Source organism: Phaseolus vulgaris, chromosome 6 (assembly GCF_051622355.1).
Source record: "Phaseolus vulgaris cultivar YP4 chromosome 6, ASM5162235v1, whole genome shotgun sequence".
NCBI classification, from domain to species: domain Eukaryota; kingdom Viridiplantae; phylum Streptophyta; class Magnoliopsida; order Fabales; family Fabaceae; genus Phaseolus; species Phaseolus vulgaris.
In genome coordinates, this window is record NC_143503.1 from 28056168 (window position 1) to 28115170 (window position 59003).

A 59003-nucleotide genomic window follows, 5' to 3' on the forward strand; every position below is an offset into this window, starting at 1 on the left:
CTGATTTAACGTAACAGGATGTTGATGCAGAAATTGTAGTTTCTTTGGGACCAAACCCCACGCCAAAACACAATTTCAACTTTTGTTTTAATCTCAGTTCTCCGAAGTTTTTGTCTGAACATAAGTGCATGTAAATCTGTCAGAAGAAGATGTGAGATTCAAACCTTTATTCATTTTTTTAAATATACAAGGACTATGGAAGTAATGTGGATAATAATAATAATAATAATAATAATAATAATAATAATAATAATAATAATAATAATAATAATAATAATAATAATAATGAAGCATACATGAAAATATTTTTTTAAAAAAAGGAGACAGGGGGAATGAACGATAAAGAATGATGAAGACGATGAACATTGTTGCTTTCTGCATGCTGGGTCAAAATTATAGTTTGTGATTATGGTTTTGTTGTTGTGTGGTTGCAGACACACGTGCATGAAAAAAAGACAAGGCATAAATCAATAATTAATTAAAAAAATGTAAGAGGCTAAAACAAAAGTGAAAAGAACTTTCAAACTTGTTCTACTCGTACGTTGAAGGTAGAGGAGTTGGAAAGGGAAATCCTAAACGACGCCACTTAACTGATATTTTATGCATCTAATATACCAATACGTAATATGTTCTTACATATAATAGTTCGAAAATATGAATATATGGTATAAAACAATAGACATGTAATAGAATTAAAAATAATACGTTTTATTATATTAAAAAATATTATAATTTAAATTTTAAAAATATCAATTAAAAATATACAAATTTTACATACATAAATTTTTAATAGACACTCAATTAAAAATATTTAAATTTTCTATTATAAATTTAAAAATTATATTAAACCTAATTTGATTATCATGAAATTTTATTTATTGATGAAATTCAACCTTAGATTATTTTTATAATTATGATTTAATTTTTATAATTTTTTCCTTCAAATAAAATAATATAACTCGGTTCCTAACAGATGAACTGCCATTATGTGTAATTATATTACAATTTATAAATATCTTTGTTCTTAAAATAATTTTATTTTTTTTAATTTTAGTTGTAGTTTTTGTTTTTCACCTTAACTAGAACACAAACGCTTTAAACTTTAGTTTTAATTCCCTTATAATAACTTGTGTAAAAAAGTCCTTTATTTTTAATTCTAAAATTTTGAGTAATAAAATCTGAATACTCATTGTTGCCTTGCGAAACAGAGAGGCCTTGTACACATATTTTATATTAAAAACAAACAAAGCAATCATTATATAAAAAATTAAAGGTTCATTCATAATTCCAGTGTGCTATTAATGCTGCCTTCACCTTTTCGAAAACGATGGTCATCCTTTCTTTCTTACAGTCAAATATTATATGAATTGAGAGGGAATGGATGCAATAATTGTGTTCATAAAATATTGGCAACACACTAGCTTGCATATTACTAGTCATTATTTTATTATCTATCTCTAATTAAACTTATTTTTCATCTTCCTCTCACGTTTTTTATGATTTTTTACATCTAAATATGATCGGTGGAATATAACAAATGGATCATCTTTTCTTCAAACTCACAATAGTCTCATTGACCTACTATGGTCATGTTAGGTCATGATCATGGTCCGATAGTTGATCATTTATACATGACCCCGTGGAATATAACAAATGGATCATCTTTTCTTCAAACTCACTATTCTCATTGGTCTACGTCTAAGACTGAGGTCATGTTAGATCATGATCATGGTCCGATAGTTGATCATTTATAGTCGTTTCCGACCTATGTATCTAATATTATGAGGGAGCAGAAATAAGGAATCTCAATCAATTAGCCTTAATCACTCAATTAAGACATAATCATGACTAAAGGTGGAGATGTTACAATTCGATCTATATATAACAAATTATGTTCTACATAAAGGATTATCTAATAAACAACATCTAATACACAACACAAGGAGTACTCTCAACTCATATTTTATCCTATACTCATTATATTTTGTGTTCTTACTGACTTGAGCGTAGGAGTGTCATCGCAGGAAGAACCTCTCGTTTTCCAAAGATTGAATCAATAGCTTAAAGAAAGACCATTAGGAACTCATCTAGTTTCCGACCGATCTCGAACTAGCAAGAACACAGTATATCTCAAAAGATAGGCAAACCACTCAAATTTTAAGTATTTGTATAAGTTTTAAATAATTGTTAAAGATCTAATGTTCACTTAAATATTTTAATAAATGTAAATTTTATCTTATTTAACAGTGTGTTAAAGTTAAATTCAAATATAATATCAAAACTATTTAGAATTTATTTTATTAAGAATTTGTTGATTTTATTAGATAATTTATTCGTCGAGATGTTGAAAATTAAGATTGAAAGCATTTTGAAACTTTGTTAGCAGCCAGGTTCTGTTGAAATTAAATACAGTACGAATACATCATGTTACAGTTTTTAGTATTGTATGTGTTCGTTCCATTCCATTAATGGTGGATATGTCCTAAATTCTTAAGTTTCATATATTAATGGGAGAGAAAAAAATTCCTTTCTTTCAATCAAGTATATTTCAAAAAGGGTGAAAGAGAAAACAGTATATTTAGAAAGTAATTAATAGTTGGAATGACATGCAAAGAGACATAAAATTATTTCTTAATATCACTTTAATTTGTCCACCAAAACAAGCCTAGTTAAGCTTCAGTTTTTCCATTTGGCTTCTCATCTTCTGCTTCTGCAATCTCCTTGGCTGTTGGATCTTCTATTATAACTTCTCTGGCCTTTTCCTCTGTCTTCTCTATCACCACTTCCTTCGTCTCAACAATAACAGGGACAGCAGCAGCATCAATTGTTGTTGCTTCTTTCGGTTCTTCCTTTGATTGTTCGGTTGATGCTGCTTCTGGGTCTGGAACCTCAATGCCTGATTTCTCTGGGATTGTTTCCTCAGTCTTGGTCGTTTCCTCCTTGTTAGTTGTTTCAGTTTCTTTCAATATTGTTGGCACGTGTGCATCCTGCAAGATCAAATTTCAGTTCAAACTGTTTTTCCTAAGCAAATTCATAGCTAAGTTGGGAGATGTAAAATGGACCTCAGATCACATGGATTATAAATTAAAATATTTTAAAATACATAAATAATTAACTCACTTTTTAAACTGATTTTACAAAATTGAGTTAGATTTACATTAAATTTTTCAATATGGAATCAGAGTTATTAAATTTATCATAACAAAATTTTGTTGAATTTAACATATCATTGTACATGTAAGCTTCATGTTTATATCACAAACTCAAATTTAATGAGATCAAAGTAAGTACAAATGTTTATATCATAAACTAAAAAATGTTAGTGACAATCACATATCCAGAACTGAAGACTAATGTGTTGTGCCTCGTAAAGCATGAAACAAAAATTAATGATTTTGGGTATGGAGATCCATATAATTCCAACTATAAGTAATATATGTAAATTATGCAGATCGCACGTCAGAAAAAAAAATCTGGTTTTGATAAGCTAATTAAGCTGAGTTGAGCAATGGATCTAGAACAAAAATAAAAAACCATTTTGAGTGAGTTAATTACCTGAACACTGGCCATTGGGATAATGCAAAGAGTATTTGTGAGGAGCATATGAAAGTGAGAGAGGTATTTATAGTGATTTAAAAGGTTCCAAGATCACCAGGAATAATCTTTCTTTCAGACATACATTATTTCTTCAATGCTTTTTTTTTCTCTTTTCTTTTTCTCCTCCTAATTAAAGAATAATAAAGAACATAAAGTAAAAGAAAAAACACAGATAGTAATAATAAACTATCGTTAAAATAAATTAGGGGTAGACATAATTGTTGAAGAAGCAAAGCTTGCTTACCGTAATTGTCGTAAAATTAGGTGCTTTTACTATTAAGGTCAATATGTGTTCATAAATTATAAGGTTTCATAGATTTGCTTTTGCTAAAGAAAGTGAGCATGGAGAAGTGAAGGGAGAGTCAAGTGGGCACCTTAATGATCAACATCATTATTTTACTACTATGTTTTTTTTTGGGAGAGAAACTTAAGAAACAAATAAAGACATAAAAAAATTTAGAAAATAGGATGTTAAATCACTAAATTGAAACAAATTTGTATCTATAACTTTCTTGCGATAATATGTAAAGAAAGTAAATTATAATCGTAAATATTAAAATATTTATAGTATTGTTTATGCTTTTAACGTAATAACCGAAAACATAATCGGTTAAAAAAAAAAAAAATTGATTGGCGATTTGGTTTAAATAAAATATAATAAAATATTTATTTTTTATTATAATTAAAATAGTAAATTTTAGTTATAAATAAAGTAAATAATTTTATTATATTTTAAATTTTTTGAAATTGGTAAGTGAAAAAAAAAATTATATTATTTATAAATCATTATTTAATTAAGTTAAAATTTACATTTAAATAAATTTCAATATTATTTTTTATTTCATATAATAACTATTTCATAATTAATCATCTTTTAATTTTTACTCATACTCATTATTAAATTTTAACTGAGGGTATTTTGATAATTTACTATATTATTTATTTTATTTTATTTTATCACTTAAATCAAATTAAATTTATATTTTTTATTCATTTCCTTTCGCTTCCCTTCATTTAAAATAATTTATAGGAGAAATTTATGTTATAAAATATTGTATTAATTTATGTGGTGGGATATTAGCGTACAGAAATTTCATTTTGAATATGTATAAATTTAAATAATTATAAAAATCATATTTTAGATTATGTTTCATCTTTATTTTATTCAGACTTCTGCATTTATTTTTATATTTTTTTATTTAAGAATATTTAGGCTTATTATGTTTGTAAAAAAAATAATTAATACAAATGCAAATAAAATAATAGGATTTTTTTCTTTCCTTTTACACTCCCTTCCATATCCAAATATGATTTTTTGGGATGGAATTTGTTACGTCAACCTATGGATTTTTTCGATTTTCTAATATATCGATTTTCTAATATATTTCTTAGCTGAATCTGAAATATTACCTTTTGATTAAGCGGAAGAAGAATTAATAGCGAGTTATTAAACCAAATATTGTAATATTAAATTAATTTATTTTACGTTGTTTCCTATTTAAATCTATTACTTTCTTTTTTATTTGTAACATTTCTTTATTTGGGTGGTTCAAATATCTCTATCCCTGCATATTGTTTCTAACTTTTTTTTTAAAATTAATAAAACATAAAGAGCTTTTTTAACAAATAATTGGTATAGTTATCACACTAGTTAAAATTTATTTATTCATATTCGCTTCTATCTAGATTAAGAGTAAATTTAATCATTAGAGTAATATCTAATTTACTTCATATAACAACTAATTTTTTTTTATTTTTATAAATTATTTTTATTTAATATTTTTTTAATAAAAAATAATTGATAAATTATTTTTAAAAAATTACTAAATAATTTTATTATATATAAAAAAAGCACTATAAATAAATACATATTTATCACTGATTATGATGTAAATTAACGAATAAAAATTTGTGATAATTAGTTGATAGCATCAAAATTGCGTTACATATATTTTATATCAAAACTATTAATATTAATTTATTCATACTAATTTATGAAGGAGGTTTTAAGTAGTGATAATTAAATTAAGATTAATTTATAATTGGATTTAAAATTTATTTTTAATTAAAGCAATGTGGTGACATTAATGTATTTTTAAATATTTATTTAATTTATTATTTTAATTTATGTGAATGTGGTTAGCACTAACACAATAATTTTTAATATTAATTTTTATTTCATATAATAAGTATTTTATGTTTGATCATCTTTTAATTTTTACTCATACTCATTATTATTTTTCTCACTACAAAAAATACATATTTATCATTAACGAATAAGAATCAGAACTAGTTGACAGTATTCAATTTGCGTTACATGTATTTTACATTAAAACTATTGATATTAATTCATTAATACTAATTTTTAAAAGACGGTTTTAATTAATATTGATTAAACTGATATTAATTAATAATTGATTTTTTTTTAGAATGACAATAATTTTAAACAAATTTTAGTATTATTTTTTATTTCATATAATAACTATTTCATAATTTTATTTTTTACTCATACTCATTATTATTTTTACTCACTATAAAAAAAAATACATATTTTAAATGATTATAATGTAACGTTAACATATCAAAACCGTTTGTACTAATTAATTAACACTAGCAAATTTGTATTACATGTATTTGATTAAAACTATTGATATTAATTCATTAATACCAATTTTAGGAGAACGTTTGTGAGTAGTGTTGATTAAATCGATATTGATTCATAACTAATATTTAAATTTATTTTTAGTTAAAGTAATGTGATGATATTAAGGTATTTTTATTTTAAGATTTATTTAATTTATTATTTTAATTTGTACCAATGTGGTTAACACTAATGACAACAATTTTAATATTATTTTTTATTTCATATAATAATTAGTTCATGATTAATCATATTTTAAATTTTACTCGTATTTATTATTATTTTTACTCACTATAAAAATACATATTTATCACTGATTATAATGTAACATCAACGACTAAGAACTTTATGTGCTAATTAGTTGACACAATCAAATGTGTGTTATATGTATTTGATAATTAAACTATTGATATTAGTTCATTAATATCAATTTTTGAAGTACTATTTTAAGTAATATTGATTAAACTGATATTAATTCATAACAAAATTTTAAATTTATTTTCACTTTAAGTAATGTGGTGACATTAATGTATTTTTATTTTAAATTTATTTAATTTAGTATTTTAATTTATTTCAATGTGATTAACACTAATGAAAATAATTTTACCAGATTTTAATATTATTTTTATTTCATATAGTAATGACTTTATAATTAATCATCTCTTATTTTTTTACTCATACTTATTATTATTTTTACTCACTATAAAAAAAAATACTTATCACTGAATATAATGTAACATTAACGAATAAGTACCGTATGTGCTTATTAGTTGACATGTGCCTTACATGTATTTAATATTAAAACTATTGATAATAATTCATTAATACCAATTTTTTAATGACGGTTTTAAGTAATGTTCATGAAACCAAGATTAATTCATAATTGATTTTTAATTAAAGTAATGTGATGACATTAATTTATTTTTATTTTAAAATTTATTTAATTTATTTCAATGTGGTTAACACTAATGACAATAATTTTAAAAAAAAATTAATATTACTTTTTATTTCATAAAATAATTACTTCATGATTAATCATCTTTTAATTTTTACTCATACTCATTATTGTTTTTACTTACTATAAAAAAAATATATTTATCACTTATTATAATGTAACGTATCCGAAAAACAATCTGTGCTAATTAGTTGACACTATCAAGTCTGTGTCTTGGAGTTTCATTTGTGTCTCTGGTTTATGATGTGTAACGCTTCTGACATAGTGAATGAAGTTTGGGAAAAATGGTTTGGATTGCAGTAGTTAGCGAGGTTTGGAAGCGCAGGATGTTATTTTCAAAGGGGGAACGGTCGATAATGTAGAAATGTTTGTTGTGTATTATGGTCTTGGCTAACTTTCAAGTCACACTTTGTTATTTTTTCTTATTATGATTGGTGTTTTGACCCTTTGGTTTGCATGATGATGGTTTGATTAAACTGCCTTGTTGGGTAGCTACGTGGATGGTTTATAAGGTTTATTAGGGATTCTTGTGTTGTTAGATAGGGTACATGTATTTTTGGGACATCAAGGTTTCTTTATCTGTATAAGGGTTGAACCACCCCCTGAAGTGGTTCACATTTATTTATTTTTTATTACTGATAAAAAAAGCTATCAATTCTAAGTTACATGTATTATGATATCAAAACTATTGATATTAATTCATTAATACCAATATTTGAAGGATAATTTTAAGTAATATTGATTAAACCGAGATTAATGTAAGTAATGTTGATTAAACCAAGATTAATTCAAAACTGATTTTTAAATTTATTTTTAATTAAAGTAATATGGTGACACTAATGTATTTTTATTTTAAGACTTAATAATTGTATGTCAATGTGGTTAACACCAATGCCAATAACTTTAAATAAATCTTAATATTTTATTTTATTTCATATAATAACTACTTCATGATTAATCATCTTTTAATTTTTACTCATACTCATTATTATTTTTACTCACTATAAAAAAAATACATATGTATCACCGATTACAATGTAATGTTAACAATTTGTGCTAATTAGTTGACACTATCAAATATGTGTTACATGTATTATGATATCAAGACTATTGATATTAATTCATTAATACCAATATTTATCATCGATTATAATGTAACTTTAACAAATAAGAACAGTCTCTGCTAATCAGTTGACACCATCAAATTTGCGTTACATGTATTTTGATATTAAAACTATTGATATTATTCATTAATACCAATTTTTGAATGAGACTTTTAAGTAATATCGATTAAACCGAGATTAATTTGAAACTGAATTTTAAATTTATTTTTAATCAAAGTAACTTGATGACATTAATGTATTTTTATTTTAAGATTTATTATCTTATGTTAATGTTGTTAACACTAATGACAATAATAAATAAATATTAATATTATTTTTCATTTCATATAATAACTACTTCATTACTAATCATCTTTTAATTTTTACTCATTATAAAAATATACATATTTATAACTGATTAAAATGTAACGTTAACGAATAAGAATCATCTATGCTAAGTTGACACCATAGAAGCGTTACATGCATTTGATGTTAAAACTATTGATTTTATATCATTAATACAATTTTTTGAAGGACGGTTTCAAGTAATGTTGATTAAACTGAGATTAATTCAAAACTATTTTTTAAATTTATTTTTAATTAAAGTAATGTGGTGATATTAATGTATTTCTATTTTAATATTTATTTAATTTATTATTTTAATTTATGTCAATGTGGTTAACACTAATGACAATAATTTAAAATAAATCTTAATATTGTTTTTTATTTCGTATAATAACTACTTTATGTTTAATCATCTTTTAATTTTACTCATACTCATTATTATTTTTACTTATACATATTTATCACTGATTATAATGTAACGTTAACGAATAAGAACCGTCTAATTAGTTGACATTATCGAATTTGTACTACACGTATTTGATATTAAAACTATTAATATTAATTCATTAATACCAATTTTTGATAGACGGTTGTTGATTAAACTGATAATAATTCATAATTAATTTTTTTTAAATTTATTTGTAATTAAAGTAATGTGGTGACATTAATGTATTTTTACTTTAAGTTTTAAATTAGAGATGATTTTAAAGACTAAATAAATTATTAGTTTCTAAATTTGTTTCTATTAGTGATAAATAGTTTCTAAATTGATATCTAACTAGCTACCAATGTTTTTGCTACCAAATTTAGAAAATAAATAATTGGTAGTTAAAACCTTGATAGTTAATTAGATACCAATTTAGAAATTATTTATCAATAATAGAAAATAATAATTAGAAACCAATAATTTTTTTAGTTTCTAAAATGGTTTCTAATTTGATCATTATAGTAATTAATTATTTTTAGTTTTTAAAATTAATTTTTATTTATAAAATTGATTTTTATTTAATAATTTGATTGTAGTTTATGTTTAGTTATTAAAAAGTTTTCATCATATTATAGTTGACTAAATTGACTTTATTCCTGTAATAAGAATGAATTTAATCCATATATACATCTTACAAAATATAAAATCAAATTGAGTCTAAGTGTAATCGATATATATGTTTTACATAATATAAAATCAAATTTAAAAATAATTTTAATTTTTTAAATTAAAAAAAATAACATTGTGCATTGTATTAACCACCATGCATAAATTTTAATATTAAAACGAACAATTATGCACAATAAAAAAATAAATTATCTTTTATTTTAATAATAATGTCCCGTTTTGACCTTCGTTACTATTTAAAAGTTAATTGCATATTTTATTGTAGTGTATTTTAAATAATTTAAAAATTATAATAATTAATTGATAATATTTAAATTTTGAGAGAAGGGTTAAATTATAGATGGATAATAAATAAATAAAATGGTAAATGTGATTGAAAGAGGTGAGAGGAGAGAGGTAACAGGAAAAACGAGAGTGAGAGTCCCTTGGATTAAGTGGTGTTTGTCTCCATAACATAAATGCTTATTAATTATTTTCATCTCTTCTTCTTCGATTTTCCGTTTTAAACCCTGTGTTCTTGAGTTTCATTTCAACTCCATTTTTCTTCAACCTCACCAACATTACATGCCAAACCAGTGGTGGAAGCTTCACACCTCATCTTCGTCCATAAGAAAACCCTAATTTCCTCCACAAACGCCATTGTATCAGCATCAACTCTGAACCCCTCTGAAGCCATGAACATGCCCACCGTGCGTAGGCCTAGGGGTCGCCCTATAGGCTCGAAGAACAAGCCCAAACCGGCACCACTCGCGAGGCGAGACACCCACAACCTTATTGAAAGTCACGTGATCGAGATAGCAAGTGGAGCTGACATCACCAATAGCTTGGTCCAGTTTGCTCGAAGGAAAGAACGAGGTTTCTGTGTTCTGAGCGCCATCGGGAGCATCAGGAACGTGACTCTCCACCAGTCGTTGATCCCTGACACCATCATGACACTGGAAGGTCAGTTGCAGATACTATCATTGAAAGGTTCGTTTTTGCCCGGAGCAACACCGCCGACGCTGTCTGTTTATCTTGCCGGTGCAAAGGGACAGGTTGTCGGAGGCAAAGTGGCGGGTTCGTTGGTGGCGTCAGGAACAGTTTATATCATTTTGGCTGCGTTTTCTAACGCTGCATTTGACAGATTACCCGGAGAGGCTTCCTCCTCTAACCATCACCCTCATAACGATTCGTCTCCTTCAAATCTGCCATAGATGATGATTCAACCAGCTTGCTCAGGCTAGGTCCCCAACTTCATGAAATTTTGGTGATACTTTAAACAAGTAATTTATATTGAACTATATATTTATGCAGACAATTTTAATTATATGATTTTGTTTTGATTTCAATTTAGTTATGCCAATATGTTTGTGATGATTGGTCTAATCGTTTTGCTTCTTCTGCATGTTTTCTTATGTCTGGAAAAAATATCTATGATATGTAGAGAAAAATAAGTAAAAATGTTTTGCGTAAATGTTTATCATTGTATTTAGCATAACTTCATATTTAAAACTAAAATAAAACATTAGATAATTAGTTGAGTTCAAATAATCTTTATTTCAAGTACTTAAAAGTATTGTTTTTGTTAATAATGAGTTTTGGTTTTTTTTTATATTTTTTTATATTTTTTTTAATAATATATTTTTCATGATAGCAAATGATTGGTGTTATTAATCTAGCTGCATAAAAAAAGAACAAAAGGGAAAAAATGATTGTGATAAGAAGTGTTTTAATCTGCTGTATTTGATAGTTATAATGATGAATTTACTTTAGAATTGAGTCGGGTTCATGAACTTAACTAGTTATTTAAAATATTTTCTCATAAATTATTACTACAAAAAAAAAATTAAATAGCAATTAAATTTAAAGATAAAAAATAATTAATCATTATATTAACTAGATATATTATTTTATAATTTTTTTAATATTTAAAATAGTTTCTATTATTAATAAAATTTATAAAATAATTTTTAAATTAAGTATCAAGATTAGTAGAAAGTAGTTTAGAAGATGTTAGTAGCTAAAACTTTGGTAGTTAATAGTTAGATATCAATTAATAAACTATTTTATAAATTTGTATTAGTAATAAAAAATATTTTGAATATTAATAATTTTTTTTGTAAAATAGACTGTAATTTAGTCAAATGATGACTAGTTATTTTGATATCTAAAATTATGTTTAGACAAAGTTTTTATAAAAAAAAATTGAAGATAAAAAAAATGGTTTTTAAACTACAAGAAAATCATCAAATTGTAATTAATTTTAGAGACCAAAATAATTAGTTACTATTGGACTAAATTAGAAATCATTTTAGAAACTAAAAAAATTATTGGTATTTAAAGTAATTTCTATTATTAATATATATTTATAAAGTAGTTTTTAAATTTGTATCTGACCATTAGCTATTAATATTTTAGATTCTAAATTAGTTTCTAAAAGACTAATCGATATCAATTTAGAATATAAAATATTAGTAGCTAATTTAGATATTAATTTAGAAATTATTTTATAATTTTTTATTAATAATAGAAACCACCTTAGATACAAATAATTTTTTAGTCTCTAAAATAGTATCTATACTAATAGTTGATTTTTTTTTTAAATAAAAACTTTCATGTTAAGAATTACTATGCAACTTAACATCGTAGGTATGGTGACACCTTAAGTAACAAAAGATTACTTTAACATTCCCATTATACCACTTTAGAAGTAGTTAGTTTCTAAATTTAATTGCCATTTGATGAATTTTTTGTAGTGTGAGATAACGGCTAAGTCTACACATGTGTAGTTAATGAATAAATTAATTTTAATATATATATATATATATATATAAAATTAATTCCTTTATCATCATAATTTCTTTCTTTGTATATGAAAAAGTTTGCGCAAATAAGTCTAAAATAACATTAAGATCATAATAGTTTTATGTTTAACTTTTAAAAGATTACAGCACCGTTGGTTTGGTTTAAAATAAATGTCTTAAAATGAGTTTAAATCTATCAATTAACTTGACTCGAGTTAAATTAAGTTGAAAAAAAAAATATTTTTTAATATAGGTTAAATTGGATCTGGCAGTTTAAAATAAATGTCTTAAGTTTAAATCTATCAATTAACTTGATTCGAGTTAAATTGAGTTGAAAAAATATAATTTTTTAAATATAGGTTAAATTATATCTCACTGACTAACTTGTTAATCAAATAAGTTTGAAGTGATGAGTTAAATCATAACCCATTACCAACAATCTTATATTATATTTTTTATAGCTTTTAATATTTTTTTATTATAAATGTTTATTACTTTCAATCATGTAGGATGAAAATTTGATTTTTTTAATTAAAATGTTGTTCAATAATGTTTAAATGATTTGAATATTTAATTTATTTTTTTATCCAATTATATGTTTCACACTTTAGTTTTTACTTTCATTATAAAATTTATAATTCACAAAAGAGTTATTTAGATTATTCGACTCGTTTTACTCAATCCGCATCAATCCATACTAATAAAGAAGAATAAATATTGAATTGATTATTTTTGTTACAAAATATTTTTGATATATTTAAATAAATATTTGCAAAGATTCTATTTTAACAAAGTCTTTTCAACCTTAGTTTGTTTGTTATTTTAGTTTATATCAAAGATTACCTCTTAAAGTTATTTAATAATAAAATAAAAAAAATATTTGAAGATAATGATGGAAAATTAACTACCAACAATAATCAAACTCCTCTTTAAATATGGATCACATGTAATTAGGAAATAAAGGATGTTAGCCTTCTTTAAATCATGACACATCAACATGTAAACATTATGTGTCATGACTAGATCACAAGGAACCAAAAAAATTAGAAATAAAGTAACATGTTATGAGAACAAGAAGTCAAGACACTTCATAACAAAATGTAAAGGTTGTTTAGGAAAGAAATAATAAAGAGAAGTGTCTTGTCAACGTGTGAAAGTATTAGACTTAGAAAATAAGGAAGAAAAAGAAGAATAAGAATAAGCTCACATGTATCTCATGGTTCATATTGCATCTAAACCACTGTCTCATGACTTTAACAAAGGGATAGAATTCAATTATGTATTACCACTGAAGCTTATATTTAAAAACATAAAAAACGTTAAAAGAGAATTTAAAAATTAAGACTAAATGTTCCGACTTCAATTTTGTTAAGATAATTAAGATTAATTATCGTATTTAATATATTTTTAATTTTGGAGTTTAAAGTTTTCTCACGAATTTGTTTTTATAAGATATATGAAGAATTAAAAGAATACCGTGTATATAAATTATTCTTTGTTAAAAAATTTGAGAATATATTAATCGTATTGAAACATTTCAATATTTAAAATTTTGAAAATTAATTTTAATCCGTATGTATCTTATGAAAGAAAATCACGAGCTAAAAATAAAAATAAAAAATTGGATGAAGAAAAAATTAATTAAAAAAATATTGAAAATCAAAATAACTTTGAAAAGATGAAAAGAAAAATTGTTTAAAATTTGAAAGTTTAGATAAGATTTATTTTCACTAAATGATCCTCAAACAATAAAAATTTACTAATTGAGAATGAAACATTGAGCAAAATCATTTTGCAAATGAAGAAATGAAAAAAATACTACTAAAATTCTAAACAAATTACATTTTTGATGATTTTAAATTTTAATAATTTAAAGATTTTATCAAGAATAATATACATTTCATAATTAAAACGACTTCGTATTTAGAAAATTATAGTTTATAGTGTGAAGTGTTGGTTAACTTAACCTGAAAGTTTAAATCTATTTTTATGTTTTGTAGTCATGAAGTATGAGAACAAAATTTAAAATGAAGTAATAATAAAGATTAATTTGACCATTTGTTTAAAACTATTTAATTATTTTTTCTATTGGTTAAGGATATGTTATAATACTAAGGATAAGTTCAGAACGGATACTATGAAATCTGTTATAAAGTAATTAATTTGGTGGTAGAGATGATAAAACATTTATTATTACGTGTAAAGGTCTGTGAGCAGAGGAACGAGTCTGGGTTCGGTTCATGTAAAGATGCGTGGGTCCCACTCTCTCGTTTCCTGCGCTCAACCGAGCAAGTGCTTCCCTTCCAAATTCAAACCTCAGATTCATTCTTTCTTCCTTGTCTTGGTCCTTGCTAATTGCTACTGTTATCTTATGATTTATTCTTCTTGTTCTCGATTTCTGGGTACAAATAGTTAGGGTTTTGGGAAATTGAACCTAGTTTAAGTCTGTTGGAATGTGTGTGCCAATTGTGATGTTAATTTGAGCTGTTTGTTAACTTTGGGGGATGATTTAGAAAAGGAAAAAAGGAGCACTGATTTTTCGTTGCCATGGAGAAAGAGCTGCTTCTTTTGTTGTTGCTGTTGGTTATGGTGCTTTCTGCCTTTGCTATTGATGTGGAATATTCACACTGCAATTGTGATGAGGAAGGGCTTTGGAGCATCCACAACGTTCTGGTTTGCCAGAAAGTGAGCGATTTTTTCATCGCCATTGCATATTTTTCCATTCCCCTTGAGCTCCTTTACTTTGTCAGTCGCTCCAATGTCCCCTTTAAATTGGTCTTCCTTCAATTCATTGCCTTCATAGTTCTCTGTGGATTGACCCATTTACTCAACGCCTATACTTACTATGGCCCCCACTCCTTCCGGTTGGTTCTTTCCCTCACTGTTGCTAAGTTCCTCACTGCTCTTGTCTCCTGTGCCACTGCCATTTCCTTTCCCACCCTCATACCTCTTCTGCTGAAAATTAAAGTGAGAGAGCTCTTCTTGAGGCAGAATGTGTTGGAATTGGGCCAAGAGGTTGGGATTATGAAGAAACAGAAGGAAGCTAGTTGGCATGTTAGGATGCTCACCTGTGAGATTAGGAAGTCTCTGGATAAGCATACCATATTGTATACCACACTTGTTGAGCTTTCCAAGGCCTTGGACTTGCACAATTGTGCAGTTTGGATGCCTGATGATGATAGGAGGGAAATGCTTTTGACACATGAGTTGAAATCAAACTCAGCAGATAGTTTTCACAATTCTATTCCTATTAGTGATCCGGATGTGTTGGACATAAAGAAGAGCAAAGGGGTGTGGATTTTGAGGCCTGATTCGAAACTAGGAGCTGCAAGTAGCGGTGGTGGATCTGGGGATTCAGGTGCCGTGGCAGCCATCCGCATGCCGATGCTTCATGTTTCCAATTTCAAAGGAGGGACACCCGTGTTTGTTGAAACATCTTATGCTATACTGGTTTTGGTTCTTCCAAATTCAAACTCCAGGGCTTGGACCTCCCATGAAATGGAGATAGTGGAAGTGGTTGCTGATCAGGTTGCTGTGGCCTTGTCTCATGCGTCTGTTCTTGAAGAGTCTCAGCTTATGAGCCAGAAACTTGCAGAGCAAAACCGGGCATTGCAACATGCTCAGAAGAATGCAATGATGGCCAGGAAGGCAAGAAGCTCGTTTGAGAAAGTTATGAGTCATGGAATGCGGAGGCCAATGCATTCAATCCTGGGGTTGCTTACAATGTTTCAAGAGGATAATACAAGGCCAGAACAGAAGATTATTATTGACTCAATTTTCAAAGTTAGCAATGCCCTATCACGATTGATTAATGATGTGATGGAGATTTGTGCTAATGACAATGGGAGCTTCCGGTTAGAGATGAAACCTTTCAGTCTGCATTCAATGATGAGGGGAGTTTCTTGCACTACTAAGTGTTTGTGTGTATATAAAGGCTTTGGTCTTGAAGTCGATGTTGACAAGTCTTTGCCTGATCTGGTCATAGGTGATGAGGCAAGGTCTTTCCAAGTAATTTTACATATGATTGGCTATTTATTGAACATATATGATAGAGGGACTCTCATATTTCATGTTTATCTTGAAAGTAATAGTGGAGATAAAGATGATAAAAATATTGGAATGTGGAGATCAAACATGCAAAATGATTATGTACATATAAAATTTAGTTTTCATATAAATGGTATTAGTTCCCAGTCAGATGAATCATTTTCAACTACAAATTATAATGTTAAAAGGCACTTCAACAATGAACCTAAGGAAGTACTCAGCTTCAGCATGTGCAAAACGCTGGTGCAGGTAGGTGCATCATTCTCTTCTGAAAATTAATTTAATCAGTTTCTGTTAGTGATTTGTAGTTATCTGAATTATTCGCATGTTTATGTTTTACTGTTTTTTAAATAGCTCTATTTTCCCCTTTTTATAAATTATGGGATGCTCCATTAATTGTATGAATTGTGTTGGCTGTAAACCTTAGCGTTACATTTTATGCTTAGAAGATGATTTTATGGTTGAACCCTCAAATTTTTGAGTCAGTGAATGATGCATTGAAGTTGATATTTGAGAACATGTGATGAAACTGTCAAGTAAAATTAGATTGTACAAGTGTCAGGTCATTTTTAGGAATAAGAAATAGCCTTCACATACAAAGTTCCTATTTAGTCTAGTTGCTACTTGTAACTATTATATTATGTGTGCCGATAAAACTAGTATGCATCATAGTAGGTTGCTTGAATTCAAAATCTTATTTATTGCTGCGTTCCCTCATTAGCTAGCCTTAGGATAAAGAAAGAGATTCACATACAAAGTTCCTATTTAGTCTAGTTGCAACTTGCAACTAGACTATTCTGTGTGCTGATAAAACTAGTATACATTATAGTAGGTTGTTTGAATTCCAAATCTTATTTATTTTTTACGTTCCCTCAATAGCTAGCTTTAGTGGTCAATGATTTTGGGATATAAGTTGAACACTTGAATACCACTTGTAAAATGGTTAATGGCATCTACTGGTCCACTTCAATTATTTTGGCACTTAAGTATGACAAGTCGGCTAATGACTGTGTGCAAAATCAGTGTATTCACATTAGAGTCTTGTTAAACCTTTTGGTCATCTACTTGATGTTTGGAAACCATATATACAATATGTTTAGTTTCTGTTTGGTTTGCAATATTAACTCGTATGATGCTGCCGAATAACTGTGGCCTCCTAAAAGGCTCAAAGGGGACATTCTGTTCCAAATTTTGGACTATATTCATTAATATGTCTCCTTTTCATTACTGTTTAAAGCATCAGGATTTTGTATGATAGCAACTCTTGAAAGTTTAAAGTGACAGTCATTGCCATTCAGTTAAAATCATAATTCTGACTTTGCTAATAGGTGTAGACTCATTTATGAACCAACTCAGGTTTTAGTTGGATCAGTGGTTACTTTAGTGAAAGGATTCTTCTAGTTATTCATCGAGAAAGTCAAATTATGGTTGATCTATTAATCCTAAATCACTGCACTGATCTCCAGTATAGGACAGTAATGCAATTTCCCTCAGATATCTCTCCTAGCATGTTTCAGTCCAGGGGACACGGCTTTCTTTGTCATCACCTGTAATTTATCTCATGGACTCCTTCTTCCTACACCTCGCAAACTTCTAACTTCCATACTAAATGAGAAAATACCTTTTCGTTTTGCTGTAAAAAAATAAATTAACCTTTGAAATCCCACTTCCTTTATATTCTGGATTACATAATCCAAAAAGTATTTTTGGATTTGGGAGTGTTCTTGAGATTTATAAAATCCAGAATCAATTTAAAAAAAATATATATTTTGGATTACATAATCCAAAAGCTAATCTCAAATCTGGAAATAGCTTTTGGATTATGTAATCCGAAATATATTTAAAAAAAAATGATATTTTGAATTATGTAATCCGAAAGCTAATTACGAATATAAAAAAAAAACTTATGGATTACATAATCTAGAAGTAATTACAAATCTAAAAAAAGACTTTCGGATTATGTAATCTAGAATATAAATTACACTTTAACATTTTTACTAAGAACAATTTTGAAATACAAAATTTATGGGAATGCCACAAGAAGGTACCAGAAGAAGCAGTATATTTCTTATATGTTAAATGTATCTCCTATATTAAGGCTAATTCTCCCGGTACCAGATCAATTTTGATTTGCAACCATCATTTCTTTTTAAACTCCAAATTGCCCTTGTTATGTTTTCTGGATTTTCACATCCGGAATGAAAAAAAACCTTCTGGATTTTAACATCCAGAAGACATTACTGTGCTGTGGATTGTAGATACATCTCAGTTCCAGATTTGTTATCCAAAAATGTCTTTATTTGTGTTGTGGATATAAATATCCGAACAAATAAGGATAAAACAGATATTTTATAGTGTTGGGTGTAGATCATAATTGTTATGGCACACGGAGAATTAGCCATATGTTAAATGATCTGTCAATTCGGGGACACCGGCCCACCAGCCGCCAGCATATTTACAGGCTGGGTCAGGGTTATGTTGGGCTGAATTTTTCTAGACCATCCCAACCTTTAACAGGTCACAGGCCACATATTTTTCAAAGTATAAAAATTAAAATTTATCATAATAAATAAAATTTTAAATAATAACTTAATAAAATATTTTTAATCCTCATAAGCTAAAAGAAAAAAAATATAGGTTGTCATTTGTGCTATAAAATAGCATTATATAATTATATAAATCATATATTTGAAATAAGTAAAAAAAGTGTATCAATTGTAACAAACAAGAACTAGAAGTAAAAATAAAACTCAATATGCATAGATTTAATTCTAAAATGAACAACAACCTATGTAATATTAAATTTATCAAATTTATCATTCATGACTTGGGTTGACCCAACCCACCTCAAGACAGCATTAGTTAGAGTTGGGCTGAACTGGGCCAAAATATTCCCAGATCTAAATTTTCACAGCCCAACTCAACTCCTAATCGGCCATTCTTGACTCCATTACACATGTCTTGTTTTTTCTGTAAGAAAAATTATTTGTTATCTGGTTAATGCCAGTCATGGTGTCCTTTCTGTCTAGCAACGTTTTGCATCAGGTAATTGTCCTCTATAACTGAAGTATACTGTCTTGTTTATCCGACGTCTGTGATTCATTATCATCTTTTGGGATCTTAACCTTGGTAGTCGGAAACATGGATCCGCTATCATAGGATTTGAGGAAAAGTTAATATTATTGAAATAGCAAAAATGACTAAAGAGAGTCCGCTTTTTTTTACTGTGAGATCTATTAGTTCTATAATTTTAACGTGAAAGAGACTAAAATTTCCCCCATTCTTCAGTTGTATATGAGAACACTAAATATATACAGAACAATAAGCTGTTCATGCATTTTGTTCTGTATATTTTGAACACTTGGGAATAAAACCGAATTTCGTTTTGTCCTTGCCTACCAGCTTGACTGTGGATTGGTTGAGCTGCTTTCAGCGATAAACCAACTGAAGTATGTTTAGTTTTAATGTGGTGTGATTTTTTTTTTGTAATTCTGACCGTTGATACAATATGGAATAATTGCAGATTATGCAAGGTAATATTTGGATATCAACTAACACTCTGGGTTTGGCACAAGGAATGACGCTCCTTCTCAAGTTTCAGACAGGATCATCACATGGAAGATTCAATCTTGCTCCTAAAGATTTTTCAAACTCCCAGTTTAAAGGGCTTAAGGTTGTGTTAGCTGATGATGATGATGTAAACAGGACTGTGACCAAGAAGCTGCTTGAGAAACTGGGATGTCACGTAACTGCTGTTTCATCAGGATTTGAATGTCTCGGTGTATTAAGTGTCTCCGGTAACTTATTTAAAATTATTTTCTTGGATCTTCACATGCCTGAAATGGATGGTTTTGAAGTTGCAAAAAGGATTAGGAAATTGCAAAGCCATAATTGGCCCTTGATCATAGCTTTTACTGCTAGTGCAGAAGAGCACATCAAGGAGAGATGTATACAGGTGGGAATGAATGGATTCATTCGAAAACCTATTCTCCTTCATGAAATAGCAGATGAACTTACAAATGTACTGCAACGTACAGGTGAAAAATTGTAAAAGCAAATTCAAATATATCAAATCTTTTAGGTTCTTCAAAATTCATTACTTTTGACATGAACTTGAAATTCGTAACAAACTATATATACTTGTTAACATATTTAGTTTTTCTGTTTTAAGTTATTGGACTTTGTTTGTTTGACCCAACTTTCCTTTTTCTGTTTAGCTAGGTCTTAGTTTTTTTCTTATATATACATCATGTATTTTACTCTCTAATACATAAGTAAATAAGATTTTTTTTGTATTTTCTTTTTTCTGTTTTTCTCTCTTTTATGCTTAAGTCATTGTCTCTTTTTCATTTTCAATTTTCAATTAGGGTTCATCAGAACCTCTCTTTCTCTATTGCGATTTCGTGCGCTCCATTTGATGCATCACATCAGAAAAGAAATATTCATTTTCATTATGTTAGACACTAGATCCAATTTGCTAATCACTTTATATAGGCTTTAGTTAGTTTTCTGTCATCTTCCGAATCTTAACTAATATTATCTCATTTTTAAAATTTATATTTTTTTCAACTAATTTCAAGTACTACAAGTAGATATCTTTTTATTTTTTTACTAATATTGTAGGTTTTATTAAATCTTTATGTTAATGATTAATAGATCCTATGACTGACTTTACATAAGTTAAATTCCATATTTATAGAAGATTAGACTAACTACCAATACATGACCTCCAAGTTTCAAGTTGAGTAGACGAGACCTAGCAAAAATATTTTACATCAGCCAAGATGCGAGGCGAGGCTAAATGCAGTCAAATATTTTATTACACCAACCAAGCTGGGGGAGGTGAGGCTAAATGCAATCAACAATTTTATTACTTCAGACGAGTTGAGAAGCGAAACTGAACCTAGTCAACAATTTTATTACACCAGTTGAACTATAAGATAAGGATAAACACAGACATCAATTTTATTACACTAGTCGAGATGGGAGAAAGGGTAAACATAATCATCAATTTTATTACCCAACCGAGCTAGGAGGTGAGGCTAGACGTAATCAACAATTTTATTACACTAGTTGACTTGGAAGACGAGGATAAACGTAATCAACAGTTTTATTACAACAACCGAACTATGAGACATATCATAATTTACACAATAAGACTGAAACATAATCAGTATTAATATCAGCTAATTATTCAATTGCACGTCCTCTCATTAAAAAGCCCACAATAGCCATATCCTATTGATATAGACTTAATTTTTTGGAAAGCTTAAAATACTTTAGTAGTATATATTTTGATATGAAACTAAGAATTAAAATTCTGTAAATAAGTTTTGATTATTTAAAATTATAAAATTAAATAAATAAAAATTATAAATTCTTCATATTATTTCTTCTCTTCTCTCTCACTCTCACTCTCTTCCCTTTCCTTTTTTTTACTTCTCTTTAATCTTTTTCTTCTCCTCTCTCTTTTATCTCCATCCCTTTATAATATCGAGCCAAAAGAATCAATATTTTGTATTTTTATTTTTTTTATACTATTTAATGACTTTTGAGAAAGATCAAATATTCAACAAGTACTATCATTATGATTTTCATATAGTATGATACTGAAATTTTAATTCTTTAAATATATATTAAAAAATAAATGTTGCACATTTTAGGAGTTAATTTGTCTTATTCAAATAAAATTTTGAATTGATTGTAAACAGATATTTAAAAAATGAAAAAAAGAACTTTAAACATTTACCATTTTCTAAAATTTTGAAATTTCTCTAAACACAATTAGGAGAGATTAATACAATGTCACCAGCTAAAAAAGACAAAAAAAATATAGTTGAGGAGTTAAAGATCTTATCCCTAAATTTATCCTAATTGAACACTTCATAATCAGCATATCGCATTAGTAAAATTTGTAGTGTCTAAATTTGAATTTTAATGTACCATATCAAATTAAAATTTGATTAAGATTTTATCTATATCACTCTTCAAACCAATGGGAATAATCTTTGCTAGACTCAATCTTAGACACGCTAATCAAGTTGTGGATATCTCATGAGTATACAGAACAAACCCCTTATACCAAAACCTCCCCAGTAAGAACTCTTAAATAACTTTTAGAGAAATAATGTTTCACATTTTTTCAAAGTGTAATGACTATAAATATTTAAAAAGCATATGAAACTAATAAATAAGATAAAAAGAACATTAAACTCTGATGAGCATTAAAAAATAATTACAAAAATCTGTTAGTTATTATCAGGTGGCAAAGTCAAAATACAGGAACCAAACAATCTAAATTCAATTAACAAAAAGCTCTTCTAATTTGTATACCATTCATTTGAGGCAAGACCACCTATAATCAATTTTTATAAGTTAATAACTAATATTACAACAGTATATTCACAATTGTGCAACATAAACTAAAACTACTCTAATGTTTACTTTTGCCATATTCATCCATCTTTTGATATATATATATCAATGCAAGAAAGTACGCACTCTCAAGAAAATTTTGCATTTCATCCTTTTCTGTTTAATGATGGGAGGCGTGTCTATACACCTTGAACAAAGCCATAGTTCATTTCAAGACAAAAGGATTAAACAGAAAAATGGTTAGCAAAATGAATCTAGTATCTACTATCTAGTATATTTTAGTTTGTTAAAAATTCCAGGTTCTCTTTCAGAATGTCGTAGTGATGAATTTTGAGGAACCTAACAAATTTGAGATAATTAAAATTGTTCTCACAATTTTTCACCTGCACGTTGCAGGACTGTTCGAAGTTCGTCTGCTATCTCATGAAGGAGGATAGGTTTTTGAATCAAGCCATTCATTCCCACCTGGAGACATCTCTCCTTGACGTGTTCTTCTGCACTTGCAGTCAAAGCTACGATCAAGGGCCAATTACGGCTTTGGAATTTTCGAATCCTTCTTGCAACTTCAAAACCATCCATTTCTGGCATGTGAAGATCCAATAGAATAATTTTGAACGAGTTACCAGAGGCACTTATAGCACCGAGACATTCAAATCCTGATGAAACAGCAGTTACTTGACACCCCAGTTTCTCAAGCAGCTTCTTGGTCACAGTCCTGTTTACATCATCATCATCAGCTAACACAACCTTAAGCCCTCTAAACTGGGAGTTTGAAAAGTCTTTAGGAGCAAGAATGGATCTTCCATGAGATGACCCTTTCGGAAACCTGAGAAGAAGTGTCATTCCTTCTGTCACACCCAGAGAGTTAGTTGACATCCAAATATTACCTTGCATCATCTGCATACCATATTGTATCAACAGTCAGAATTACAAAAAAAAAATCACGCCACATTAAAACTAAACATACTTCAGTTGGTTTATCGCTGACAGCTGCTCAACTAACCCACAGTCAGGCTGGTAGGCAAGGACAAAATATTCGATTTTAGGCTCAAGTGTTCAAAATATACAGACAAAATGCATGACACGAGTTATTGTTATGTATATATTTAGTTTTTATTGTTCTCATAGTACAACTGAGAAATGGGGGAAATTTGAGTCTCTTTCGTGTTAAAATTACAGAACTAAATGATCTCTAACAGGAGAAAAAAGTAGACTCTCTTAGCCATGTCTTCTGTTTCAATATTCATTTTCTCCTTGACGCCTATGATGCTAAAAATTCCAACAATCTGGGTTAAGATCTCAAGACAGAATCCAACAATATATGATAGACATTGGATAAACAAGACAGAATCCTAAAGTTATAGAGGAAAATAGCAACTGTAAATTGGTGCTAGATCCCAAGGGATATCATGATTGTCATTAACAAAAAGAAAATTGTATTTTTATCACAAAAAGAAAGATAGTTGTTAACATACAGGAGATAAATTACAGCTCATGAGATAGAAAGCCTACATGCTAGGAGAGAAATCTGGCAAAATTGAATGTCACTACCATAAACAATAGATCACCGATTTGTAAATTTTGAAAAGAAAATGGTGCACTTACCTGCACTAGTGTTTTGCACATGCTGAAGCTCAGACCTGCCTTAGGTTCATTGTTGTGGTGCCTTCTACCAGAATAATTTGCTGTTGAAAATGATTCATCTGACTGGGAACTAATGTCATTTATTCGAAAATTAAATTTTATATGTACATAATCATTTTGCATGCTTGATCTCCATATTCCAAAACTTCTATCATCTTTATCTCCACTACTCCTTTCAAGATAAACTTTAAATATAAGCGTTCCTTTGTCACATATGTTCAATAAATAGCCAATCATATGTAAAATTACTTGGAAAGATCTTGCCTCATCACCAGCTACCAGATCAGGCAAAGTCTTGTCAACATCAACTTCAAGACCAAAGCCTTTATATATGCACAAACACTTGGTAGTGCAAGAAACTTCCCTCATCATTGAATGCAGATTGAAAGGTTTCATCTCTAACCGGAAGTTTCCATTGTCATTCGTGGAAATCTCCATCACATCATTAATCAATCGTGATAGGGCATTGCTAACTTTGAAAATTGAGTCAATAATAATCTTCTGTTCAGGCCTTATATTATCCTCTTGAAACATTGAAAGCAAGCCCAGGATTGAATGCATTGGCCTCCGCATTCCATGACTCATAACTTTCTCAAACGAGCTTCTTGCCTTCCTGGCCATCATTGCATTCTTCTGAGCATGTTGCAATGCCCGGTTTTGCTCTGCAAGTTTCTGGCTCATAAGCTGAGACTCTTCAAGAACAGACGCATGAGATAATGCCACAGCCACCTGGTCAGCAACCACTTCCACTATCTCTATTTCATGGGAGGTCCAAGCCCTGGAGTTTGAATTTGGAAGAACCAAAACCAATATAGCATAAGATGTCTCAACCAACTCTGGTGTTCCTCCTTTAAAATTGGAAACATGAAGTATTGGCATGCGGATGGCTGCTACCGCACCTGAATCCCCAGATCCACCACCTCTACTTGCAGCTCCTAGTGCAGAATCAGGCCTCAGAATCCACACCCCTTTGCTCTTCTTTATGTCCAACACATCCGGATCACTAATAGGAATAGAATTGTGAAAACTACTTGCCGAGTTTGGTTTCAACTCATGAGTTAAAAGCATTTCTCCCCTATCATCATCAGGCATCCAAACTGCACAATTGTGCAAGTCCAAGGTCTTGGAAAGCTCAACAAGTGTGGTATACAATATGGTATGCTTATCCAGAGACTTCCTAATCTCACAGGTGAGCATCCTAACATGCCAACTAGCTTCCTTCTGTTTCTTCATAATCCCAACCTCTTGGCCCAATTCCAACACATTCTGCCTCAAGAAGAGCTCTCTCACTTTAATTTTCAGCAGAAGAGGTATGAGGGTGGGAAAGGAAATGGCAGTGGCACAGGAGACAAGAGCAGTGAGGAACTTAGCAACAGTGAGGGAAAGAAACAACTGGAAGGAGTGGGGGCCATAGTAAGTATAGGCGTTGAGTAAATGGGTCAATCCACATAGAACTATGAAGGCAATGAATTGAAGGAAGACCAATTTAAAGGGGACATTGGAGCGACTGACAAAGTAAAGGAGCTCAAGGGGAATGGAAAAATATGCAATGGCGATGAAAAAGTCACTCACTTTCTGGCTAACCAGGACGTTGTGGATGCTCCAAAGCCCTTCCTCATCACAATTGCAGTGTGAATATTCCACTTCGATGGCAAAGACAGAGAGCACCATAACCAACAGCAAGAAAATAAAAAGAAGAAGCCCTCTCTCCATGGCGACAAAATAATTAGAGTAACTATTCTTCTTTTCTAAAGCATCCCCAGATAACAAACAGCTGAAATTGACATCACAGTTGGCACACACATTACAACAGATCTAAACTAAGCTCAATTTCCCAAAACCCTAACAATCTGGAGCCAGAAATTGAGAAGAAAAAGGAGGAATCAGGACTTGGTCTGGTTTTGGTCAATGATACTAATTGATAAAATAACGCTACCAATCACCAAAAATTCCAATCTTGGGTTTGAAGAGAGCACTTGGTCGCTGAGAGAGATGGGACCCACCCAAGTTTACATGAAGTGAACCTGAACTCCCTTCCACACAAACCTTTGCAGGTAATAATAACAAATCAGGCACTGAATTAATTACTACTGTAACACCATTTCAAAGATTTCTTAATGTAGCATTGATATTTTGTTTCTTTAAAACTACATTCAAAAGTATAAACAATTATTTAAGAGTTTGATTTTTAACTAGAAACTAAAATCAGATATGAAATCATTGATTCTAATTCAAACAAAAGAATATTACTTATTATAATAATAATGATGATGGTAATTAAGCCACTTAAAAATAATAGTGGTAATATTAGCAAGTAATTATTTATCATAAATTTAAAATATAATGTACATTAACTAGTAATTATTTATAATGAATTTTTAAATCTTAATAATAATATAATATTAATTGTCATAAATTTGAGTTGTATAAAGTAAATATTTATTGTACAATATTAGTATTTTTGTTTATCTTAAGGCTTATGGAACAAATATATTTTTCCACCTAGAGAAGGGAACATCAGTATTGGCCTGTTTTTTCTAATTTTGTAAAGTGGCCAAAGTGATGTGTTGTAGCAATGGAATGCTATGACCATTCACAGGTGGGGTCCTCCATCCACCTAAAATCACTTTCAGTGTCACCAGAGTTTTAAGTTTGATGTATGCATTTTATAAAAAAATCAAGAATGTTACACGTAAATTTATTCAAATAAAACCAATAAGAAAGCAGAACTATGTAATGCAAAATAAAATTTGATAGAAAAGCTTTTCAATAAAAAATAATTAAGATTGTTTTACAAGTAAAACTAGATGATAAAGAAATCGATAGTTAATAAGTTATGAGCTAGTTACTAATGGATAAATTAGTTTTAATTCATAGGTTATTAGTTGATAAATTTTTAACTTATAAAAGACTAAGTTATTGAATAAAAAATATGGGGTAAAATAATCTTTAATCTGGTTCATCACTTTTCTGTCGTTCTCTAGTGTCATAGTCTATGATATAATGTTTTTGAAGAAAAGTTGTTTGACCAAATTGATTAGAAATACATTCTCATTAAAGAAGTGAAAATCTAACTTTTTTTAGTTGAAATAATTTTTTTTAATAAAAAAGTATAATATTAATCTCATTAAAATATTTAATATAATACTGAATTAAAATGTTTAATAAAAATGATACATTACCATGATGTGTTTAGAAAAGCTTTATGATTATTGTAGAAAACATTTTTCATCAACCATATACAATTCAGTTATACAAAGATTAATAATGTCCAAGGTTCATTATTTTCCAATAATTTTATTTTCATATACCAAACAGCTGCCCAACACTATCTGGAAGAAAAATAAAGAAAATAAAAAGGCACCAAAGGTTGAATTCCGAGGTAGTTTTTAATATATGATTCAAAAGGTAATCATTGCAACATCCACATTCAATATTCAAAAATTGTACAAATGGCATCATTATATTGTACAAATACCACCACCAGCTCTTCTATCAATTTGTTTAAAACAAATCATATTGGATGTGTAAAAGAAAATTAAAGAGAATACTTTTATTGAATAATTAAGCTCAACTGAAGTATCTTTTACCTCTTTTAACCAATAACCAAGTTCTTCCATGATCGGAAAAAGAAAACCAAACATTAGTTAACAAGCTAAAAAAGAGACCAATTATTCCAAAACATTGTTAGTAAGTCCTCTCTATTTAATTCCATCAAAATTGATAACCGCATTTAATAATTGCACAAGGTGCAATTGAAAAAGTTAATAATTTTGTGTATCTAAACATCTGAGGACACAGAATATAGTTAAAAAAAGCATATGACGCATCTTACAACAAAATTTAGTTAACCATCTTACACTATGCAGTATGTAAAGTGCACCCTAAAAATCGAAAAAGTTACAACAGGAGCTTTTACGTACTTTATCAGCGTAAGGGCCCAGAAGGTGAAAAGAGAAAGATAATCGATATTTTGAAAATAGGCCAATTAAATGAAGAAGCATGATATGATAATGATCTGAAAATGGAAGGAAAATATAATCCACAACAGATTAACTAATCTAGGAAAGATATAACTATCATATTTATCCCGGTATAAACTAACAGGCCAGCAAAAATGAAGTAAGCAACCCTGATTTATAAATACAACAGCAGTAAATGAGGCAGAACAATATTTTCAAGGACAAGCATTAGTATTAATTTTCAGAAGCCACGAGCTTTAATGAATGGTGCATACTATAAACGGCATCACGTGACAAAGAGGGCTGATATGTAGAGATATCATACATCTATCGCACACTGATTTATCAAATCCAAAAGCCATATTGAGTTTTCAATCGGGAATTTGCTCATAGCCCCCATTCTCAGGAGACTGGTGCGTCCCATGACCTGTCCTTCCTGCAGATAGGAAACCTTATTGCACCACAGCCAAAGTATTAGAAGGGGCAGGTTAGTCCATACCTGTCAGCTCAAAACTGCTATTTCTTGAATCTCGACGAGCCCAGTCTGTGGACCGGGGAGGCGTACCCTGCAAACCAAGCTGTTGAATCATGAAATGACTTCCCCCCATAGCTTGATGCTCATCATTTCCACGTATTGGATTTCCACCAGGAGGAGACTCGACTGATTGGCGGAAACCTAAACTTGATACTGGTTCACCAACTGGTGGTGGTGGCAACTTGCTTACAGAGGCATCAACTTTTGGACTAGAATCCTTCTTGTTGTCAATAAAAAATGTTCCAACGATGACCTGTGTAGATTAACCTTTCATCAAAAATGACTTCCAGGCAGTGGTTGGTAGGAGTGAAAACAGGAAGGTCCAAAAAATAACAGTGAAATTTGACAATGTAGATATAAAGTAAGTCTATATGTATATTTTTTTCATCGGTTTTCCCTATCAATTTTACTCTTATCAACCACAACCCTAAATGCCCATCTCATCTCCCCCTTTTCTTCCTATGAAAATTTTATACACGCAAAATCACATTTGTGTATATTAGGTAAGGGCTATAAAAAAAGAAACTACAGAGCAAGCAGGAACATAAGTAGAGAAGAACTGTTCACATATAACTTTCTCTCTAACCCCAGTTTTACCTTGGAGCATCTGTTAGCAACGTCATAACATCGACAGCGTAACATATCAACAACTACCAAACCTTCCCACTAAATGAGGTTGGTTATATCTAATGGTACATAATGTCATAATCATAAATTATGTTGATGACACATAATTTAAATCTAAGTCCTCATTAATGGTTAGGCCTACAATTTTTCAAGGCACAAATTGCATATTGATAAGACCAAGAAAAATAGAAATAGCGCACAGCTCATATTTCCCACCGAAAAGTTCTTTCTGAAATTACCTGAACTGGACCAGCTGCTTTAAGCGGTCCACCAACTCCACCACCTATGATTTGTCCATCAGTGTTCGATAAACATACACTTAGACCACCAGTTCGAGTTCCAAGTTCATTACGGACGTAAGAACCAGTAAGTGAAATAATCTCAAACCGACCCTGATGTCAGAGCAAAAGAGTCAAACTTTGATAACTGCAATATGAGCACATGACTACCAAATATAATAAAGCAGATTGACTTGACAAAAAAAAAAGTAAAATTATTATTTTCAGCAATTAGTCATGTGTTAATTATGTTGTAGACAATGATTCCTGCTTAATAGTTAATTCATTGACAAGCGACAACACAGGAAAAAAATATTACTAACTTAATGCTGACCGGCACTAACTTTTAAGTGACCAGTCGTAATCTAATATAGATAGTTTTCATTAAGGTTCCTCATCGTGTCTGTGATCTTGAAGGTAACTGAAGAACGGATCAATTTTCTTATAAGAAGACGGTGCAAGAATTATCTACAGAAAATGAAACCATTTTGCTTAAGCTTCCAATTTAGGCCATCAGAAAAATTGTCCATAAAAGTTGGGGTTATACAAACAAGCCATAAACACACACGTGTACACGAGAGGAGAAAATAGGATGAGAAAAAAATGAAGAATATGAAAAGGGAAAATTAGTTACTGTTATTAAATGGAATTTTAAATGAACATCTCTAATCCAATGTTTTATTAGCATAATTGAGAAACAAGAGTATTCAGACTGAACTTCTTCAGAAATTTATGAGCAAAAATGAAGACAAAACACTAGTCTCTTTATTACTAGTAGAGAAAAATTCAAATTTGAAAACTCATTCACCTTGTTTGATGACAAGAGAAGAATCTTAAATTAAAGGGAGAGTACATTTCCTCTCCCACGTAATGCTTAAATTATACTTCCTTTCCCTCCAATTTTAAAAATTACACTCTCCATCCATGTCAGAAGCATGTTGCACTTCAGTGCAATGGCATTAACTGATCCTCTTAATGGTGGTAAACAATTATGAATAAGCCTCCTAGTAGGGATGGAAATGGGTAAGATTTGAAAAAGGTTACAAAATCCATTCCTACACTCACATTTAAAGCAAAACCTGCCTCTGAACCCATACCCTCAGAACCTCACCCATTAACCACATTCTAATTAAATAGAATATTTTCTTTCTGACAAACAAGTAAAACAAAAATGGTGTTGTTAATACTGAAATCAATTATGAAAAATCAACCACACAAAAAACATTAACTAAAATTTATACCCCAAGTTGGATGGAAGAACAACCAACTGCTCCCATAATTAGATGAATATAAAGCCATGAAAATTTAAGAAAACAAAAGCCCTTAAGGTTTGAGAAGAGAATTATATCATGGGTAAACTTCAAGATGATAACTTCTATCATTGAGTAAGTAATTAAATATAATATTTCAAATTTTAGGTTTAATTTATTAAATGACATGGGTATGAAGTGGGGTGCATATTAAAGTACCCACCCATACTGGCATCTCCACACCTATTCCCATAAAACTCTAGCAAGTATTTATACCTGGTCCCAAACCCATTTAGTAGATAACTTTCCTCCACATCTTTTTGTTAGGTACACATTGGGTCCAAATACATTTTTAATCTCTCCCAAGAGCATTTTTGCTCCCTGCAACTTTTAGTGTCACTGGAAACTAATTTTCCACATAGGACTTTTATGAACGAAATAATGTTTAGAATATTCCTACTAGTAGTAGCTTTAGAACTTCATCAAAAATCTTATTTTTTACCATTTGATATAAAAGTTTAAAAACAGTTGCCATTGCCAATAATGAAGAGTGTCACAGAGGAAACTATCTTTAAGAGGCTCATTCACATTAAATAACCAAAGTGCAACACATCAATATCTCTAAGGAGGAGAATGCAATTTACCCAACAATAAAATAAAATATATCATAAACAAGATTTTAAGTCTTGGCTATTGTAATACTTGAATAAACTAGATTTAGACCAAAATTGAAAGTTTCAACTTTTCCTTTTCCTTTTAAAGATATTCTAAAGAATATCTATAAGAATATAAAAAATAGATATTATACAAAAAAAAGTGACTAATATTTTACCTCATATGTAATGTTGCCTCCTGAGGTTGCTGGCTGGCGAAGAGAGGCATTAGAGATGGAACCAGATGCAGACAGAATACACATTTCACGCCTACTTTGTTGCATGAATAACATAATTTTCTGCCCAACATCCTATTGAGTGCATAGTTAAACAGTAATCAAAGTAGTACACATACAGAAGAAAACTGAAAATATATCTGGACAAATGAAAAAACATAATAAATTCAAACACCAAGGATGGAGGAAAATTTACAAGTTCTATAAAGATTGGTGAACTACAAGGAGAAATTGAATAACATCAGAAAAATACAGAAACTAATAAATTCTCTGAAACAAATTTATATGTTGGAAATGCAGAAAAAAAGAGAAACTATACTGACTCTAACAGTTCACATGACATCCACATGTTAACTATGGCTATTGGGCACACTCATTGTGCCGCACCTAGATCCATTATAGGAACCCTTAAGCAGGTGCAACTTGGTGAACTTCAGCAAGAGACATGGGATGACTAACCTGGCCCCTAAAAGGCATTATTCCTGAATTGTGCTAGATTGCTCCCTCTCAACACACAATCTCAATTACAAGAGACACTGTTACAGTATTTATGAAATCATTGTTCATCAACTCATTTAGTTACTTAAAACATGATCTGCCATGAAATTACTAATTGAAAAGACTGAAATCACCACCACACAAGAAAACCATGCAGGTTGAACAAATCCGGAAGGACAATAAATAGATGGGACGGGGTGGAACAAAACATATAGTAATTAATTACTAATTAGCTGGGGTGGTAAATGAGTATAACTATTCAAGCTTGACGGGTTAAATGTTTGATCAAACTGATTTGTTTGATTAAAGAAACAAACACAAACTTAAAACTTGATATTAAGCCCAGTTATTTAAATGAGCCAAGCTTATGCTCAATAACTTTGATAATAACAACTCACGAATAGCTCATTTATATACATAATATAAAGTTAAAATTACAAAACTAATCTCTAACGTATTGAATATCCATCAATTTACTAATGTCCTGGAACTACTACGAAGGATTATTCAATAGGTAAGAAACTGTATAATGTGATTTCTAATACCTGGGAGATTGCTTATATAATTTGTTTATTTAAGGAACTACTATTAAGTGTACATAGTGACATTTTGGGTATGAAATTTATGGGTTGTTACTTTATTTTATAATATAATAACCAAATCATTTGGGACTTTGACTGTACTTGCCCTGAAGCAAGTAGATGCAGAAATCTAAAATCAACAAACAATATTCGAAGACTGAAGTATGAATAACGCATACCTCACCAGCAGCAACAGCAATGACATGTGGAGTGAACCCCTGCCCTGCATTGCCTGCATCACCCCATTCACAGCAGAAACATCTAGTTAAAATTCTGCCATCAATCGTGCACTCGATACCTTAGGTATTTTTGTCAATCCTTAAGCTAACAGAGACATTTTCATATGACTGAGAAACACTTTCAAACTCGTACGAAACGCTATACTCGCAATCCCAATCCTAACGATTTTGAAATTAGAACGAAACAATGAACGCAGAATCCACCAACACAGAGAGAAACAAGCGAACACATCAGAAGCGGAATTAACAAACGAAATTGAGAAAGGGAAAGCGAACCTAGAGCGAAGGAATGGGATTTCTTGGACGTGAAAGATGAGGAAGAAGGGAACGTTGGGGAGTTGGGCTTCTTGTCCGCGGAGAACGAATGAGACGACGCCGTAGAGGCTTTCTTCGCGGCAAGAGCCTGCTCCGGCGTGCCGTACTTCCTCGGCCGCCCCCGCTTCCTCTTGGCCGGTTCCAGCTGCGACGACACCGCCGAGGCCACCGAGTGAGGGTACAGCATGTGGGACCCGTCGGCGTTGGGCAAGAGGCCGTTAGTCGGGGAGGCGGTGGTGGTTGCAGCTGTCTGCGGCGGTGGCTGGGGCTGGTGGTGATGGTGGTGGTGGGGGTGGTGGTGGTGGTGGTGGAAGAAGGAGGTGAGTTGGTTGTCATTAGGTTCCATGTTTGGGACAGAAAGATGTGTGTGCTCCCACTGCTCCCACTGCAATTTTTTTAGATATTTTATTTTCTTTTTATAATGAAAACAAAAACAGTTTATCTTGGAAGAAGGGCAGTGCAGAGTCTGAACTGAACCCTTTCATTTTTGTCTCTCCCTCTCTTTTTTTCACCCCAAATCATATCTCCCTCTCACTCTCATATTTTATTATTTTCTTTTCCACCATATTTAATTTAATAACACTATTAAGAATAATAATAATAAATAATAATAATAATAGGGTTAAATATGGAAAAAAAAGAAAAAATGGTGAAGTGGGAGGTGGATATTTGAATGGGTGACAAGGAAGTAGTGAGTAGGAGCAGTCACAGACAGTGACACTGACAACCAAATATTCAAACCGATAAGGGTTGGCCTTCTTCCTGAATCCTAGTCACTCAACCAACCTTACCTTCTCTCTCTCTTTTTTCTTTTCTTTCTCCCTTCCACACAAGATTTTTTCTTCACACTTCACTCAAATAACTAATTACCCTTTTGTTTTTCTTTGTTTATAATGCAGAAAAAATGGCTTCATGCTATTAATCAATACAAATATTTGTACTGATAGAAATTTTAAAATGTATTAACAGAAAAACTAACATTTTGGGTAAGATAAGTTGTAGATGCTTTTCATATCTAATGACTAATAACACCATTGGTCCTTTTTAGTATTCACAGAAGAGATTTTGGAAGTCTGACTTTAAATAGGGTTATCTAGAAGCCAAGATTGGACGTGTGTGGGATTTGTGCTATGGGTTTGTGAATAGGGAGACATCATCAATGAATGAGAATACTATGTTAGTTGTGCAACATGTGACATTGTGGGAGGGGTTGGCATAAGGTAAGCTATATGCAGATTAATAGTCCATTTGTACAAAATTTTCAACAAAAGACTTTTCAAAGTACAGAAGATAAAATGGATAAGTTTTTTCATAAATTAAAATTAATTTAATTATACATCTTAAAATAAAATGGATTCATTTTATTTCCTTTTCTTATAACTTATAAGTGTTAATTTTATTTAGCTATTCAGATTAGGAGTTCTTAATTTACAAGAAATCACGTTCCCCAGTCACAAGTAATCAAACAGAAAATTAAAGTCACACCATACTCGTCGTAGCATGATGAACAATACAAAACATGGTAATGGGCAAAGATAAAAAAAATATCGTAATAAATGGTGAATAAGTGCAGTGGTTGACGCATCTATGCACCCATGCAATGAAAAACATTCAATCTAATTCCAAACCTTTTTTCACTTCTACCAAAATATTGACTTGATCGTGTGAATGTAAACTTGGAAAGCCTCTGAAAGAAAGAACCCATCCGATATTTCAATTAATTTGACAGATGTTCTCTTTTCTTTTGAACCATTGTTGAATACTTATACACTGGGATACATTTGACAAGTTATTTTTTTTCTTGCAATAACCAAATTTTAAGTAACCTTTATGCATAAAAATTAAAATTCCCGATAAACCTATTATACAGTAAATATAATTCAACCACAGTTTCATTACAATTTTTGAACCAACTGAATCATTACCGAGAAGTCTAAATAGTAACGATCACAATTTTTTTTCTTCTCAATTTATGGTAAACAAATCTCTTAATTTTAAATATTCTATTGTTTAAGATAATATATGCATTATTCACTTATTTTTCCAGAAGCTCATACAGAAATGATAAAGATACGCTGAACTAAACGCTTACCCTCACTGTTGAGGCAAGTTTAGCTGTAGAATTAGGTGGGTAATGTGATTTTTAAAATATTTCCTAAAATAAATCAGACATTTTATGCTCCCAACAGAGAAGAAAACATTAAACGTGGCAAAAATGTCTAATTAGATTTCTCAAGCCCTCCACGGTTGAGGGTTATGATATGACCATTTAGGCTATATAAACTGGCAGTTCAGACTTTCTTCTGCCTAATTTAGGCGCAACTAAGTGAAGGAACTAGGACAGGCAAAAAGTTCAAACTAAAACTCAAAATCAATTACATTGTATTCCAAGAAGCAAGCAAAATTCTGTTCGAAATCAGAATAACTTGATAAGAAATCAACACCATTTCACACATAGATCACAGCTGAAGTAAACGGAAGAGGTGATTACAAGTTACAACAGAATCCCCTATAACTACAATCTACCAATTGTCACTCCTCAACAACAACAATAATGATGATAATAATATCAACAATGATCTCATCTCAGTAGGTGAGACTGGGATACATGAATCATATGATACCATGGAATTCGGTAAAAAACCAAATTCAAAAAAATATTATTCACTATCAGTAGTCACTTTGACGGGAAAAAAAAAATAACACTGGGAAATTGCAAACCAGGTTACCTCCAAGAATTGCAAGTTTCAACAGCTTTAGAGCCCATCTTTCGGAGATTCACTGTCAGTTGTTTCCTTGGTAGATACCGTTGCCAAGACATGTGAGCTTTTGATTTCTTCTAACTGTGAAGACATAGGATACATTGTAAATAAACCCTAACATCAGTCAAACAGAAAAATAAAAACAACAAATTCAAGAGAATCAATAGAATATTTGAATAGAAGGTATGAAGGGGCCAAAAATTACCAAATTGTGGATTAGAAGTTTAGTATTTTCTTTTGGTTTAGGGGATCTTTAATGTTTTTCCCCACAAATGTAATGTTGAAGCCGAGAGTCACAGCCCACTTATATGGAGATCAATAATCATCACAGATGGAAATTAACAAACTTCAGAATGCATCTATTGGACGTCAAGATTTTGGAGAATAATTTATATCCTTTTCAGCGGCATGGCATGTGAGGGAACACACAATACTTAACCTATCGCATTTCTCCAATCCTGATAAATGTAAACTTGACCAACTAGTTATCAATGGAGTTAATGGACAAAAGCAAATTACATGGGATTGTACATTTATTTGTAATTTGTATTTGAAACTGTTATTCTCTTAATTAGAATAACATGCTTAAACGTATCTTTGGCAATTTAGCAGATTTAGTGGGCTGAAAATCTGATCGACAGCTTGTAATTAAATTGTATTTATATCAGATGTCTCGGGCAGGGAAAAAAACACAATTTGGCCTCATGCTCTCTAAGTTTAACACGGCATTAACCTAGGTCACAATCCCAGAACTCATGCGTTTTTGTTCTTGCTTTTTCACCCTAGTCCAAGTTTCTAGATCTTTTTTGTTTTCCAGTCAAAATTTATTGGTTACCTGTTTCTCTGTCCCGATTACCCTTCAGTTGTATTTTTGTTTCCTTTTAACTACATCCATGTCTACGAAAAATAAATGATGTTCTAACAGTTTGCCTTAATGGCAAAAATTACTCAGCATGGGAGTTCCAATTCCAAATATTTGTCAAAAGGAAAAGATTTGTGGGGACATGTTGATGGTAGCACAACTGACTCTGACAAAATCCTACATAAGATAGTCTCTCCATATATTTTTACTCTCATGAATTGAGAGTAAACTTGACATCTGATAGTAGCAATTCATGAAACTACTAAACGACGCCAATTTCTTTCTGAAATTGTGATCTGACCTTGAATGCATGTCTCAATGATTTGTTATGTGAAGAATATCAATCATTTGTTGTCCCAGCAACATACATGGCAGAAGGGAAGTCAACAAATAGCGATGTGAGTGCTACTCAATGGTTTTGCTGCAAGCAGTTTGGACATCATGCTCCACTGTAAAATAAAATACTGCAACTATTGCAAAAAAGATAGACATCTTATTAAGGAATGCCTAATAAGGCCACCCAAGCGAACTGCAACAGCCTTTATATCACATGATCACATCAGTTGATTCCTCTGCTTCTAGCAGTTCTTTCAATCCAGCAACTGTCCAAAAAAATGCTACTACTATTGCTCCTACTTTGACTCCTGAAATGGTTCAACAAATGATCATTTCAGTACTCTCTGCTATTGGATTTTGAGGTAAATCCTTTTCACCTTGGTATTTTGATTCTGGGGCTTCCAACCACATGACAAACAATGTTCAATTCCTTAATACTATAAAATAATATTCTGGCAATCTAAAGATACATAGTGCTGATGGAAATCAATTTCTTCTCACAACGACAGGTGATATTATATTTCTTCATCTCTAAACCATGTTTTTGTCTCTCCTGGTCTCAGTAGAAATCTCATTTACGTTGGTCAATTAGTTGACAATGATTGTCAAGTATAACATTCTAGTTGTCATGTGCAGGATCAACAAACTCCATCTCTGGTTTTCTTGGAAATAAACAAACTCCATCTCTTGTTTTTCATTTTGATTTCATTCCTTGTAAGCTTGGCAAAAGTAAAATTCTATCCTTTCAAACACGTTACTCAAATGCAACATAGCCTTTTCATATCATCCATAGTGATGTTTGGGAGATAACAACCATTATATCTCATGCTAATTACAATTATTTTCTAACTTTTATTGATGGTTACAGTCCTTTACTAGGGTTTATTTTTTTTGCGCTCCAAACATGAAGTGTTATCCACTTTCAAATTTCTTTATGCTTATGTTCAGACCCAGTTCTCATCCAAAATCAAAATTCTTCACTCTGACAATAGGGATGAATAGACATCAAATTCCTTTCAAGTGTACCTACAATCCAATGTCATTATATCTCAATCCTCTTGCCCTTCAACCTCACTACAAACGTGGAGTTAAATGAAAAAACTGCCATTTGCTTGATGTTGTTTGCACCCTCTTGCAAGAGTTTCATGTGCAATCTCAATTTTAGCGTGAAGCCCTTCCATTGTCATCTCCTTCAATAAGCAATGAGTCCCCCTTCACTCGATTATTTGGTCACCCCCAGAGTACTCGACTCTTCACATCTTTGATTGTGTATGTTATGTCCATCTTCCTCCACAAGAATGCACCAAACGGATTACACAATTTGTTGAATGTGTTTCTTGGTTATTCTCCTTACCAAAAGGCTGTGCTTTACGAGTTATGATCCTAACCTTAGTTGGATTCAGGTCTCTAGAAATGTCATCTCCAAGAGAATACATATTATTTTTGCAACACATCATGGCTCTCTTCTCCAATTTCTATTTTGCCATTGTTTTCTAACTCTTTGGAAGGTCAATCATCATCTAAACCTTTCTTGGTCAATGAAAGACGAAGTGTTGCAACTCAAAATCAGGAACAAACTCCCATGAGGCCCCTCAAAATAATTCCTTGGCTGCTGACCTAGTGCAGGAACCAGATCCAGCTCCACTGTGACGCAGTTTGCATGTTCTTAAGCCCACAAATAGGTAAATAAATTCCTTGACAGCAACATTATCATCCATTCTTATTCCTTCTCATAAACAGGTCATGGAGAATGAATGTTGGCAAAAGGCTGGTGAAACCGAACTTCTCAACTTAGAAGAAAATCAAACATAGGATGTAGTATTATTGATGCCTGTGGATATACCAACATCAATTTGAGGGGGGTGTACACAGAATTAATGGACAAAAGCAAATAATATAAGATTGTACATTTATTTGTACTTATACCTGTTATTCTCATCTCTTGATTAGGATAATATTCTTAAATGTACATATGGCAGTTTAGCAGATTTAATGGGCTGAAAATCAGATTGACAACTTATAATTAAATTGTATTTTTATGAGATTTCTACAGCAGAAGAAGGCAGAGTTTTGGCCTCATGCTCTTTGAGTTTAACAAAAGTATAATAAGAGAGTATGAAGAGAGGATCTTTTATTTATACTGGGAGTGAGATGAGCACATATTGATAATTAAATCTTGTTAAAAATAGTAAAGAACAAGACACAAAAATCACATAACTTCTTCAAAAAGTCATGTTATTATAAGTACCTCCTAATACTGGTTGTCCATATTTACAGAAATGTTAACAATTAAGTGCCCGAGAGGAGCTGGTAATCTTGACTATTCAGTCAAAGTGGATGGTCAAAATTGGTTTTAACTTTCAAGTAAAACAATCTTCACTATCCACAAGAGAAGCTTTGTTCTCTTCTGCCAGTCCCCGACCTCCATCCCTTCTATAAAGGTCCACAGCTCTTTTACTAGCCATATTTTTCCCTTACTTTGTCTCCTACATTACCATTAACGAACCTAAAATAACCGAGTTCCCTAACCACACAAGACATTATTAATCCATCATAACTAAGTCCATATTCTTGTTGCTAATCAAGAGTCCCACTTTTCTTTATACACAGTAAATTATTCTTTTCACCTGCCATCATGAATCCAGACATCTAAAACCCTGCACATTACATGTATAACTACGGTTGGATAAACTTCTCAGTAAACACGAATAAAAAAGGGAAATAAAGTCGTAAAATGAACTAATCTTCTCCCTTAAAATCAACTTATGTACTTCAAGTTTTGATCCAATTCTCTAATAAACATAACACAGACTGTAGTTTAATATTACATATTCACTGTAAAAAAGTAAAAAAATGGTAAATAATAATATAAAGAAAAAAACCTCTTTGCAGGTTCTCTGGTGCGCTGCCAACAGCTCATTGTATTTGATTTGCAGATCGGAGAATTCGGCCTGCAATTTTTCATACTCAGGTATGGAAGGACAGCTCAACTTCTGTTGAATGAACCTGCGAAGAGAAGCGTGTGTGTCACATGCGTGGAGTCACAAACAAGAATGGAAAGTGAAGAAGTGAACATACTCAACGGCAGAAGAAGGCTTGTCGTTTTGCTCGTACAAAGCAACCAGAACTTCAAAAACGCCAAATTGGGAACAAAGAAAGCAACAAGAGTTATTAATTAACAGAGCAATTACTTGAAAAACGCAGAGAGGGATATGCGAATGGGAAAGAAACCTTTGGTGAGAGCATCCACAGCTCCACTTGTTTCCAGATATTTTCTAAAACCTTCCTTCTTCGCTTCTTTTTCCTACAATTAATTCATAATAACTTTTACATTCTCAGATTCATTCATATTAACTGAGAAAAGGGAAAAACAGAAAGAAAATCATAAAACTTGGAACCTCTTTGTATCGCATCATCATCTGTTTAGATCCACACCCAATGTTTCTGTTCCTTGCTTTGCCACCTCCCACCACTCTTCATACTCATTAAATAATTCTTGGTGGTTTAATGGAGAAAAACAATGTCAAAGTCTATTTTTTATTTATTTATTTAACAAGTCTCATTTATTGTGTATTAACAAAATTATGCAAGAAAATACATTGTTATAACGTTTCCTTCATCCTTAAGGTATATCTTTTTTATCCAAGTAGTTTTTGAAATAAAATTCATTTAAGATAATCTTAGAAGTAAAAGTACAATAAATATATTACATAGCCTCTCAAATGTTTTCTTAAAAAATAGTTCCTAATTTTTTATATACAATAACATAGAGATTAATGGATATTTTTTTTTCATTAAATTCAAAGTATTTCCGATTGGATAGTTAAATAATTTCATACTTAAACAATTACTTCAGAGAAAAAAACTGAAATTTTTGGGATGAAATTAATTGTTAATGTCTTTTCTTTTCTTTTCTTTTTTTCTCTGGCCCTTTTTCTAGTGTCTTCTTTGCACGCCGTTTTTTATTTGGCTTTATTGTTTTTTTTTTCGGCGAAAATGCCGAGTGTTGTTTTCTGAATCGTAGGATTTTATCTCGTGAGCAAATTTACTACGATTTCTGTCAAGTTAAGATGATGATGCGTCAAATGAAACAAATTGACACTTCAATCCTTTAAAAGCTATCGTTAATAACATTTTTAAATAACAGTCAACAAATAAATTTATTTATGGTATATGATGATTTATGATTGGATTTTATGTCGTCATTGTATATCCCTGTATTACTATAAATAGTTTCAGAAATTGTATTTATATAATTTAGTTTAAGCTTTCTTAATCCCTGATTCGTTCATTTGAGTCGAATTAAGATGTTGGCAAGTCACTTTCATTTTCACGTAACACACCCACCCAGACATGGGTTGGTTCTCTTACAAATAAACCATCTCATCACAGTTGCTCCTTCAACTCACAAACATATCACAATGCTGCATGCTCCACAAAAATAATCTACCAGACCATCATCACCCTCGTTACGTGCGTGAGGTAGTCAAGCACCACTACTGTGAACAAAGATTCATCACCATGGTTGAATGTAGTAAATTGCATTGTTGTGCTTACTTCATACACACGGATAGAGAGAAGATAAAATTAATTGATACTAAATGTTTTTAATTTTTGCATTTACAACGCAATAACTTTCTATAATGAAACTAATCTATCAAACCATTGAAAGTTTTATGAAGTATTGTTACAATTATGAACGATAAGTATTATTATGATTTACTAGCAAGTTGAGTAATATATAGATTAATAAAATCCTCACACTGCCTAAAGCTCTGAACTTAATAAGATCTCAAGTTCACTTGTATTTGCTGATAACTTATTATTGGAAAAGAAAATTTAAAAAATCGAAATCACATAAAGAACTAAAAGAATACCACAATTACAATTTAATCAATACATAACATTGTTGTTTTCTTAATATAAGATGGCAAATTGCAGTAGGGCTGCGACTTATAAAATTGAAACAAGTGCTTTTGCTTGATTACGATTATTCGGCCGTAAAGAATGCTAAAGAACAAGGTCCCTACCTACTCAATCTTTGACGGTGACGAAGGCAGAACAATAATAATTTCATACACTGATACTTGCAGAATGACACGGATACATGGATTTCACTATTATTATTACATCTCGTGTGATCAGCTTTCTATTGAGAATGCTTAAATCAAGGTTTGATAAAAAAAATCTACAAGAATTTACTCAGTATAAAAAACCACACATGAACAACTGATGCGTTTGCCATTATACAACAATGGTGAGCTTTGAACCTATATTATCTGTACTTTTGTAATTCCCAAATAGGTCGCACCAAAAAGTGCCCTTATTTGGGCGTCCCGAAAGAAGCAAAGCTATCTTTCTTTGACAGGATCCAAAAATGTTTTTTTTTTGCACAATATTAAATGGAATATCATTAATTGTGATTTAGATCCAGTATATAACAATGACATCCTGAAGAGATTAGAAAGTCCGCGAGTATTTCCTAATTTCATACATGATTGAAGAAATGGAAACAAGATCCTTGTTCAATGCAGATCCACCGACGATCCTCTTAATGCAATCCGAGAGTCTTGTGTAATAGAGCAACAATTGAGTCAACGCAGCCCTTAAGATCTCCATACCACACAAGAAGTTGCTGAAAGAAGTAATAACATCTTTATGCATCAACTCGATTGCAGCCTTCCACCTACTCGCAAAATCCTTCACTAGGGGCTCGACTTCGGCGACAGTTATGGGTTTATCTGGATTTGATGTTGGGTCCTCGGCTGACAAATTACACACAATCAAGCCCGTATTTTTCAAAATGGAGAACATAAACAATACGTGTCCTTGTTACGATACTTACAAGCTTTAGACTTGACAAACTTGATCAAATCGTTAAAATGTTCTTGAAGCAGTTCTTCCTATAAGGAATGAGGAGAACAGTAAGGATACCACACATGAGAACAAGCAGGAAAATTACATTATATTTGCTTGGTATAATCTATCGGTACCCTTTCCCCTTTCTTTAATCTGAAAGGCTTGTTAAATTTATAACTATTGCAAGTCCTTTCTCCAATTTGGAGATCATACTTATGATTTCTGAAGTTTTGTCTGCAAAAATGGTTTTTAACCTTTTTACACAACAAATTGAGTTCCCGTGAATTGAATGGTGAGGCGACTCAGCATGCTTTTGTTATTTGAAAGTCATTATCGCAAATTTAGGACATATAACACTACAGAATTCTAGGTGGGCCTAAGATGTGAACATCATATGCAAAAAGAAACAAGAATGTGAATATATAGCAACAGAAAATTGACGCACTCATATATTGCCAAAACTATCTTTATATTGAAACTATATACACAAGAAATTGATTGTAGTTACCACAAATATTGTTGTATTGCTCTTCAGTAGTTCTTCAAAGTGCATTTGAATCTTTCCACCTTCAGGTCCTGCTTCCTGGAATCGAGAAAGTGGGAAAGCTTCAGTTGCCAAAAGTCAGAAAACAATCTATCTGATTATGAAAACCACATCTCGTCTCACCCTTGAGCTTTGTATTGATGGAAAAATATATAATAGCTGTACTTTTAAAAGAGTTATTTGACAGAATCCTACCTTCAAAACTGTAATTGTCATATCATAGTTGTTTATAAGAAACACTGTTTGTAATTTTTGTTTTGGGAAGTTCTTCGCAAGCTTGATAAGTAAGTCATCAACGGCCATTCTAAGTCGTTCCAAATTCAAATCAAGCTGCAATTCATCAGAGGATATATTATATTAGAGTTTTACAGAAGAAAACTCGATGACTATTCATCTATCAAACTAACCTGACCATCTCCACATTCAGCGTTTAAATGGATAAGAGAAGCAGTAAACTCGGCATAACGCCTCATGACATAGTGAGGATGAACATCGTCTTCCCATAATGTCTTCACATTTGCATTACGCAAGCTGCTCAGGTGCATGTCAAATACCAACTTAAATCTAGGCCACAAGGATATATTGACCTGCACAAAATAAAATTAGCTTCATCATGGCTCGATCATAGTAAATTCTAAATGATACAGGGGCACATTATCTTATTAACAATATTCCTTAAAGCCATTAATAATGTAGTCCATCTAAATCTAAAGGTAATTTACCAACTATGCCAGTTGCATGTGAGAGAGGGATATCAGAAACCAGGAATGTGTATATAAATTGTAGAGGTAATAAAGAAAAGGGAGATAAGGAAATTGAATTGGGGGCGGGAGCTTCATAAAAAGTAAATACCCTCCACACTCTGCTTCAAATATTTGCCAAATAAAAAATAAAATACATAAACTGTCGATATATTGTACAAAAATGCGATTTGCATTATGTAGCAGAAAATAGAGTTGGAACAACTAGTAAGACAATATTTGCTGCATCCAGCAAATTCAATCACACTTTAAAGTTTGCAAAGGCTAGGAAACAATCTATATATATTATAATAAAAATGTAAATGAACATTATCCCAAATGAAAACAAGGGGAAAGTCTGGTCATAATTGAGTTTTCCTGTCATCAACCAATGTCAATCATATTTAAGATCCCAAACATAGAAGTCCAATCATCTTATATGGCTTCCCAGTTTAAACACTCTCAAGAAAAGGCTATCTTGTTTAAATTAGTCTATAAATAGAAAACTGACCTTGTCTAAATATGAATCCAGGCATGGAATCCGTCTCCGAGACATGATGAGCTGAAATTGAAAAAGTCAGATACAAATTAAATATAAAAGTGAAAATCTCCAAGTGCACCACCAAGTACATCTGCCAAAACATGCAGAATACTACAATTTATTCTGATGAGTACTATATTTTTTAACAGTGAATCCTCTTTCAGTCTGTTTGAAGTCAAATATTTTACGAATTGATTTGATTTATAAATGAATACCTTTGTGTATAGTTATGATATATAAAATTGATTTTATTTGGAAATCCTTTTTTTATAGTTGTGTACAAAATAGAAATCCACTATTTTTAATAATTGAATTGACATTTTTTGCACTTATTAATTGAGTCATTTTAAGTAAACTGCTAACATAAAGTCAATTCATTTTTATCTTTAATGCATTACAAATATGGATCTGATTTGTAAATAAATTCAAACCCTTTTTTATATAATGAATATCAAGCATAAGCATTAATTCATAAATCAAATCAAATAAAATTATTTCTAAATTTTTTATTCAGAGCACAACCTTCCAGAGTTTCAGGAGGGGGTTAAGATTCAGAATCAGATTCTTGGAAATTGGAATAAAATGCTAAAACAGCTAACAGTCATCCACTGAGATTAGACTTACTTAGCCCAGAACTGTCTAATTAGCATCACTATGGTGTTTGCTTAGACACGTTCTTTTCACCCAAAGATAAAAAAAAAACAGAGGCTTACAACATAAAACATTACCTGATGCTTGTGTATTATTTGAATCATAAGCATGAGGCCTATAGCATCATAGCAATTTGGAAGTACTAAATTGAAGTGCTCATCAATGACCCCAAATGGACCTGAAAATACCAAAGAGCAAATCATAAGGGTCTTCTTCAAAACCCAATTCTGAAATGAAATGAGATTCAACACTGAAGTGATCTAGTGGTTTTGGTTTAAGTATAATATTATATAAACCAAATTGAATTTAACAACTGCCCTTTCTATATTCAGATCATAACAAAACAAACCTGTTTTCCACAAGGTCAGGTACACAAACCGAATGAAGCCATGTTCTTTATAACTACTTCATAGAAGAGGTCACTAAATTCTAAATCCTTCTTAATGATTTCATTAGATTCTTTCTTGACCTCAAGTTATTAGGCTATATATTATCTACCGATTCTTATAACAAGGGCCTTTATCAGTCTTCTTCTCACATGCCTAAACCATATCATATGTGATTTTACCTTTTCTTTTCCTCACTTGATCCCACTCTAACTTTCTATCCAACATGAATTTTCCCAGTCTTAACTTTCTTGTATGATCAATTATATAATGCAACATCCACATCTTTGCAACCCTTACGCTTTTGTTGGCACTTTATCACCAAATATTAAGAACCACACAGCATCGTTGTTCTTACGATGATTTTGTAGCAACGTTTTCCTTTTAGCCTAAGAGACACCTTTCAATCACAAATAAAACCTAAAGCATTCCTTCATTTCATCTACCTAAGTATGAAGTCTATGATTTACATCTCTATTTCTGCATCACATTGTATGAAGAGCCAATATACTTAAACTGTCTGGCCTGTGGCATGATATATCTCCAATCATTAAATGACAATTTTCTAGCATAGTTTTATTACATTTAAATTATAATACAAAACTTTAATCCATTTTCAGCACTAAATGTTTTTTTAGCAAACAAGAAATCCATTAATTTAGGGCTTAATTTTTCGTTCATAAAAAATCACTCCTTAGTTTTCAATGCTAAAATTAATCAGTTATTTTAAACAACTCTCATCCATGTCTCTTGATGTTCTAATACCCTTTTTGCGATGATGTTTACTTATATATGATCCCCTACTTGTTTTTAAGGAGTTAATTTAGCATATTACAACCTCTCACTTATTATTTATATACCCTCACAGGTGCAACTTGCTAAACCCTTCTTCAGATAAGCGATAATATAATAGTAGCAATCCTCATGTGTGTGAGAGAGACAACTCTCGGCTATTGTGAATGAGAACATTTAATTACAATGGTTAGATTAAAATTAATAGCTCTGGTCAATTATTTAATTTCAAGTTCTAAGTGATCTTTTAAAAATCTCACATGTACTTTAATTAAAAAGGAAGAAAATCACAAGGGATTCAAAATTTAATATGCCATGTAAACCATTAAATTAAAACTAATTGTTGTAACTAAATGTTCGTATAATCTCATATCTCATGGTAACTTAGAGTTCTCATTTTAGAAATGCTCCTCATACACATCAAAGAGACAATGAATCCAACAGTGTTAATCTCTCCCTCACACGCAATACAAATACACCATATGTGACTTACGAATCCAACAATGTTCATTTCATATATAAATAACCTAGAAGTCTTCCTTATTCTTTTTTTAAGTGTGAAAACTCCCCACAATAATCAAGACACTCCAGAAAAATATACCTGAAAAAATTTCATAAAATATAGATTCTTCTCCAAAGAAATCATCACAGAAATTATATCTGCAGACGAACGAAAATAATGTCAATATGCATAACAATAGGGACTTTATGTTATGATGATAATAACAAGACAGTGAGCTTTTAGAGTACTCTGAAGTAGCAGTATCCATAAGCAGTTTCTGCAAGCTCCTGAACAGGAGCTCATATGGGTATTTAATGGAGCTTGCTTCAGCTATATGAGGAATTAATGCAGGTTCATCAATTTCCTGTAAGAATGTAACAAACGAAATGCAGTTACCCAAAAGTCCACAAAATCTATGCAGATTCATTTAATAATACATCAATTTCTATTAAGCCAAACAACCCTCAAGAATGACTTAATATTACAACAAAGGAATACCAATTGTATTCAAAATGGATCAGGCTCTTGTACCATATTAGGAATGAGACATCTTACCCCCACTCACTCCTTGGCTGTGAAATTAGACAGAGTGGAAATTAATGGGTTACCCAAAGTAAAAAACCAATAGATTCTAATATCAATAGAAATGGACTGAATATAACTCAAACCCAAAAGCTAGCTTATGAAGAGAGTTTCCCAGACCTTATTAGAGTATTTTGGCATTATTCCTGGTAGATATGGGATATCCTAAAAATATGATTTCTAGTATTATATGAATTTAATGGCAGAATCAAACTATCAAAGTAACATATAACTTATCATTACTGCTTTATGAAATTACTAATAGGTCAAAAAATCTTGAAATACAACTTTGCTAAAAAGTATTTTTTCTTTCTTTTCTAACAGTTATTTTTCCAGGGTTAACTAACCTCCATTCCTTGAAGAAAACTATTAACATCAATAACAACAATATAATTAAATTAAATAAACACACGGCTTTTAGGAAAATTAGATCAGTGATCAAAAAGCCAAATCATCAGCAACGATTTCCTCTTTTCTAGACAGAGTTATACCTTCAATATATTAATCCTATCCCCAAGCGCGAATACCGCAGATCGATTCTTCAGTGGTTCCCTTGCTCTTGTGAATAGACCACTGCTTCTTGTCTCTACACCAATTAAATCATTATATGTTGCTATATCCAATTGTAATTTCTCCAATGCTTGTATATAAGCACGAAAATGAGCACTAAGAACCTGCAAACATTCAGCAGCAGCATTAGCATAGTTCTTGAAGTTATCTTCAATACCGTTTCTATCTAAAGTTATACTAGAGTGCATTTGGAAGAGCTTATTGGGCTGTGATAGTTGCTTATGAGCTCCTTTTACCCTTTTCCAATAAGATTCGTGGAGAAACTAAGAATAAGCTTATTTGGGCTTAGCTATTATACCAAATCAGAGCTACCTAAAGTCTCCAATGCTATCATATACATATCTCAGTTTAAACCCAATTTATGAAAAATAAATGCATTTCTGGTTTGGTGGGCTCCGGCATCCTTCATTATTGAACCTAGATTTAGGTAGAATCCTAATCATACAAAACAAGCTTTTTGTCAACAGATTTCAAGTTAAAAGGTGGCTTAGGTTACAAAATACTAAGCTTACCAAACTATCTTGATGACACATGGGCCATGATTTTGTTGGAAAGTTCAATAGCAAAAAAAAAAGATGCTTTGGACCAAGATTAGAAACAAAGACAAACTCTCATAAGCAACTGGACCTTTTCTACTCCCAACACCAATATTGATTCAAGATTCTATTTTGAACAGTTACCTTATTCATTGTATCAATGTATGCAGCACGAACTTCATTATATATTTCCTTTCCGTGTTCCTTGAGGAAGGTAACAACATACCTACACATTTATACTTCGATTCATTAGATTACCAGAGAACCAGAAGCTCTAAACATTACCACAAGTGAGTCCTCAATTTAAAGGTGGCAAAGTGAAGTATAGATTGGAATATTTCACAGCCTTCCAATGTTGGCCGACAACATAAAAATTCCATAAATGATGGCAAGTGGTCAGCCACAACATTTAATTGAATACTTCATAAATAGATTCTTCAAGATCACCACAAACAATAAGAAAAACTTACTTGTACTTTAAAAGGACACTTTGTTGAAGTATTTGGATATTGGTTTTGGGTTTTCTCAGTGCATAAAGTTTCTGAACAATAAAGTCAAACACCTAAAGATGAAAATTCATGATAGTTAATATTTTACCTAATAAATGGCTTCCAAATACAAAGAAAAATGAGCTATAAAAAAAAGATTATTCTTATTATTTTAGGTAACCTTTGAAACTGCTTTCTGCCTGAGCTTCTCAAGCTCAGGTTGAACATCTTTTAGAGCTTTTGAAGCTTTAACCATTTGATCTACTTCTACAAACTTCAGTTTTTTACTGAGAATCTCTAGTGTTCTCATATATTCCTCATTGACCTGAAAAGAAGTTCAAAGAGTACAAGTCTAATTAAAAGATTATATAATAATAACGTGGAATATATAATGAAAGAAACTATACACAAAGTACTGAGTGATCTGAATGAAAATAAGAAAACATAGACAGGACAATTGAATTGAAATAAATTAACTCTAGGACAAAAACTCAAAGAAAACCTAGACAATGTATCTCAGCGGAAGATGTTAACTGTCAATCTATGGCAATCATTGTACACTTTTTAAATGTTTCTATGGCTACCAATGTGCAGTTATGTCAAATTAATAAAGCTAATCAAGATTCAAGCTACAATAAGTTTCCCAAAAATATCAATAGAATTACCAAAGCTACTAAAGATATTGTGTCTATACTATAGCATAAAACAATCAAGTCAAAAGCAAACACCTGAGAGATCCTCAATTAGAATATCGTTTATGAAGTCGTAAAAACTGAAATGGATGTAGAATGCAAACTAGTACAATACTATTGAAAAATAAACATATTTTTCACACCACCAAAAGCATCTTATGCAATATTGGTGGAGAGTGCTTGGTCATGGAAAAAATATAAGTACCTCTCCATCAACAAGAATATCAACCATCCTTGGAGGCACTATTATGTCCTCCACAAACTTAGCCAATTTGGATTCAGCCACCTGTTGGATGAAACAAGAGAAACCTTAACACAAGTAGAGATTGATAAAAAAAGGTCTAACTTATCTGGGGTGTAAGGAGAAGAGACAAAAATGCATAAAGGTAATGGATAAAACATTAAAGGAAATTAAAGTGTTTATTTTGACCAAGGTTGCTTCCTAGGTCAAAAAGACAGTTAATTACATATTGGTTTTGGTTGAATTACTATTAACAAAGGGCAAAAGGGTGTTATGTTACATTAGTGAACAACTATAAAATTTATTTCGTTTAAATTAAACATTCATACCTTGCGATTCTTAAGTCTCAAACTCATATCCATAGACTTCTCTTGGAGTATCTTTATGTCTGAACTAATGGAACCAATTTCAGCCTGATAAAAAATTAAAAAAGATTTCATGATTTAATATCCAATAAATATAAGAAAAATGTACTTCAAATATTTTAGTGATTCCTTCAAATTATTGAATGTACTGTTGTGGTTTAGCATAGTTTTGTTACATGACCATTACAGATGAATAACAGGTCAATAAGTACTACAACATTAAACGAATCCAATAATTCTCATGGGGAGAAGTCTTCATAAAAAGGAGAGGAAAATTGATGTCTTAAATTCAAGCGTCAAGTTAAAACTTACTTGGCCAAAAACATACCTGAAATCCACTAAGAAGAGTTTCCATCTGTGACAAAATACTATCACAATCACGAATTTGATCATGAAGAGAGACTAGATTGTCACTTTCTTTAATATAATCCTGTAATAAAAAGAACGGTATTAAAACTAATCATCGGATCAAAAGAAGAAGCAAAAGCATTAGCTGAGTAAACAACCACACTTTGATCAGATATTCATACTAACCAGGACAAGTAAAATAAAATGGAGCAGCAGTTAAAATTTACAGAAAATTGACCACATACCTGAATTGAATCCAATTCAACTTTACGCAAATCGTTCTCTACTCCTTTCGTATAATCCCTAAGTTTGGTACCTTTAGAAAGTATATTAGCAACAACCTACACAAACAAAGCAACATAATAACTTAATACACGCCGATCCATTTCAACAGCAGTAATGCTTTCAACACAGCGACGGCAAAGTGACTCACATCATTGTTCTTACACTCATCCAGTTCCTGCTCTAGTCCTTCCAACGATATATCATCACTACAAAATCAAGTTAACCGAAATACATGAAACAACTAGTAATCTAATTTTGATTCTAAAGTTTCAAGCTCCAAAGTGCACGAACTGAAACTAAACGTAGTAGAAAGAGAAGAAAACCTGCTCGGATCCTCTTCCAAAGTTAGGTCACCAACAAATGCTCCCAAATCGAAGACATTCTTTTGTGCATCGCTGGTTTCGCCAATAGAGGGACTCTGCAGAGAGCGGAATCAGCAAAGGATAAAGAGAAACGGAAATCGAAAACAGTAATTGAGTGAAACTGAAAAGTGAAATGGTTTCAGTAGAAGTGCAATTGAAAAGAAAGGTGACGGTTCGCACCACTGTGACTCCGGCAACATCGGCCATTGTTGACGACAGTGTGAAGTGTACGGAAAGATGATCACTGGATTAGAATGAAATGCAGACACATCGTTGCTTGGATTGGATGAGATCTGAACGGATCCACCACGACGAAACAACTAACCTTAACCGATACCAGTCCAAACAAAATGAAAGAGAATGGGATCGGGAAACCAAACCAATTAAAATTACCATATTATTTGTATGATTTATTATAGAACACAAAAAATGTTTTTATTACATTTACATATAAAAATAAATAAATAAACATTACAGCTAAATATAGCAAATAATAATAACAAATAAATAAATAACTTAACTTTGTATCAGTACTTTTTTAAAATTATTTTATTTTATTATGATATTACTTTATTTAACATTATTTTTTTTAAAACCAATACCTAATTTCACCCTATAGTATAATTACCAATTACCATATGATAAATTATTGATATTGTTAAATTATTTATCATAAAACCGTCCCAATAATAATTTGTAATTAAATAACTTTACAACTAGTTTACGTTGCTAATACACATCTATTTAAATTGCTATTTGGTGATTTATTTTTAAAAAAAAACCTTAGAAAAAATTGAAAGATAAAGTTGCTGAGAAGTGAATTTTCAGTTTTTTTAAATAAATAATCTAATCTTACATAAAGTAAAGTTTGAGTTTTACAATTTTATACACGTCTATCTTTTAAATTTTCCAATAGAACAAAATATTAATTTCTCTATTTGAAAAATAAATTACATGTATGTATCCTTAAAAAACAGTTTCCAGACTTGTGTAAACGTTATTTCATCAAATAATTGTGGTATCTATAATAATTATAATATGTGTTCTTGATTTTCTAAAGTAATAACAATAATAAATAATTGCTTGCCATCAAATAAACCAGTACAATCATGATTTTATGTACCAAATAGTTTTTTATAAATATCACACAAATTATTATCATTATACTGTGACAAAAAAAATAATATTCTATGAGTATTAATATAATGTTACTTATCTTTTAAAATAAGTGCATTAATAAATTAAAATTTAATTTTTGTTGTTACAATTCAAATATTTTTTTTATGGATTTTACGCCTATAACATATTTTGTTTTAAATACTCCAAAGGAAAAAAGCTTCATAATGGCTTTTAAATTGATTTAAATGAAGTTGAACGCATAGAATAAACAGTAAAAAAATATAATTAAAATGTATAACAAAACAATTGAATACAATATAACAAAAAGCTTAAATAAATAAGTAAATCAAACATAAACTACTTTTTGGGATTATATAAAGGATTTTGAAATTACATGCAATTGCATTGAAAAGTAATGCAGACTAATCACAAATTCGCAATTACTACAAAAATTATGTGCAAATGAATGGCTGAAATCTTAATGATTCTGATGCTTGGGCTTGGGCTTGAACTTTGCCAGTTATCAACGGCGTCGTTTAGGAGTGAAAATTCCAATTCTAATTTGAACTGGGCATGAGCAATAAACCCCAAAATCTCGGGTGCTGGTCTGTTACACAGCAAGTGAAGAAGAGAAGAGAAAAGACAAAAGCTTTCCAAAATGTTCAAGCTATCTCGCGTGCTTCATCTCACTACCACTTCTAGGTACTCTCTGTCAATCCCTTATTACTTCAACTATTTGATCATTTTCCCCTTTCTCTTCACTATCAGTTATTACCTCTACTTGCTAATCCATTATTTTTCGCAACTTTCTCTGAACACTAAATAATATAAACATCAAAGTGGGTCGTTCCAGAAAAAAAAAGGTTTTTAGAAAAAGGGTTTGGGTGAATTTTGTTGTAAATTGCTTAATGTGGTGTGAGTCTGGATATGCCATACCCCAGAGGTAGCTTTTGATAATGTCAGATGAATCTTCGTAGTAACTTCGTGAGATGCTTTTAAATTTTACAATTTTGTGAAACAGGCATAGGCTGTTGGAAGTGTTTTCATCTAGAAATGTTGAAGTTGGAGACTCTCTGCGGGATAGGCGTGATTTTACCTACTCAGCTGGCATTTCTACTGCTACAAATAATTATGCTGCCAAAGGCATTGCTTTATTCCAGTGCTTATGATTTGGCTACCTGTTGAGGCTGCAACAGAACTTACTGGGCTTTCCTTTTACTTTTGTTTTTCTGCTATGAACTTGTCTTGCAGGATATGCTTCGGATCGTATATTTGCTCCTTATACTGTTTACAAGGGCAAAGCGGCATTCTCGTTGAGTCCTTGTCTTCCAACTTTTACAAAGTTGGATGTAAGATTGCTGTTTTCTTTTAACAAGTTTATTTAATGGACATTTTTTGTGTGTGTTTTTAACCTGCCATGTTTATGAACTCCACTTGTCATAGTCCGGGACTGTTGTAGTTGATCGACGTGGTTCAATGATGATAACTTTCATGCATTCTATTGGAGAGCGCAAATATGACTGGGAGAAGAGACAGGTAATTGTTTTTGCTAGCATGGTTAAAGGTTACTGGGTTGTTGACTTGTTTTTGTTTATCTCTCTCATAGTAATTACCTTTTTGTAGAGATTTGCTCTCTCCGCCACTGAAATTGGTTCTTTGATAACGATGGGTTCTCAAGATTCCTCTGAATTCTTTCATGACCCTTCAATGTTATCAAGGTTGGTTTTCATGGCTGTTGGATTAGGTTTTGACGGCCAACTAAATGTCGTATAAGAGAACTATAATGGGTTGAATCATAAGTACATTATCATTAGCCTTTTAGTGAGTTTTTTTTTTTTTTTTACATTTGTACCACATCGAAGATAAATAGTGATGACTGCTTTGTAATCCTATTATGTTGCAGTAATGCTGGTCAGGTAAGGAAGAGCTTATCAATTAAGCCTAATGCAAACAGCAATGGATATTTTGTGTCATTGAGTAAGATTTTTTTTTCACTAGTTTTTCTCCTTTTTTTTCTGTTTACTATAGATTGCACAATGCACCCTGTGTTCTTTCTGAGTTGCACCTTCTTTGGCAGCTGTTGTCAACAACCTGTTAAACACCAAAGACTACTTCAGTGTTCCTGTCACAACTGCTGAGTTTGCTGTAATGAAGACAGCTTGCAGTGTATGCCTTTTATCTGCTTAGTTTCTAATAAATTTGCAAATTATATAATAATTTCTATTATGGACTGATGAGTTTCTGCTTGCAATATGTAAAAAATAAAAATAGATATGGTTTCTCTTATCTTAGCAGCAATTTTCTTTCTAGCGTTGGAAGGGACAAAGAAATTAATTATCATGTCATCTTGCATGCCTAACATTCCATTAATCAACACAATTCTTGTCTTGAACCTTGGTTTATACATTACAAAAATGCCTTGAATCTTGATTAATCATTTATGGCCCATTAAATTTAGCACCTTTATGATCCAGAATCTAGAAATTCAGAACTCAAGTGGGTTTCTCCTGACATTTTTATTAGCATTCTTGAACTTCCTTTTACACATATGACAACCCACTTTTGTTTTCAGGAGAGGATTGAAATATAGTTCATTACATGCTAATTTTTTACTTTGAAAACTGTCCGTGCGGGTTTCATTCATAATATACTGTAGATGAATAGAACTTAAGATTATTATATATAAAATTGTACTAGTGATTAAACCGGTGAAAGTATTAATGTTTCACTAGTATAAGCATGGTTGAACCAAATACACACGCACACAAGGATGGATTCAGATACTCTAGAGTTGGTTTAAAACCTATAAGGATCTTGACCCTTAAAATATTAAGTTTATTATATAAAAGTAATATAAATAATTGTGTGGTGTTATTGAAGGCTGTTAGATCCAAACTGCACGGGATGCAGTTCGTTTTTGGACTGCATAAGATCAATATCCCACATGGGCACCATATCCTTTTTCCTGCAAGAAAAGAAAAACGCAATATATGAGGTCAAATAATGATATTCTACAAGTACATGACATAGAGCATTCAAGCAAAAGAGGCTGAAAGGGTAACCATTGTGTTGCTTGATGCTCTTAAGATGGTTTTGCTTTTTTGATCATTAGATGGTCTGCTTGTTTGGAGTCCCTAAATGAAAATTAAGACGGAGGCTAGTCATCTCATACCTTGCTTATATTCTGGCCTTTGTAGTTTGAAACTGCTTTGTCCCTTGACTTAAGTAATCCTTCGGGTTGAATTCAACGAAACTTGAATTCCATTTCCATCTCTTCCTTTCTTACAACATGTATATTTTTGCACCTTCGTAAGAGCTTTTCTACTCATTAATTTGTCTTTTAATGCAGTTTGCATTGCCACACATTATGGGTTGGGACCAGATTACTAATCAGCAATCTAGAGGCACAGTGGGCCTTCAACAGAAAGGTGGCTCTCAAGTTTTAGACTTGGAATGGGAAAAATGAATTGCTGCAGTGTTTGTTTGGCAATTCCATTTTGTATATCATGAATTTGAAGACTAGGATTGGTAGGGGAAGATAGCTTGTAAATGGCAATATTGATCAGGTGTCAGCAGCTTTTTGCCATTAGCCATGTTATCGTGTTGTTATATAACTTGGAAAACCAGTCTAGTCTTCTGCCTGGCTTTGAAAATATTATCTGGCTGTTTGAACATCATCAATCTATCTGATGGCAACACGGATGAATATGAGTCGTTAAGTTAAATGCTAACAGATTTAATAGGCTGTTGTTGATGACTGTGTCCAGTCTCTCCATATCATTTGTGTTCTTGTTAAAAATAATGGTCTTATCTTTGTGAGTTTTTGGTATAGAAAATTTACTCAAGAGGGCGCGTGAGTTATTATAAACTATTTGACATATGTTAATTCTTATGGACAAAAAAAAATTACAATTACTCGGATGTTGGTGAGTTTCGGGTGTGAGCTTTGTTAAAAAAATAACAAATATGTTTATTCTAAGGTTTTTAAAAGATTAATGAACTTGTTACATTATTAGTTTAGATAATCCATTAGTAATCAACTTTTTCTTAAACTTTTTATACGTGTATTGTCTATATATATTATAATAATATAACATAATAAATTATTTATTAAAATTTTATTTTGTAATCAAGATACAAACATCACTCCTAATTGTTTTCAATTATTTTTTCACTTTCTACTTTCTCTTCTCAATTCATAATTAGATTTTTCAATGTTTTTGTGCTTTCTTTTTTTTCATTCCCTCATTTTCACTCAGTCAAAACACCACGGTTTCAGCTTAGACTTTTTCTTCCTACACCTCCATACCTTCTTGTGCCACCCCATACTAAATATGAAAATACCATTTTATCCTTTTTTTTTCACCCCTTGAATTTGAAATAATAAGCCTATGGATTAGGTAATCCGGGTAAATTCCGGATTACATAATCCGGAAGTCAATTTCATATTTAGAAAAAACTTCCAGATTATGTAATCCAGAAGCTAATAACACATCTGAAAAAAAGACTTTCGGATTACATAATCTGGAAGCTAATCTTATGTATAGAAAAGACTTTCGGATTATGTAATCCGGAAGCTAATCACAAAAGAGTTCCAGATTACATAATCCGGAAGCTAATTCTGAATCTAGAAAAAGACTTCCAGATTATGTAATCCGGAATATTGAAAAGGGTATTTTTGGAATAAGGAAAATTTATGGGGGTGACACAAGAAGGTATGGAGGTGCAGGAAGAAGCAGCCTTCAGCTTATTATTACTTTTGGACTGAGATGAAATGTTTTAGCGGTTTGGGCCTTAAAAGCCGAGTGCCAGCTTTGTGAAGAGATCCACCCAACATAAAATTTAAAAACCCAACATTGTTCTTGGTATCATGTTTGTTTACACATGCAGAAATCTGAAAGTGATTGTTATATACTCCGAATTTAGATATTCAGAATTTCATTTTCATGCTTTATTTAAGTTTCTGGATGACCATATCTAGTAGTAAGTAATGCGATTAACCGCCATGGCAAAGATGGCAAAGAGATAGCAATCACCCAAGGCACCAACCAACAGAGGATGAAAAACCCTAAACGGAGGGGGAGAGAGAACAGAGAACAGAGAGAGGGAAAGAAGTCTGAATTGTGAAACTTAATGGCACAGAAAAAACTAATTATTATTGGATCCATAAGAGTATATATATGTACATGTCAAACAGCAAAACACAGATTACAAAGAGAAAAACAAAAGCTCAAAAAATGGAAGGCCCAAAACAAAAGTGTGCAAAGGTGTGCAGTTATTAATAAATGGTACAATTATTTTATCAATAAGTTATGAGGTCCAAATTTTCATGTTCAGAATAGTGTGTTGTAAATGGTGCTGAGGATCGAGATTTAGAACTCATTTATGTTTACTTACAAATCTTGGTATCTGTAAGGTCATTTATGTTATTTAAATAAGTTTTCGAATAGCCAAATACAAAAGTAGCATATTAGTTCTGGACTTATATATCCAAAACTTTCTAATTTAACTTACGAATATGAATATCTGGAAGGTTAAATCTTTTAAATCATTAAAGGTAAAATGGAACACGTTAATGTGTTGGGTGCAGATTTCACTCTATCTGTTGGGTGCTGCGAAAAATACAAAAAATAGGTCACGGAGGGTCCATGAAAGTATGTAA

General features: G+C 31.2%; 7 protein-coding genes and 1 pseudogene across 9 annotated transcripts; 3 read left to right on the forward strand and 5 right to left on the reverse strand.

Moving 5' to 3' along the window:
* Positions 1-2527: 2527 nt before the first annotated feature.
* On the reverse strand, positions 2528-3641 carry LOC137831834 (uncharacterized). Its single transcript, XM_068639683.2, has 2 exons — positions 3556-3641; positions 2528-2987 (listed from the first exon to the last, which is right to left on the reverse strand). The coding sequence occupies exons 1-2, from the start codon at positions 3601-3603 to the stop codon at positions 2670-2672; spliced, it is 366 nt and encodes a 121-aa protein (XP_068495784.1). The 5' UTR covers positions 3604-3641; the 3' UTR covers positions 2528-2669.
* A 6788-nt stretch (positions 3642-10429) lies between these two features.
* LOC137833517 (AT-hook motif nuclear-localized protein 20 pseudogene) lies at positions 10430-10948 on the forward strand (annotated as a pseudogene).
* A 3724-nt stretch (positions 10949-14672) lies between these two features.
* Positions 14673-20677, forward strand: LOC137831836 (protein EIN4). The gene is made up of 2 exons (XM_068639685.2): positions 14673-16834; positions 20109-20677. The coding sequence occupies exons 1-2, from the start codon at positions 15086-15088 to the stop codon at positions 20634-20636; spliced, it is 2277 nt and encodes a 758-aa protein (XP_068495786.2). The 5' UTR covers positions 14673-15085; the 3' UTR covers positions 20637-20677.
* A 2402-nt stretch (positions 20678-23079) lies between these two features.
* LOC137831835 (protein EIN4) lies at positions 23080-26690 on the reverse strand. The gene is made up of 2 exons (XM_068639684.1): positions 24566-26690; positions 23080-23857 (listed from the first exon to the last, which is right to left on the reverse strand). Exons 1-2 carry the CDS (start codon positions 26315-26317, stop codon positions 23330-23332), a joined length of 2280 nt encoding a protein of 759 aa, XP_068495785.1. The 5' UTR covers positions 26318-26690; the 3' UTR covers positions 23080-23329.
* A 1902-nt stretch (positions 26691-28592) lies between these two features.
* On the reverse strand, positions 28593-34317 carry LOC137831837 (AT hook motif DNA-binding family protein). 2 transcript variants are annotated; one of them, XM_068639687.1, is made up of 6 exons: positions 33740-34317; positions 33404-33456; positions 32089-32220; positions 29968-30120; positions 29066-29354; positions 28593-29002 (listed from the first exon to the last, which is right to left on the reverse strand). In XM_068639687.1, the coding sequence occupies exons 1-6, from the start codon at positions 34122-34124 to the stop codon at positions 28938-28940; spliced, it is 1077 nt and encodes a 358-aa protein (XP_068495788.1). In that variant the 5' UTR covers positions 34125-34317; the 3' UTR covers positions 28593-28937. The 2 variants fall into 2 exon arrangements, with proteins under 2 accessions (XP_068495788.1, XP_068495787.1); XM_068639686.1 differs by having other exon boundaries at positions 28593-29017; positions 33740-34292.
* Positions 34318-36130: 1813 nt separating this feature from the next.
* LOC137831838 (c-Myc-binding protein) lies at positions 36131-41306 on the reverse strand. Of its 2 annotated transcripts, XR_011084490.2 has the most exons (6): positions 41137-41270; positions 40970-41042; positions 40817-40865; positions 40621-40744; positions 36746-36998; positions 36131-36621 (listed from the first exon to the last, which is right to left on the reverse strand). XR_011084490.2 is itself a non-coding variant. In XM_068639688.2 (5 exons), the coding sequence occupies exons 1-5, from the start codon at positions 41155-41157 to the stop codon at positions 36535-36537; spliced, it is 354 nt and encodes a 117-aa protein (XP_068495789.1). In that variant the 5' UTR covers positions 41158-41306; the 3' UTR covers positions 36131-36534. The 2 variants fall into 2 exon arrangements, 1 of the variants encoding a protein (XP_068495789.1); XM_068639688.2 differs by lacking the exon at positions 36746-36998 and having other exon boundaries at positions 41137-41306.
* A 1519-nt stretch (positions 41307-42825) lies between these two features.
* POK (Vps52 / Sac2 family) lies at positions 42826-52639 on the reverse strand. Its single transcript, XM_068639689.2, has 20 exons — positions 52403-52639; positions 52184-52278; positions 52009-52066; positions 51821-51916; positions 51556-51657; positions 51192-51275; positions 50827-50907; positions 50111-50254; positions 49912-50003; positions 49586-49667; positions 48827-49009; positions 48002-48117; positions 47853-47911; positions 46151-46251; positions 45393-45443; positions 44549-44728; positions 44337-44471; positions 44106-44180; positions 43584-43641; positions 42826-43503 (listed from the first exon to the last, which is right to left on the reverse strand). The coding sequence occupies exons 1-20, from the start codon at positions 52427-52429 to the stop codon at positions 43199-43201; spliced, it is 2124 nt and encodes a 707-aa protein (XP_068495790.1). The 5' UTR covers positions 52430-52639; the 3' UTR covers positions 42826-43198.
* Positions 52640-53743: 1104 nt separating this feature from the next.
* Positions 53744-57090, forward strand: ATWHY2 (WHIRLY 2). Its single transcript, XM_068639690.2, has 8 exons — positions 53744-54043; positions 54363-54484; positions 54593-54690; positions 54785-54877; positions 54965-55059; positions 55245-55318; positions 55419-55507; positions 56691-57090. Exons 1-8 carry the CDS (start codon positions 54000-54002, stop codon positions 56805-56807), a joined length of 732 nt encoding a protein of 243 aa, XP_068495791.1. The 5' UTR covers positions 53744-53999; the 3' UTR covers positions 56808-57090.
* Positions 57091-59003: the final 1913 nt, after the last annotated feature.

Excerpts from the sequence above, each read along its gene's own strand:
- LOC137831834 (XM_068639683.2), bottom strand. The coding sequence starts at position 3,603 with ATGCTCCTCACAAATACTCTTTGCATTATCCCAATGGCCAGTGTTCAG. Across the intron at positions 2,988-3,555 it reads TCCCAATGGCCAGTGTTCAG|GATGCACACGTGCCAACAAT; the intron begins GTAATTAACTCA and ends TTGATCTTGCAG.
- LOC137831836 (XM_068639685.2), top strand. The coding sequence starts at position 15,086 with ATGGAGAAAGAGCTGCTTCTTTTGTTGTTGCTGTTGGTTATGGTGCTT. Across the intron at positions 16,835-20,108 it reads TGTGCAAAACGCTGGTGCAG|ATTATGCAAGGTAATATTTG; the intron begins GTAGGTGCATCA and ends GAATAATTGCAG.
- LOC137831835 (XM_068639684.1), bottom strand. The coding sequence starts at position 26,317 with ATGGAGAGAGGGCTTCTTCTTTTTATTTTCTTGCTGTTGGTTATGGTG. Across the intron at positions 23,858-24,565 it reads TGTGCAAAACACTAGTGCAG|ATGATGCAAGGTAATATTTG; the intron begins GTAAGTGCACCA and ends TATGGTATGCAG.
- LOC137831837 (XM_068639686.1), bottom strand. The coding sequence starts at position 34,124 with ATGGAACCTAATGACAACCAACTCACCTCCTTCTTCCACCACCACCAC. Across the intron at positions 30,121-32,088 it reads GAGGCAACATTACATATGAG|GGTCGGTTTGAGATTATTTC; the intron begins GTAAAATATTAG and ends CTCTGACATCAG. Across the intron at positions 29,355-29,967 it reads AAGCAGCTGGTCCAGTTCAG|GTCATCGTTGGAACATTTTT; the intron begins GTAATTTCAGAA and ends TAATCTACACAG.
- LOC137831838 (XM_068639688.2), bottom strand. The coding sequence starts at position 41,157 with ATGATGATGCGATACAAAGAG. Across the intron at positions 40,866-40,969 it reads TGTGGATGCTCTCACCAAAG|TTCTGGTTGCTTTGTACGAG; the intron begins GTTTCTTTCCCA and ends GCGTTTTTGAAG. Across the intron at positions 40,745-40,816 it reads AAGCCTTCTTCTGCCGTTGA|GTTCATTCAACAGAAGTTGA; the intron begins GTATGTTCACTT and ends TTCTCTTCGCAG.
- POK (XM_068639689.2), bottom strand. The coding sequence starts at position 52,429 with ATGGCCGATGTTGCCGGAGTCACAGTG. Across the intron at positions 44,729-45,392 it reads TGGATTCATATTTAGACAAG|GTCAATATATCCTTGTGGCC; the intron begins GTCAGTTTTCTA and ends TATTTTGTGCAG. Across the intron at positions 44,472-44,548 it reads CTGAATGTGGAGATGGTCAG|CTTGATTTGAATTTGGAACG; the intron begins GTTAGTTTGATA and ends GATGAATTGCAG.
- ATWHY2 (XM_068639690.2), top strand. The coding sequence starts at position 54,000 with ATGTTCAAGCTATCTCGCGTGCTTCATCTCACTACCACTTCTAG. Across the intron at positions 54,044-54,362 it reads CATCTCACTACCACTTCTAG|GCATAGGCTGTTGGAAGTGT; the intron begins GTACTCTCTGTC and ends TTTGTGAAACAG. Across the intron at positions 54,878-54,964 it reads ATGACTGGGAGAAGAGACAG|AGATTTGCTCTCTCCGCCAC; the intron begins GTAATTGTTTTT and ends ACCTTTTTGTAG.